Here is a 72,089-nt window from a genome sequence, read left to right as displayed (position 1 = left end):
TGGAGCCTCTCTTTGGATTCTGTGTCTCCCTCTCTCTCTGACACTCCCCCACTTGTGCTGTCTCTCTCTGTCTCTCAAAAACAAATAAAACATTAAAAAAATAAACAAAAGATTATAAAAATATTATGAAAAACATTAAGAGGTTAGAATAATTGCCTAAATATTTTGGGAGGGGGGTACCGATTTAAATTAGGCAATTTTGATTGGGTAAATGCTATGAAAATAAGGAAAAACAAGAAATAAGAAAACAAAATAAAAAATTAAAAAATAGTAGTATTTCTTATGTATCCTCTTTCTCTTCACCACTCCCTAATTTTGTTAATTATATTGTTAAATTGTCAAAAATTATCAAAAATGTATCAAAGTTTACATTGTCAAAATTTGTTGTGTAATCATAATTTCTACAACTGTTTAGTCTTTGTTCAGCATCTAATGGTTTCAGTGCTTACCATCGGCACTTTTTCAGCTGTTTCTCCTTTCCTGAATTTTAATTTTGATTAATATTTATTTATAAAATTGTATTAACATCATCACTCTCCCTGCCCGCTGCAAGTGGAGTTCCTAGTTTTTGTCTTCTTAAATTCTTTCAGGTGGGAGAAATTATGAGTTTTGACCTCTTTGTGAAGTGACTTCTTGGTGATTATAATTTTGGAAACAATTTTCTTTTCCTCAAAACATTGTAAATATCGAGCCACAATTTTCTTTTTTTTTTAATTTAAATTCCTTTTTCCTTTTATTTTTTATTTTTTTGCAAATAGTTTATTGTCAAATTAGTTTCCACATAGCACCCACTTGTGCTCATCCCCACAAGTGTCCTCCTCCATGCCCATTCCCCCTCCCCCCCACATCTATCAGTCCTCAGTTTTTGTCAGCATTCAAGAGTCTCTCATGGTTTGCCTCTCTCCCTTTCCCCCACCATTTTCCCCCTTCTCCCCTTCTTCTCCCCCTTGTTCTTCAGTTAAGTTCCTCCTAATCCTCCTATACATGCAAACATATGATATTTGTCCTTCTCTGCCTGACTTATTTTGCTCAGCATAACACCCTCAAGGTCCATCCATGTTGCTACACAGAGTCACAATTTTCTGGTGTTAAATATTGCTCTTGGAAGTATGAAGTCATCTCAACTTTTCCTCCTTACAGGTGAACTGTTTTTTTATGCCTGGATTTTTTATTTAGAAGGACTTCCCAAGTTCCAGGAACTATTTACCTATTTTTGATGCTTGTGTTATATCAATTTAACACTTCATATCATTTTCAGGTGGTGTGAGAATTCTTAAATTTTAATAAGTGAACAGGACATATCTTGGTTTTGAAGCTTGTGTGTCAGTTTTTCATGAAATCAATTGTGTTATTTCAATCTGCACGTTTGACTCTTCATTTCAGGGAAAATTCTTGTATTATATCTTCATTATTTCGATTCCATTTCTTTCCTTCTCTACATCAGGGACAGCAAAAATCTTATGTTGAGTTGTCTTTCACCTTCCTTCACATCTCTTATTTTCTGTCTAATTGCTGTTAGTTCTTATTTTTGTCTTCTTTATTACTGACACCCAGCTCAAGCCTTTCCAGTAACAAATTTTCTCATAGGTAGTATATCTGTTCTGTTTCTTATCTATTTATTACTTTTATAATGATCTTGCTTTGCTTCTCTATTTGTTTTCTTAGCTCTACAATTTCTCTTCTTTTTTTGTAGTGTTAGCCAATTAAAAAAAATCATCTCATCTTTAAGTTCTTGTTTTCATTGAGTTCACATTTTCTTTCATTGTTTTTTAGTGTGAAACACTTGTGAAGGATTTTCTTCCTTACCTTGTGTTGTATTTTATTTCAAACTGGGGTTTTTGTCTTTATTTGCATGCTATGATTATTTTTCTGCTTTTATTTTGCTTTTTTCCCTATTCCTTTCCCCTTCCTTCCTTCCTTCCTTCCAACTTCCATAGTATGTTTGCTTAATTTCCATGCCCTTTCTTTTTACCTTCAGCTAATGTTGAACTACATTACCTTCAGCTAATGTTCAAACTACTGGGTTTGAAGATGAGTCTGAGGATAGTTTTGAAATATCTATGTAGGTTTTGTTACTTAACTCTTTGTTCCCTTCTAAGATTTGGTTACATGTTTTGTATTGGGGTTATTTCATCTTCTGGTGTTTTTCAGTGCATATAAACATATTTTAAAAATTGGGTTTATAAACTATTTTAAAAAATTAAAAAATTTTAAAAAAAGCATTTCTCCCACAAGGTTCAAGATCAAATAAATAAATAAATAAGAATTGGGTTAACGCTATTGTCATGGATTAAATGTGGGTTAAATTCTTTGTCATTCCTCTTATTCAGAGGTAGAGTCTATATCTTCTTCCCTTGAATTTGGGCTGGTTCAATGACTTGCTCTGGTCAACAGATTATGGCTGAAGTGACATTGTGTAACTTCCAAGGCCTACCCTCAAGAGATATGAAGCTTCTGTTTTTGCATTCTTGGAAGGCTTCAGCTTGGAAGCCAGCTATCATGTAAAGAGACCACCATGCTGTGAAGAAGCCTTAGCTAGCCATGTGGTGAGAGACAGGGAGAGAGAGAGAGGGAGTTTGGAAGAGCACAATGGTGCCAGACATGTGAATAAAACCTTCTTGGACCTTCTAATTCAGCACAGTTGCCAGATATATGCAACTAAGTAAATGACCCCATCTGATGACACCTGGGGTAGAAGAACCAGCCAGCTGATGCCTATGCAAATTTCTGATATACAGAATTGTGAGAAATAATAAATGATTGTTGTTTTAAGTCACTAAGTTTTACAGTTTGTTATTTAAAAATAGATGACCAAAACAACTCTATAAATAGATATGTTATGTGTGTGTTTTAAAAGCTTTTTAACAACTTAATGATATATCTTTTCCCAAACTTGTAAATATTCTTGGAAATGTAGTTTTGGGGGAATGGCTACACAGTATTTTGTTTTTGGGATTATAAATAATAAGGATTTGATGAATATTTTTTTTTAATAGTTTATTGTCAAATTAGTTTCCACATAACACTCAGTGCTCATCCCCACAAGTGTCCTCCTCCATGCCCATCCCCCCCTCCCCCCACATCCATCAGTCCTCAGTTTTTGTCAGCATTCAAAAGTCTCTCATGGTTAATATTTTTGTACATAATTCTTTGGATATAAAGTTTTGATCTCTAACATTGCAATCATTCTTTTTTAAAAGAAAGTTTACTTATTTTTGAAAGAGAGAGAGAACAAGTGGAGGAGAGGCAGAGAGAGAGGGACAGAGGATCTGAAGCAGGCTGTGTGCTGACAGCAGAGAGCCAGATGTGGGGTTTAAACTCTCCAGTCTGGAGATCATGACCTGAGCTGAAGTCAGACATTTAGCTGACTAAGCCACTCAGGTGCGCTTAACACTGGGCATTCTTAAAGCTCTTGAAACACATTGTACAGAGTTTGAGTTTTGATTCATTCAGCAATGGAGATGGGCTTGTACCGAGACAGTAGCTTTGGTGGTACATTTAAGGCTTCCGCCAGTTGCCTTGAAATAAGAGGAAAGAAAGTGTGTTCACAAGTCTGTTAGTGTATGACCTTGACTTCATCAGCACAGGTCTCTCATTAACAAAACTAGTGAAAACAAAGTTTGTTTCTGATTGCTATTATATTGGAATGATGCATACGCAGAAGAACAATCTTGCTCAACTTCATGACATTCTATGTCAAAGAATACCCTGAATTCTATGAACATATTCTTTACACTCCTCATAGGTGAAAAGGAATATGTATAATTCCATAGAAAAGGCAAGAGGGTTTAAAGAACTCTTCTCAAGGGTATTGTTCTCAGTCTTCAGAGAGCATAAAAATCAACTAGCAAGCTTAAAAGATACAAATTCTCAAGCTCTACAACCAAAGAGTCTGATTCTGGTGAGGTGTCTACAAATCTGCATTTTAAACAAGAATCACAGGGATCCTGAGGCAGAATCATAATTTGAAAATACTATCCTAAGAGAAGAGAACTAACATCTTTTTGAGCATGGTGATGGGGGTGGGGAGTAAAGGGAGAGAGTTTTATACTCTGGACTAGTAACCAGGCAAGAATGTTATATACTTAATCTCATCACTTCATTTAATCATTTAAATTATTACCCATGTCATTACCCAGATGAGAAAGCTGAGGCTCAGAGAGGAGAATGAGTAGCTCAAGGTCAAACAAACCTAGTAAATGCAGAACAGGGGTTTAAGCGCAGGTTTGTCTGGATTTCACACTGCAGTCTGGCAGCCTGGGCAATGGGACCTAGGAGATCTGGCCATCAATGCATGAAGCAAATGCCTGAAGTAATTAAGTAAATAACTAACAACTTGAGTTTACTTGGCACGTTTCTTTAGAAAGTTTCCATTAAATAATGTCCCTTCTATAATTCCTTGTGCTTATGTTTTGGATACTACATCATGATGCCCCCTGACATGTACATCAGGAGAGGGCACTCAGCAGAACAGAATTATTTGCCTTTCTCCACAATGCTCTGGGGTCAGCAAAAGATAGAAAATAAGAATCTGTTGAGAACTCCACTGGTCTTAGTTCACCTTCTGGTATTAAAAAATGCATTCTTTTTAGAAGATGTGGTATATATATACAATGGAATATTACTTAGCAATAAAAAAGTATGAAATCTTGCCATTTGCAACAACATGGATGAAACTAGAGTGTATTATGCTAAGTAAAAAAAGTCAGTCAGAGAAAGACAAATATCATATGACTTCACTCACATGTGGAATTTAAGAAACAAAACAGATGAACATAGGGGAAGGGAAGAAAAAATAAGAGAAACAGAGAGGGAGGCAAACCATAAGAGGCTCTTAAATACAGAGAGCTAACTGAGGGTTGCTGGAGGGGTGTGGGCTGGGGGATGGGTTAAAATGGAAATGGGTATTAAGGAGGGCACTTGTTGGGATAAGCACTGGGTGTCATTAAAAGTTCTTCAAAATCACAATTATTTTTTTATCTGTATTATTTTTATGGTCACCAAAGTAACACATGCTTGTAAAACATTCATGTTTATGAATATTCTGACCTCAAGAAAAAACCACTACTGACAGTCATCAGCTTTATCAGAATTTACTTAACTATTTCCATTTTGTTGGACATTCAGGTTGTTTCCATTATTAAAGATAACATTTTGATGACTATCCTTGCACGTAGATCCCATTCACATTTCTGATAATTTCCTTTGTGTAGATTCCTAGAAGTGGAATTACTGGGTTAAAGGGCATAAACACTGTCAAAGCTTCTGATGCATATTGCCAAATCGCTCTCTGGAAAGGCTGCACCATTTATACAGGGACCAGCATTTCATGAGCCTGACCGCCTTGCTCTAACCTCACCAGGATTTCTGAACTTTTCTGCCCTTTTGCAACAAAGCAACATGGCTTAGCAGAAAGCATAGCAATGGATGTCCGAATAATTCTGACTAGTGGTCAGAACTCCTAGTTTTATGTTCTGACTCCAAAGAACTTGTGTGTGACTGAGGTGAGCCATTGCTATTGTTAGTTCAGTTCAAAAATATTGTGTGCTAGTGGTGGATACCAATGCATTATGGTATTTATCTTATGACCTGGCAGTTCCCTCATGACTACATACCCAAAACAAATCCATAGTTTATATTCACCAAAAAAATATATAGAAGAATACTTATAGTAGCTTTCTGGCCAAATAATACAAACAACCCAAAATGTCCATTAAGGGTAGACAAGACCTTCTTTTTTTATTGAGATTTCAATGGAATACTATCCAACAATGGAAAAGATGAACTTACGGTACCTGCAGAGACATGCTTGAATCTCCCAGACCCCATGTTGATTGAAAGAAGCCAGAACAAATGAGATCATGCAAAACTAGCTTATGGCGACAGAGATGAGAGAAATGGTCACTGCTGGAGAGGTACTGACTGGCAGGAGGCAAAGGGGAAAAAAATATTGTGTACTGTAGTGGATACTGTTGGTTACCTGCCCAGCAATTGTTTCCCCTCTACTCCTTTCTAACACAACTCTGAATTTATCACATTTACATCCCCCTCTGGAGCTTCAGGGGATGCTGACTCTATTCCAGCTTTAATAGATGCTGGTTTTTAAGCTTTCTGGTCTCAGGACCCCTTTCCACTCTTAAAAATTATTGATTTCATCTCTAATTTATATTTATTCATAAATTTATATTTACTATATATAATCTACAATGTCAAAGAAGCTACCATCTATTAATATTTATTGTTTCTGACACAATACTGAGGGACTTAACAAGCATTAAACTTAAACAAATTTTTTAAACTTTTTTTTTAAATATTTTTATTTATTTCTAGGATAGAGAGAGACAGCGTGAACAGGGGAGGGTCAGAGAGAGAGGAAGATACAGACTCTGAAACAGGCTCCAGGCTCTGAGCTGGCAGTCAGCACAGAGCCCGACGCGGGGCTCGAACCCACAAACCGGGAGATCATGACCTAAGCAAAAGTCGGACGCTTAACCGACTAAGCCACCCAGGCGCCCCAATTTTTTAAACATTTGATTCATTTTTTGAGAGACAGAGAGAGATAGAGTGTGAGCGGGAGCGGGGCAGAGAGAGAGGGAGACAGAATCTGAAGCTGGCTCCAGGCTCTGAGCTGTTAGCACAGAACCTGATGCAGAGCTTGAACTCACAAACTGCAAGATCATGACCTGAGCTGAAGTCAGACATTTAACTGACTGAGCCACTCAGGCACCCCTAAAATTTTTAAAAAATTTTTATTTTAGAGAGGAAGAGAAAGTATGAGCAGAGAGAGAGAGACAATGTTAAGTAGGCTCCATGCTAAGCACAGAGCCTGACATGGGGCTCCATCCCACAACCCTGGGGTTCTGATGTGTGCTTTGTGAAATCAAGAGTTGGACTCTCAACTGACTGAGCCACCCAGGCACTCTGGAAAACATTTTGAATTAAAGATAACAATAACGAGCCCATTATATGTTAACCTCATTAGCATATTTTAATGAAAAGAACTTTATTTTCCAAAACCAAAATAGTTTCACAAATAGAGTGGCACTGTGTCACATTTTGCAATTCACTTTTTACTGTCTCGCTGGATTCTCATATCTGCTTCTGCACTCAGTCCATCATATTATCCTATAGCATGGAGTCTCCATAAAACTCCACTGTGAGAGACGAAGACAGAGAAAGGCAATGCTGTTATGAAAGCAGTTTTGGCCTCATGGCCCCCTGAAAGGATCTGAGGTACCCTAGGAAACCCCAACCACACTTTGAAAGCTGTCATGATGATCCCAATTGCCCTTACCAGTGACAGAGCCCAGAATGACCAATGAGGCATTAGGAGAGCTTGTTGGCAGGCCCCAAAGAAAAACAGAGGAAAGATGTAATCATGTCTGCATGTGGCGTTAGGAAATGCTACACCTGTTTTTCTACCAGCCTGAGGATGAGGCTGACACATGTCAGATGGCACAGCCAAGGGACAGCATGCAGACAAGGCTGATGTCTCATGGGCTAAGTGCAAGACCGCCCTTATTGTGAGAGATAAGCATTGAGTTAGAAAAGGCAGAGCAACAGAATTTGGTATGAGGAAATGGAGGCAACCTCAACGGAGGAATGGTTGAGTTGAGGAGGTGTGGCTACAGACAGCCAGAATCAATATTCTTGTCCTTCCAGGCTGGGAAGCTGGACTCCGTATGTGCTATGAATTAACTGACACTAAGTCTTTTCAGTAGAATGTTGGAATAGTAAGTAAGTGCCCAGTGAGGGCATAGTGTCAGGGAAAATTCAGAATATTGATTGGTATGTTGGCTATTTTTTGTGGTCTTTAGTAAATCCTATAAGAAAGAGACAAGTTTACTGCTTATTGCCATCTGAAAGCAGAGAAGGAGGTAGGGATCTTATCTTCAGGAGACAGTGAGGACCAGGACAACCTTCCTGTCTGATGCTTTCCCAAACACCTCTCTTTGAGCTTCTCCGCCTGACACTCTGAATGGAGTGTGGACAAGTTCAGCTTTGTGGTGAAGACAACCTGCCTGAGGATATTTTTTGGATTGTCTTCAGGCAGAGGCCTTTAAATTAGGTGCAGGATGATGGGCAGGGTACAAAGGCCACTGTTCAGAGTCTCAAAAGACTACATCCAGAGAAACTCTTTGACCCATAGCTAATAAGTCACGGAACTGACCAGAAGCAAAGTGATGGAAGTCTACTAAATGTTAAGGAAAATGTTTTCCCAGAGAAACCCTAATCTTGGCTCAGAAGAGCCATGATCTTTTATTTTTTTAAGTGTATTTATTTATTTTGAAAGAGAGAGAAAACAGGAGCAGGGTAGGGGCAAAGAGAGAGAGAGAGAGAAAAAAAGAGAGAGAGAGAATCCCAAGCAGGTTCTGCACTGTCAGCACAGAGCCCTGCATGGGGCTTGAACTTACAAACCGTGAGATCATGACCTGAGACAAAACCAAGAGTCAGATGGTCAACCAATTGATCCACCCAGGCACCCTGAGCCATGATCTTTTTTAATCTCTAGGGCAATTCCCACACTTCGAACCTGCAGCTGGAGGCTGTGTACCTTCTCCAGGGGCCACCTTAGATGTGGCCACTGAAAATTTCACTTTTTCAAACCAAGGATCTATCTCCAGCAGACCTCTATGGAAATGGAAATACTCCCAACACATAGCAATAATAATGATAATAGTTGCTTTCCATGTACCAGATATTTTACCTATATTACCACATTTAATCCTTACAATGACCATACAAAATTGAGATCATGATCTCTGCTTTGCAGGTGAGGAAACTGAAGCTTGGTTAGCTTAAGAAACCTATTGGATTATTTCTGACTGTAGAACCTGATTGTCTTACTCCACCGACTCACTAACTCTAGCAGCTTTGTCTACTGCTTCTCTTAGTTCCAGTGATCCAGACAGCCTGCCATGAACTCTGGGGGCAATGGGGGTAAAAATGAAGTCCTCTGATTCCACAGAACCTGGAAGTGAGCTTGCTAAGAGGTAAGTTAAATCCAGCACATTAGTGACACAAAACATTGCTTCACTTCAAACTTTCTTTTATAATGTTTTTTTAATTAAAATTTTTTTATTTTAGAGAGACAGGGAGAGACAGCACAAGTGAGGGAAGGACCAAAAAAGAGAGGGACAGGGCATTTAGCCCTATATCCTGTTTTCTTCAGCAGGTCCAAAAGATAGTTTCTCAGAACAGTGGAGAAGGAAGGGAACTGGCAAATATCCAGTCCAGCCCCTCATTTTTCAGGTGGGCCCAGAGGGGAAATGACTTGTCTACATTTTCACAGCTGATTAGTGTCACAGCAAGAAGTAGAACCCAGACCAGAATATATTATTCTTTTGGCTCTTAGCCTTAAATGTCAGGAACCTATATGCCTATATGGTAATTCATGCATTAATGTATCTAAATTTCTTTCCCAATCCTAACCAGAACATCAATCTATATTAACATTTGTCAATAATGTATTCTATAACTTTATCATCTGCATAAAAGATGATAGCACTTATTTATTTTACAATTTCTTTTGAGAAGGGAGTTTGCCTTTTTAATGTTTTTAATGTTTTGAGATTTGCTGTATAAAGTCTTTATTTTCCCCAATTACACTAACCTATTTTGCAGACTTTGATCATATCATAACATAAGCTGCCATTTTTTGAAAAGTCTTTTTAAACTCAGAGGAAGATTTTGGCTGATCTCAAAGAATCATGGGATTTTATTTTTCAAAAATATTTATTTTTGGGATAGTACATGAGGGGGAGGGGCAGAGAGAGGGGCACAGAGGATCTGAAGTGGGCTCTGGGCTAACAGGTTGGCAGCAGCAAGCTCAGTGTGGGGCTTGAACTCATGATCTACCAGATCATTACTTGAGCTGAAGCTGGACGCTCAACCGACTGAGCCACCCAGGCCCCCCAGGAATCATGGAATTTTAAAGCCAGAAAGGACTTTCAGAATTTGATACAGCTGTTGTCTAGGATTGGTAAATTGTTCTTCCTCATAAACTTTAAAAAAGTTTATTTTGTACTTATATTTTTGGTACAAAAATTATTTTGGATGCACTTTTCATGAAGATAGCTACTACATAGGGTGACACTGGTTCACAATAAGTTATCTTCTGGAAACCGTCTTCTTGTATCTCCCCATTTGTGGTGTCTTCCTGGTGAGGCTGATTACCATCAGAGGATGGGGCATATTTCTACAAGTTCTTGTTCTGTAGTAACTACATCCCCTGCACAGCACAACGCTGGTCTGAGCACACAGAAGGCACATCATGAATGTTTACTAAATGAATGGATTAAATGCATGGATGCAGTCTAATGAGTGAGAGTCGCCTTTCTTTATGGTAAGGAGAGGACAAGACGTCAATAACATGCTAATTCCAGAAACAGCAACAAGGATACCATTCCAGTAAAGAGGAGACAAGACTTGTTTCCGGCTAGCATTTGCCAAAGTTGGTCCAGGAAGGAGGACAGCAATGATGATCATTTCTCAGAAAATGTTTTTGTCTAGTCCAGATACAATTGTCCTGGGAAGCGAAACCATGCAGAGAGAGACGCAGAGGCCAGGTGTCCGGCTGACCACCCACTCTTTCTCTTACCCCAAGTTTCTCCTTCTCTTCCCACCCCTACTTGTCAACACTCTACCCCAAAGTATGGTTCAGATTCTAAGAATCTTTGGAACTCTAGAAGGGCCTAAATTATTAGGACAGAAGGAAAGAGAGGCAATATCCGGAGACCTTGAATGTCATACTGAGGAGCTTGACTAGTTATAAATTCTCCATTTCCTTGCTAATGAGGAGAGGCTGATGGAAATGTGGAAAAGTAGACACTTCAGAAATCATGTGTGCATAAATCTGGGAATAAGAAAATCCTAGCACTTACTCTTTGGAGCACACATCCAGTGATGTGAAGAGGTTTTCTACAAAACTGAATGTGATAGAGGCAGGCTGTCTACAAGAGGCCAACAAAGAGAATCAATCAGTTTATTTAATTTAGTGAGATCTGAGTGAAAGAGAGTCATTTTATTAGAGTTTGGTTAACATGACCTGTTTGATTTAGTTCTGAATGTTCAGTAAGTTGTCTTCTGTGCATAAGCCATCGATTTGACCATTTTCTGAAAGATTTGATCATCCTGGTCATCTTAAGGAGAACAATCAGGTATAAATGTCAGGCAACAATCTGGACTGAATCTATGAAAGCCTCAAATATAGAACTACGCTGTGGTGGAACACACTTCACAGCAACCTTTGGCACTTGGGATGGAATTTGTTGTACCAATTAAGATGGGAAATGTTGGATGCTTGTAATTGATTTGTATTTATAAAACTATGACCGGTGTTAATTCTTTCCTCTCCTCCACTTGAAGAGGGCTTGAGAAAATTAAGGGTAATATTTAGCTTGAGGCTGCATGTGGCAGGAGGTGGGGGAGTGGTAGGGAAAGGGAAGGAGGGAGCCAGTGATCCTCTAAGTTCAAAGAGGAAGTTGAAGCTCATTATGAGAATTATAGGGAATATTGGGGACAGCACCAAAAATGCTGCCTCAGAGGCTCACACGTGGGAGCCAGATGTATTTCTCGTGACGTCTGAAGAATCAGTGTCATCCCCACATAGTTGGTTAGAAGTGACCTCAAGTTATATATCCCCTCTGGGTCCCGGTTTTGTCATCTGTGAAAGGAGGGGGCCACCTGAGTATGCTTATCTTCTGCCCGGGTATACATTACATCCCCTGGTAGGTGTAAAACAGAGCCACCCAGCCTCTACCCCAGACAAAGGATTCAGAAGTGATTCTGGATGCAGAATCCAGAAACGACTCAGGTGAAACCTAAGCGTCAGCATCCTGTAAAAGCCCCACAGGTGATTCTCATGTGCAGCCTCACTGGTAACCACAGACCCAGATGATCTCTGCGGTCCTGAGCAGCAATCACTTGCAGATTTTAGTGCTTTGACCAATGCATAGCTGAATATGTATTGCAATTATTCTTTCTGGTTTGTAAGGGAACTCTGAAGGGTTGCTGTAGAAATGTTTTAGAACTCAGGATGAACAACAATGCTCTTTTTTAAAAAAATTGGAGAGCCTCAACTTAAACTTGAATAATCTGGTACATAGGTTCTTTTTCACATGGGGGATGTTCACATAAATATGTTTCTTATGAGTCTGGAGAGTGGCATGGGAAGAGAAGCATATTCAGCTTTAAAAAGGTTTGGTAAGGGCTCCTGGGTGGCTTAGTCAGTTAAACATTTGACTCTTGATTTCAGCTCAGGTCACGATCTTATGATTCATGGGTTCAAGCCTTGCATCAGGCTTCATGCTAACAGTGCAGAGCCTGCTTGGCATTCTCTCTCTCCCTTTCTCTCTGTCTCTCCCTGCTCATACTCTCTCTCAAAATAAATAAAATTTTAATAAAGTTTTTTAAAAAATTTTTTACATTTCATTATTTTTGAGAGACAGAGAGAGACCACAAGTGGGGGAGGGGCAGACAGGGAGAGGGAGACACAGAGCTTTCAGCACAGAGCCTGATGTAGGGCTCGAACTCACAAACCGTGAGGTCATTACCTGAGCCGAAGTCGGACACTTAACCAACTGAGCCGCCCAGGCGCCCCATCAAAATAAATAAAATTTTTAAAAAAGGGGGTTGCTAATTCACTGGTTAACCAAGCAAACAGGGACATTTCAGGAATAATTGGAATAATTCTTTAGTCCATCCAATCATCTCTCTAGCCAACAATCGTTATTGGATGCCTGCTTTTTACAAAAGCACTGTGCCAGGTCAACTTTTTGAGACTACGCTGTGGGTGAATTCTCTGTCAGAGAGATTTTACTGAGCAGAATAAGCCGAGCTTCAGTGCTGGGGTAGCTTTTCTTCTGCTCTGAAATTGTCATTGTTGTCCCAGTGAAGAGAGTACAGCCCACCTTCTGTACCCATATGGGCTTTTCTGCCTCTAGAGTGGCAAAGTAGTAGCAGCTAATGTTCAGGAAGTGCTGACTGTGGCCGGTGCATGCTTCACATGCATCAGCTCATTTTATCCTACCAGAAACGGGAAGACAGAAGGCTCTTTGGTTAGTTTTATAGGTAAAAACACTAAGCCTTAGAGAGGTTAGCTCCCCCAAAGATACACAGTTAAGAAACGAGAGTTGGAATGTCGGACAGGATGCTGCTGCCCACTCTGTACTCATATTAGTGCCCAGATCCAGAAAGGCCTCTAGAGTCCTCTGTCTTGCCATCCCAGCCCTGCTTCTCTTTCAGGAACCAGTCGAAGCCTCGTGTGTGCCGTGTGACATCCCCTGAGCACTCAGAGCCACGCGGCTATTTTCCACCTGCTCGATGGTGCTGTTCGTTTTCCTGGAGGGTTTGGACGCAGCTTTGTACTCTCCACCTCCCTGTACCGTGCCCAGCTCAGAGCTAAACCTTTGTGAAGACCCAGCAAATGCATTATGATTGATTAAAAACTGAGTAGATTGATAAATATTCTAGGGCAGGGGACAGTGCATTCCACTTCCTGGAGACCTCCCTTGGGGCCTGAGCACGGTGTTGAGCACAGAATAACAGTCAGAAAATGACAGGATAGAGACTGAGCTGAGTGGAAAAAGCTACTGGTTGTGGGTAAATTGCCTCACTTGAGAAACTTCCAGAACAGGTGCCCTGAGGCAGGTATGAGTAATGTCTGAAGACTTTTAAGAACTGAGCAAGTACTTGGGGCATGGTCAGTCTTCGGGGAAGATACAGACTTGTCGCCCCCCACAGGTTCCTTGCAGCCTGAGGAGTCAGTGTTCCGCCCAATTCCTAGAACTGTTGGCCCAAAGAGAGATGCTTACGATAAATCACAGCACAGGACTAAAGGTGACAGGAATCACGTATTTGACCCGATGTTTATCTTGTGGGCTGGCCAGCCACACTCGGCCAATTATTAGCATGTCATCAGCTGTGTAGGGCTTTCCCCATGAGCTTCCTTTCCAATTACTCACAGCCCCTCTGAGAGGAGGGAGGAAATGAGGGCACATGGGGGAGGGGATCTCTCCCCAGAGTGCCATCACGGCAGGAGGGCAAGGGGTCTTACAGCTACTGGCTGTTTGCTGGCTGGACTAGAAAACCTGGTGGCCCCACTTACCCATGGTCCAGGTCCCAGAGCTTGGTTAGTAACACACACCATTCCTCTACATCATTCACGACGGCTTTGCTCTCCCAACAAAGAAGAAAGAGCTCACTCTGTGCACGCATCAGCACCACTGATGTTCTAACGACTTTTCTAGCCCATCCCATATACTCAAAGCATATCCATCTGTTTGTTTATTCTTTCAACCAACATTTTTAGTGAACACTTATTGTATGCCAGCAGGGGCGGGTAGGGGTTGGGATGCAGAGATGACTAGAGAATCTCTTTCTGCCTTCAAGGAGCAACCAGCAAGTGGGGGGAGTTGGCAAGGTCTAATGTAATAATGGTGCAACATGAGAAATGTGTGCAGGGAATAGAGGGAGTGAAGAAAAGCCACCAGGAGAGATGATGATGTTGGAGCTGGGTCGTGAAAATTGCATTCTAGGAGGAGGGTCACCTCCTGCAATAAGTAGAGACTCAGGAGGAGCAGGTATGGGAGAGTGAGTTCCTTGTGACACCAGGGGTGGTGCGTAGGGGTGGGTATGGAAAGTCGGCCAAGGTTAGACAGTGACAGTGGTGCAAACCCACCCATCTAAACCGAGTCTAGATCTTATTCTACAAGAGACATGAGCCAAGAAATCTCATCCTGGTGGCAACATGAAGGTGAATTGCGGAGAGACAATGGAGAAGGCTTGAAGATCAGATGGATAATGATTGCCGTGGTCCCCAACATCCCCAACATGATGAGGCATGACGAGGCATAGCATTGACACTGAGATTTCACCAGTTTGACAGAGCAGTAGTGCACACTAGGTAAGAGCCTGAGCTCCAAGTCAGACGTTCTTGGGTTTGCATCTTTGTTCTGCTTTTTTACCTATGTGAGCATGGGGCAGTTCCTCCACATCTCTGTCCCCCAGTCCCCCATCAGGCAGCGAGGAATGGTCATAGCACCCACCTTACAGAGGTGCTATGCGAATGAAGTATGCACAATGTCTGGCACAGTGGGCGCCTTATCATGGTGACTTTCCTTACAATGAAAGCAATGAGAGGAGTGACAGATGACTGTATTCGTCAGCCAGGGAGTGGTACCATCACTAGCCAGAAGAGACTGTATTCAAGAGGAGGAGCAGGGTTAAGAGAAGGGTATAGAGAAGGGGAGAGATATGGGTTGAGTATAGATCTTGAGGGGACTGGTTATTTATATCTAAAAAGGCTAAGATGAAGCACATTACCTTGTGCCATACCCCCTATAGTCACTTTCCTGCCACAGGACCTTTGTACTTGCTGTTTCCACTTATTCCAATAACTACTGCTTGCAAAACAAACAAACGAATTATCCCAAACAATTATCCCAAAACTTAACGGCTTAAATAGCATAGTCAATTTATTATCACATCTCACAGTTCTGGAGTTGACTGAACCCAGCTCTTTTTTAAAGTCTCTCATGTGGATGCAGTCAGACCTTGATGAAGCTGGAGAGATATCAAAGGCGTCCTCGCATCCTTGAGGATAACACCACACTCAGAGCATAGATATAAATAATGGTGTAAAGGAAATTCACATATATCATTCGATTCTTTTTTTATTCACTTGACATTTACCTGGCTTGTAAAAATTCAGCTCTCTTTTGTGTTTTACTTTTTTTATTTTTTATTTTTTTATTTTTTTTTACAAATAGATTATTGTCAAATTAGTTTCCACATAACACCCAGTGCTCATCCCCACAAGTGCCCTCCTCCATGCCCATCTTCCCCCTCCCTCCCCATCAGTCCTCAGTTTGTTCTCAGCATTCAAGAGTCTCTCATGGTTTGCCTCCCTCCCTCTACCTAACTACTTTCCCCTTTCTTCTCCACCATGGTCCTCCATTAAGTTCCTCCTAATCCTCCCATACGTGCAAACATATGGTATCTGTCCTTCTCTGCCTGACTTATTTCGCTCAGCATAACACCCTCAAGGTCCATCCATGTTGCTACACATGGACAGATTTCATTCTTTCTCATTGCCATGTAGTATTCCATGGTATAGATAAACCACATCTTCGTGATCCATTTGTCCGTTGATGGACACTTAGGCTCTTCCCATGTTTTAGCTATTGTTGAGAGTGCTGCTATGAACATTGGGGTACATGTGCTCCTATGCCTCAGCATTTCTGTATCCCTTGGGTAAATTCCTAGCAGTGCTATTGCTGGGTCAGAGGGGAGTTCTATTGTTAGTTTCCTGAGGAACCTGCACACTGTCTTCCAGAGCGGCTGCACCAGTTTACATTCCCACCAACAGTGTAGGAGGGTGCCTGTTTCTCCACATCCTCGCCAGCATCTAGAGTTCTCTGATTTGCTCATGTTAGCCACTCTGACTGGCGTGAGCTGGTATCTCAGTGTGGTTTTGATTTGTATTTCCCTGATGAGGAGGGATACGGAGCATCGTTTCATGTGCCTGTTGGCCATCCGGATGTCCTATTTGGAGAAGTGTCTGTTCATCTCTTCTGCCCATTTCTTCACTGGGTTGTTTGTTTTTCAGGTGTGGAGTTTGGTGAGTTCCTTATAGATTTTGGATATTTATATCCTTTGATTCTTAAATCCACACTGTGCATCTGGTGTTACTGTCTTTATTTCAGACGAGGTAAATGAAGCTCAGAAAGACCAACTGATTTTCTACCAGCTAGTGTGGACCTGAGATTCAGGTGAGGTATTCTGAGTGTCAACGTCCTATTCTTTTCACTTAGATTCCTACTGCTTGCATCTGTAGGTATAAATGACTAATATGGGGAAGGCAAGGGATTTCCCGCGGATGTGGAGGGGATTTGGACAAGGCTGCCAGCTAAACTTGAATTGCAGATAAGGAACAAGTTCTGTTTATGTAGAGGTATGACCTAAACATTGTGTGGTGGCACACTGATACTAGAACATTATTCACTGTTTACCTGAAATTCAATTTTAACTGACATATGTGCTTCTCTTTGTTAAATATGGCAACCTTACATTTGGAGTATGAAAAGATGCACAATGACAGAAAGCAGGCATCTGAAAGTAAACTTTATACAGTTTAAAGTACGGTGTTAAGCTAAGCCAGCATCCTCGCTCCGGTGGACACGTGTGAAAGGGTGCGTCGTATCCCGGATGCGGGATACATTCTGGGAAGAGGAAGCTTGGAGGGAGGGGGAGAGGGGCTGAAGAATGCAGCCTGATGCCATAATACAGATGAGCCTTGATGGCATTATGCTGAGTGAAACACGCCAGACACAAAGGGCAAGTATGGTATGACTCCACCTATGTGAAGTACCCAGAAGAGTCAAGTTCATGGAGACAGAAAGTAGACTAGTGGTTACGAGGGGCTCGGGGGAGGGAGGGGCAAGAAGTTAGTGCTTAGTGGGTGCAAAGTTTCCATTTGAGAGGATGCAGAGGATGATGAAAATCTGGGATGGGTGCTGCTGTTGGCTGCGCCACCGCGTGAGAATGTACTTCATGCAACAAAAATGTGGAGTGAAAAATGGTTAAAACAGTACATTTTACATTATGTCTGTCTTACCACAATTAAAGAAATAGTTCGGACTGAGATCCCGCCATGGCCAGAAAAGAGCTCTGGAGAGAATACTGATACTATAGCATTATTCACTGCTTATCTGAAACCCAATTTTAACTGGCATCTGGGCTTCTATTTGCTAAATATGCAGTTTGCTCTCGCCAGGGTGGCTCAGGACATGAAAGATGGAGGCGAAGCTCAAGCTTCTTGCTGCTCAACATCCAGACTGCAGGGGCCAGGTGTTTAGTGCCACCCCCCAGGGGGTGGTTAACGTGACCCAATTAAGGTTGCAATGGACAGGGGCTCAGGGAGCCTCTAAAGTGGGGCTCATTCCTCTGCCTTAATGGGAGAGAAGAACACAACGTCCCTCTCTCTCTCCTCCCTCTATCCCTGCTGCAATGAGCTAATGTCCCAAAAGAGCCCGGAGCTCTTCTCAGAAGGATGCTCTATAAATACAGCATCATTCTGCCACTGGAAACTCCAGGGGTGAAGGACAGATCACCAGAGGGATCCCAATGCGGGAGGCTCCCTGGGGAACGTAAATTTAGCCTAAGCAACTCAGCTCAGGTCACTGGTTCAGACAGCCCTGTGCTGTAGAACCATCAGGAGGGTACTGTTCATTCTTTGCAATTGGGGGACTTTCCTTCCCCCCTGACTCACAGCCTAGGAGCATGATGGCTTCGTACAGGGTTTTGGACACAGAGTGTGAATTTTTATGGGCAACTGTTAGGACATCCCCCATGCTAGTCCTTGCTGTAGGGTGCAAGCCTGCTAAAATCAGACCAGACAGAGTAGCTGCCTAGACGGACCTTACAAGGAAGCCACAAGGCCAGGGAGGCAAGGGGTAAATACAGACGGTTCTCAATCTGCCCTAGAGATGGGTCACCAGGGGATTCTGGGAGCTTTATCTTCACCTGCTGTTGTTAAATGGACCAACACAGTAGCTCTCTCTACTGTGTCACATAAAGCAGCACATTTCATAGCAAATATTTTTTAAACATTAAAAAAATGTTTATTTAGGGGCGCTTGGGTGGCTCAATCGGTTAAGCGTCCAACTTCAGCTCAGGGCATGATCTCACAGTTCATGGGTTCGAGCCCCATGTCGGGCTCTGTGCTGACAGCCAGCTCAGAGCCTGGAGCCTGTTTCAGATTCTGTGTCTCCCTCTCTCTCTGACTCTCCCCTGTTCACGTGGTCTCTCTCTCTCAGAAATAATAAAACATTAAAAAAAATTTTTAAGTTTATTTTTGAGAGAGAGAGCATGAGTGGGGGAGGAGCAGAAAGGGAGACAGAGGATCTGAAGCAGGTTCCACGCTGACAGCAAAGAGCCCAATGTGGGTCTCGAACCCACGGACTGTGAGAGCATGAACTGAGCTGAAGTTGAACGCTCAAACAACTGAGCCAACCAGGTGCCCCATAGCAAGTATTTTATAACGTCATGTTTCCTATTTTATAGTGAAATTCATAGTTAATATAATTTATGCACACCACTTTAAGAACATCACTGGGATGCTTGCTGCAAGAGAGATGAAAGGGAAGTTGGTATTTCAACCTTTAAATGCTCAAACACAACTACATGAACAGGCCAAATAAAGAATTCAGTTGCCCGTATGTACTCATAATGGATAAATGTGGATTTCACTGTGGCAGAAAATGTTCTATTAAAAATTACATGTTGGGGCACCTGGGTGGCTTAGTCTGTTAAGCGTCTGGCTTTGGCTCAGATCATGATCTCATGGTTAGTGAGTTCGAGCCCCACATCAGGCTTTGTGCTGACGGCTCAGAGCCTGGAGCCTGCTTCAGATTCTGTGTCCCCCCCTCTCTCTCTCTGCCCCTCCCCCACTAGTACTCGGTCTCTTTGTCTCTCAAAAATAAATAAACATTTAAAAAAATTTTAAAAATAAAGCTAATAGGTCTTAAATATTTGTTTAAGAAATCAACTGGTGTTACATTCCCTTCAACACCCATCCATGCCACCCATGCTCTAAAGCACCCTAATTACTTGCCTGTAGCAGCTAACATTTATTGACCCCCCCCCATAGGCCTAGCACTGTACAAAGCATTATAGGTATATTATTCTATTTAATCTTGACAAGAACAATCAGTGCTAAAGGAGATCGGCACTGGTATTATCCCCATTGCCATGGAGGAGGAGACTGAGGTTTAAATAGCTCACCTAAGATCATACAGCTCTTAAATGGCATAGTTGAGATTTGACCCTCCTGGTCTGCCACTCAAGATACTGTAACCCCACACTCATCTGAATTTAGCTTGTGCTTTTATATCTTGATAGGGCCCTTTGCTCAGAGTCCTCTTAGTTTAGAATATCCCTTCCTCTTCTCCATGTGCCTTTCATCCTTACCTCAGCTGCAGTGGTCCTTTCCTGACTCTGGTTACTCACTTCCGCCTCATCACTTCCTCCTCTGCAACTTCACATGTGGTCTGACTTAAAGCAGCATTAGCTGGGCAGGTTACTGTCTTCCACTCAGGTCTATGAGCTCTTTCTAGGCAAAACTCTGATATATTTATTTCTAAAATTAGCATCTGAGTCCCAACTCACAGCTGGCATTCAATGGCTCATTTTTGAACATCTAGGGATGAAATCTAGTGAGAAGTAATCATTATGTAGGAAATAACCACAAGGGGGCAGTACCAAAGGGTCTGAGAAGGTGTGCCCTGCCTTCCTTCTGGGAAATAGGTGTTCTGTGTAAGAGACTCCAAAGGACAAAGGAACCAAACTATAAACTAATTGAAATTTGCTTAGTCAAAAGAGTAAACAACAATGTGAAGTGCGGGAGGAAAATAAGAAAAAGTTAGAAAAAGAACAAATTTTTGAAAGCTTTAACTTTTCAAGTTTTTTGACAATTTGAAAAACATGAAGACATGGCTTTTTCTGCTGGGTGTTTTTTTCTTCTTAATAAAATATTTACATCTTTAGTTTCCCAAACAAAATTTTACTAACATATCAAGAAACACATAATACATTCTATAAAGGGAAACATACATTTAGATCTGTAAAGAGCGCAAAAAGCATAATTAATGTTATTTTCTATTATTTTTTTCCAAATTTTGCTACCTCTCTCCCTCCACCCTTCTAATTGTTGTTGACGGTTTAAAATATGGGTTGCTTAGCCAGACAGAGATCCAGCAAAAAAAGAGAACTACAGGCCAATATCCTTGATGAATACGGATGCANGGGTGTGGGGGGGGAGGGGGGAGATGGGCATGGAGGAGGCCACTTTTGGGGATGAGCACTGGGTATTATATGGAAACCAATCTGACAATAAACTATTTATAAAAAAATAATAAATAAAATAAAATTAAATAAATAAAAAAATAAAATATGGGTTGCTTATTTTTTTTAATTTATTTGTAATTGTTGTTTTGCTGGTTGCTATCAATTAAAAATGAAGGGAAGGCCATACAAATTTTGAAATGTGTTATTTTCCTAACTGTGGGAGATCAGAGGGAGCCCACAGCTCACCCTGGAGAAGGATGAGGCAGAATTGGATGAAGAAGAATGGAGAAGGGCCAACGAACGCTGGGGTGGGGTGGGGGCATAGGCTCAAGAATTGGTGGGATTCATCCATATCAAGGGTCAGAAAATAAGGTTTTGAGAAGTGGATTTTTAGGAGGAGACTTTTAGGTGACTTTTTAGGAGGTCCCAGTGTACCTTAGCAGGTTGATGAGATGTTGTAGAAGGCTGGATATGTGTCCCCAAAGTTGAGGGACACAATAAATGCTGTGTGATTCTGCCTGGAGAATCTCCAAGGAAGGAGAAAGGAGGGTTCAATGCTGCTTCTGTGGTAAGGGTGAAGGGCAGGTTGCTGCTGCTATGGAGTTTACAGGGTCCAAGACTGTATGTGTATGTTATAGGGACTGGGTGCGGGTCGTGTATGACAGAGGCATTACTTCCAACTTATTTAATATAGCCATATAAAGAGGTAAAGGGCTGTGACAGAAAGAAGCTGCAAGTGGACTGCTGGCCTTTAAGGTGATGGAATAGTAGTAGGCAAATTCCCCACTCCTTCCCACAAAAGATGAATTCACTGGGTCTTGAATGTTACATGCAAGAATTCTCCTGAGTTGGACAGTCTTTGAAAAATCTAAAGCAGGCCCTAACGAGAGAAAGAGATAGGGGTTGGGAGAGAATGAGATTGAGAAAGGGGGGTGGGGGAGAGAGAGAGAGAGAGAGAGAGAGAGAGAGAGAGAGTTAGTTTTAGGCATTTACCAGGTCAATTTATAATAGGGCCACTCAGGTGAGAACTTTGCTGCTTACTTTACCATTCCTTCTGGCCTCCCTTCTGTACCCCCAAAGGGTCAGGAACAACTGCTAACCAGTCTGTGAGGAGGTGCCCAAACAAATGAGAAGACACTGGCTGGGACCATACTTAACCTGCATACATGCAACAGCTCCGGCTGGGGTTGGAGGAAGAAGTCTTTGAATGAAGACCAAAGTGCAGATTATTTTGGGTTATAAGTTCTAAATTGTAGCTGTGTTTTGCAACTTGAGTGGGAAAAAAACTTGAAAAAAAGGGTTGCATTTGTACCTTGAAATGCATATGGCTTTGTATTAGCTATGAGTGGCCAGGAAAGCCTTGTGAGTACCTGAGTTTTCCTCCAGGGACACTAGCTCCATGGAGCAAAGGGGCCAAGGAGAGACAGAAATAAAACTTTTCCAGAATAGCATCCCATCATGCTCATGTGCCACATACTACCTTCATTTTACATATGAAAGACTGAAGAGGAATATAAAACCTTAACAGCAGTAGTCTTTGGGCTGTGAGATGATGAGTATTGAGGTGGGTTTTTTTTTAATTTCCTGAGTTTTCTACATTTTTTACCATGTTTTAAAACATGAACATGTTTTAATTGTATAGCTTTAAGGAAATGAAAATAAACTGTGCTCTTTGGGGGAAAAAAAAGAAGAAATTAAGATTACATAGGTAACAAACAGCTATGGGTAAAGTTCTGAAGAAAAACCCTGCTTGGCTGGCATGGTCCCTGGAGGTAGAGCCCTGGTCCAGGTTTGAGAAGGTACAGGACAATGGTGAGAAAGAGTAAGGTCCTGTTGAGTTTGTTCCCCTTGATCCTAGTAGCCTGCCCCTCATGCCACTCTGCTGAGCGAGGAATGCCTACATGACATCCCAGTGTAACAGTTCCTAGTGCCTATCTGCCAATCCCTACTCTCTGGAACAATTGTGAAAACCCACTGCCCTGATCACATTCTTACAAAGACCTCCTGGAGACTGGGTTTGGGTGTAAGGGTTGATAATGACATCCAAAGCTCCTCTTCCAACCTTTCCTTCCTAACCTGGGTCTTTGATGAGAGTTAATTTACAAATATCAGGACAAGTGAGAGGTGTGTTATACTTTAGAGCAAGTTTCTCAACCTCAACACTATTGATATTTGGGACGAAATAATTCTTTGTGTTAGGAGGCTGTCCTGTACATTGCCCGATGTTAGATACCATCCTTGGCCACTACCTGTGAGATGTCAATAGTGCTACACATTCCACACCTGTGAGTTGTGAGAATCTGAAGACAATGTCTCCAGATATTGCCAAGTGTCCCCTACATGTTCTCCCTACATCACCACCAGTTGAGAGCCATTACCTTAGAGGTAACTGCCTACTTCACCTACTTAAAAGAATAGGGCCCTCAAGTGAAGCAGACCCCTGGGGGTCTGGTAAATGGACTGACTGACAATTTCCTTCCTGGAATGTTGTTAGAATGACATCATGTCTGAGGTCAGATTTCCCCAGATGGCAGTGGGGCACTGTTATGGACAGAATTCACATGTTGGAGCCCTAACCCCCAATGAGCCTGTAATTGGAGATAGAGTCTTTAGGGAAGTGATTCGAGTTAAATGAGGTCATAAGGGCAGACCCGAATCCTGTAGGCGGGGTTGGTATCCTTATAACAAGAATGAGAGAAACCAGAGAGCTCTCTCTCTCTCTCTCCATGTCCACACACAAAAGAAAGACCACATGAGGACACAAAAAGAAGGTGTCTGTCTTCCCTATGGTCCTTGGAATTGCAAGTAACTTTGCCTCATGAAGATATAAATGGGCTGTTAGATGGAGAATGCTCCACCAAAACCAGATGGGAGGGCTCTAGTGTTCCTTATAGAAATAAGTAATGATTAATCATTGATATTTATAATAAACACTACAACTGGCCAGTCAACTGACCCCTCAGCCTTTCAAAGGGCCACAGTGAATACGTTCCCTTCTCTCTTTCAGGGCAGCCTGAGGAGGAATGCTCAAAAATGGAATAGTTTGATTGGCTGATTTTTAAAACCAAATATTAAACTCTTTTTGGGGATTGTCCAAAATTTTCTGTTGAAATTTTTTTTAAAAACATGCATCTATTTCTTAACAAATACATTGGGCAACTGAAGTTTTTGCAGATCTTGAACATTTTGCTCTGAGCATCATTTCCTATTGTATGATGCTGTAGGAGAATATGGTATAGAAATTTTGACTGTGTGTTGAAGATACCAGAATGTCCTTGAGATACTGTCTTCACAACAGATATTCATCATCTGGTATTAGCTTTTCTTTTTTTTTTTTTAATATTTTTATTTATTTCTAGGAGAGAGAGAGAGAGAGAGACAGCGTGAGCAGGGGAGGGTCAGAGAGAGAGGGAGTCACAGACGGAAACAGGCTCCAGGCTCTGAGCTGGCAGTCAGCACGGAGCCCGACGCGGGGCTCGAACCCACGAACCGCGAGATCATGACCTAAGCGAAAGTCGGACGCTTAACCGACTAAGCCACCCAGGCGCCCCTGGTATTAGCTTTTCTTGGCATTTTGGCACTTTCTCTTAAAACCTGAGGAAAGGAGGGATGCCTGGGTGGCTCAGTTGGTTAGGTGTCCAACTTCAGCTCAGGTCATGATCTCACTGTTTGTGGGTTCGAGCCCTGCATCAGGCTATGTATTGACAGCTTAGAGCCTGGAGCCTGCTTCAGATTCTGTATCTCCCTCTCTCTCTGATCCTCCCTTGCTCATGCTGTCTCTCTCTCTCTCTCTCTCTCTCTCTCTCTCGGAAATAAATAAAAAAATTAAAAAAAATTTTTTTTTAAAAACCTGAGGAAAGGAGTGGAAGCAGCCATCCTGGCCAAACATTATTTGTGGAAGGAGGTTGCAGCATCCCTTTGCCTATGTTGAGAACTATTGCACTGGGCCTCAAGGCCTTGGTGATGGACACAGACACCAGCAGAGGAGCTTCTTGGTTGGTCCATCTAGGGATAAGAGTGCTCATCAGACAAAGAATATGAAATCTCTTGAGATTCATCTCGGAAAATGGTGGAGCCTGCTTCCTATGTTTTAGAAGAATCAAGTTCAACTTATGAAGAGCTCCCTTTGGTCAGGACTGCTGTGTGAAACGACCAGCTTTCTTTCCATCCACTGTCACCACTCTATCTTGTTACCATCACCTCAGCCCAGAGCACTCTTATAGCCTACAGTGATCTTCCCCACAGAGGGTGTGCCTCCTCCATGCCTCTCTATATCTGACAGTTCCACTGTCTTTCTAAAACCCCTGTATGGTCCTGTTACCTCTTAAACTCTTCAAGGATGGACCTCACATTGTTTTTAGATGAAAATTCAAGCTCCTACAGTGACAGAGGCCAAACACAAGAAACCACATTTTGTGTGATTTCTTTGCAAGAAATACCCAGAAAATGCAAAAACTATGGAGACAGAATGTAGATTAATGGTTGCCTGTGGTGGACATGGTGAGTTGGAGATTAAGAGTACATGTGCACAAAGAATCTAATTGGAGTAAAGAAAATGTTCCAAAATTCATGTATGGTGATGGTTGCACAAATTGGTAACTTTACTTAAGAATCATTGAGTTATACAGTTGAAAAGGGTGAATTATATATGAAAAATTAAAAAATATTCAAGCACCTTACTATACTTACCAGATGCTCCATGATACATTTCCTAATGGCCTGGCTTGAGCCCATCTCACCCCCGCCCTCCCTCTGCATACCTGCCATACTGGCCCTGGTTGAGGTCCTGCAAGGTGCTATGTTCTTCCCCTGGAATCCCATCTGAACCTTTGAACACCTCCTGTGCCCTCCCTCCCCTGCCTGCTGGCCTCCACTCTCCCTGCCCCAAATCTGGCCGATATGCTTCAGAGCCCACCTTTCTCTGGAATGGATTCCCTTGTCCACCCAGATGAGCTCAGGACCCTGTTCTGTGCCCCTGTAGTTCACCTGGACTTTGTTTCTCATGCCACTCATCACACTTTGCTGTGATTATTTGTTTAATGTCTGTCTTCCTTGCTGATATATAAGCCCACATATAATTTGTCACAATGATATTCCAAGGCACATAGTAGGATCTTAGAAATATCAATTGTGCAGATAAATACAGGAGTGAGGTGCAGAGGCCACAGGATCAGGCAGCTCTTCCAAGAGTACAAAGATTTATTCAGAACCCAACATTGCTCAACCGAAGGCACATTTTATTCTCTCCCAGAGACTACACAAGGAATAGAAGAGGAACCTGGCATGATGGGTACGTGGTCGTGAGATCACAGGTGTGATGATGGAGAGGCACAGGAAGGGTAAGTGGGACATGAGAGAATAAACTTGTGAGTCATAGGTTCTGGTCTGGCTGTGTGATCCTGGGGTATGTGTTACAAATGTAGAATCCTGAGCCCCACCCAGTCAGTCCTCTGGATCAGTATCTCTGCAAGCGTGGCCAACGAATCTACATTTTAACATACTCTTGGGTGATTTTTTTTTAATGCAAGTTTGTGAGAAGGTGGGAACTGGATCTACTTCATTCACTCACATGTCCCCAAACTGTCCCCAATGCAGTGCAGAGATGGGGTGCTCAGTAAGTATTTCTTGATGGGTGAATAAATGAATGAGTAAATGGTACAGTCACAGAAATGTGGGTATCTTGCTTTGACCAAGGCAGAAGAGGAAGAGGGTTGCTGCCTCATGATGGTCTATGGTAGCATCCTTCCCCTTTGGGGCTGAATTCCCCATTTTTAAAATATGGAGTTCAGACTAAGTGATTTCTCCCTGCCTTAATAATCCACAGCACCATGAATCAATAATATTGACAGCACCATGAATCTATGCTTTCTGTTTCCCTTTGCCTTCCTCCTTGAGAGAAAAAGAATCAAGATGAAAATCAACCACAACCCAGAGATTTGTTGTGAGTTTTAATAGGAGGGGTGGAGTCAAACAGTTTAGAGAAATGTATAAAAAGACCTTTTACTTTTTGCTGGAACATGATATGGTTTGTGCATAGCACATACACATTAAAAAATAGAAGCATCACATTTTACAAGCACATAACTGAACAAATTCTGAGTGTTTTCTACTCACTTTACCCAAACTTGAGGACAGCTCTGCACTGGGACCCAGCCTGAGGTACTTAATTGATTTATAGAAAGGGGAAACCACATGAGGACACAGCTGTCTGAATGCTGCAATCTCAGTAGTTCAATGAGGTATACAAACGTGGTTCTCTGTTGGCTCTCAACTAGATTCAGGATCTGTTTTGGGTAAAATCACTCTCTCCTCCCATTCTGGGAAGAGGAAACACAAGCTCAGAAGTACTCGCAGAATGGAGTATTTCTATCTACTCTTCTGGCCTTGTTCCAAACATTCTGGGAGGTAGCAGAATGAGTGGCCATTCTTGGCCTGGAGGAGAAAGGTGCAGATTTGAGAGACCCACTTTCTGGACATAAAGTGGCATGCAGCAGAGAATCCCTCCCCAGTGCCATCTGACCTGGAGCCTTTGGGGACAGAAAGATGTACGAGCTTTCCAGCTTCTGTCTACATGAAAAGCAGCAGAAGGAGATAGATGGGAGAGAGAATACCCCCATGTCTTAGGGCCAGCAATAACCCTTGGTAGATATATTTGCACCAGTGGCCATGCCACCAAAGAGGGAAGGATAGTGCATATACAAAGTTGGGAGGAAGGATGGGGCATCTGGGTGGCTCAGTTGGTTAAGTGTCCAACTTTGATTCAGGTCATGATCTCATAGTTTGTGGGTTTGAGGCCTGTGTCAGGCTTTGTGCTGACAGCTCAGAGCCTGGAGCCTGTCTCAGACTCTGTGTCTCGCTTTCTCTCTGCCCCTCCCTCACTCACACTCCGTCTCTCTCTCTCTCAAAAATAAATAATAAAAACATTAAAAAAAAAACAAACCTGGGAGGAAGGAGAACTACAGCTCATGGATTCTCATACATCCTCCTCTCCTAGGATTGCACAGAGTGATAACTTGGAGGCTCTGAGGTCTAGGACAAGAAAGGGGCCCAGCACCATCATAAGAAAAATTCCAAGCTTCTCAGCATAGGACTAGGTCAGGAGAGACTTTCAGGCCTGGGTTATGGCCTGGGAAGATCCTATGTATCTAGAAAGGAGAGAGGTTCATAGCCTGGATCAGATGAGAAGAGACAAGAGAAAATATTCTCTTTCCTAAGTCATAGAATGGCCCTCAACAGGGCCTTGGAGTGTGTGTGCTGGATGTGTTGTGGGACATGGTGGAGGAGGGGAGAGACTGTGAAGGGTAATGGTAGGGTATTAATTACAAAATTAGATGTTTCTTTCCACAGGAGGTTCAAAAATCATGGCAAGTGGGAAGGGAAGGGCAGTGAACGATGAAGTGAACATAATCAACAGCTTCGATGAGGCAGTGGTTTCTGGTTTCCTCTGAGGTCCATCCATTGCCCTGAGGAGGGTGAAGATCCTACAAGGAGCCTGGAGCTTCCCTATTGTTTCTGAGCTTACCTTCTCCAGCTGAAAAGTTCATCTTCGAAGATGTGCTCTCATTTTTATCATTTGTTCTTAAAGAAGAAATAAGGCAGCATCTGGGCTCATGGAAACCCAAGTTTGTATGAAGCTGCCAGAGAAAGTTCTGGATAGGAGAGAAGCCAGTGACTACCAAACTATGTAAACCAGGGTCGTAGCTTAGGATCTGGGAGAGAAAGGACCCAAGTTGTTTGTAATACATGGCAGCAGGAAGGTGAGGTTCATTCTGTTTCCCTGCTGCTGACTTTTGGATCCAACAGTGCTGAGAGCTGATTCCAGGACTCAGTAGACATGGTGATCAGTCAGGCGACAACTCTGCATGCCTGTGCACAGACACAGCAGCAGGTGAGAAGGGACTGAGCTTGCTGATCTTCCTTTGTTCCTGCTCCTTAACTCACTTCTGTGGATGGAGAGTGACTTGTCCTAAGGCACTTTAAGGTCAAAGAGAAAGCTCTTGGGAGAGAACTCTTCTGGACAGGAAGGGGTTTAAAGAGTCAACGATGCAACCCCACATCGAGGAATATATTCAGAATGTTCAACAACTGGTATAGGCGTTGGTACCAGTTTGAACAGATACCCTGCTGCTAGTAAATGGCTCCTGTCATAAGCAATTGGTGTGCTGGTGCCCCCATGTAGTGACTGAATAGCAAGGCTGCCTGGTCCTAGGCACTTCATAGCATCTCCTTCTCACTCTTAGCATGAAAAACGGGAGTGGACATTTGGGAGAACTCCTTGTCAGTATTTCAGCACTTTCAGGAACCTCTGAAGAGGTGCAGGAAAGGTCTAGCAATCTGAGGACTCTCCTTAGAAATGTGTCCCCTTTCATGCCAAATTGGCTCAGAGATTTGGGAAGAAAGGAGCTAATGCTTTGGAACCTAAAACTTTCCTCCTCACCAGATCACTGTCCGTCCATCCACCCAGCCTTCCTGCACTGCTGGCACATTCCATCAGGAACTGATACACACCTTAGGTCCTGAGTGCAACAGTTTCTGATGTACCCTGTCAAAGAGGCCAGTCAATTACTTTCAACAAAATTATCAGCTTTGTCCTCTGCCTCCAAGCAGACCTGACTTCCAGTATTGTAAATGGTCAAGATGGACCAACTTTCTCCCACTTGACCAAAGACCCCAGCTCCTTCCCGTTTCTTCCGAGGCTTGGCCATGTCCACTCTTGCTCCCGAGCTCTTACTGTCTGTTCCGACTTTGCTCACCTTGGTGTGGCTTTTTCCTCCTCACCCAGAACATGCCCTCCCTGAGGTGTGCCAGGGAGAAAGTAGTCAATATGATGTCTCTCTTGGGTTGCCAACCTCCATGTCCATCTCACAGTCGCTCAGCTCAGATCTATCTATAGATGGCCGCATCTGCAAATAGAGAGGTATGTCGAAGATGAAGGTATTTGAAGCAGATGAGGGGTTGTCTTGCAGGGGCCCCTGAGAGTCAGGTCATTTTGTAACTTGATGGTTCATGTATGCCAAAAATATTTGCACTCTGATATGGCTCTCTCTGGTTTCAGATTTAGGAACATTCCAATGGTTCAGGAATCTGAAGGCTCCAGGCAGACAACATTTATAGTTGCTTGGGGAACCTCTGCTTTAAATACTCTCAAAGGACAGGAGGCAAGAAGGCATTGTACAGCAAGGAGCTGTTTCAGCTTGGCTGCTTGATTTCACAGGATTATCACTCTTCTCTTACTGTAGGGGGCCGGAGAGGGCAAACTCTGGAGGTCATGGTGCCCATTCTACTGCATCCAGGCACCAGCGTGTATGCAAACTGATGATGATCAAGAAGGAAGTGAGAGTATCAGATGAGGACTTGGGTGAGTTTCCTGGACGTAGCTGGAGAGGAATTATCATCTGCAGTCCAAAGCCTCTCTACTTCCTTCATGCCCTATTTTGCACCCCCTCACTCTTCGCCAAACAGATTGCCATTATTAGGATCCTTGTCATCTGAGGTTAAAATAAGACCCAGTTCAAAGTGAGGAAAAATTATGGGCACGCAGCCTGGCCCCAGCTTGTTCTTGGAGCCACACGCAGCACTGAATCCTCCAGGCAGAACGGTACTCCATAGAACATCCAGTCCCTTCCGCTGCTTCCAGCAGGCCTTCCCCAACTGTGTGAGACACTGCTCTACCCCTTTTCTCTGAGAAGAGGATCATGGCTTCTCCCCCAGCTCCACCAACAGGGCAGCCCAGTGTCCTCGGAGCCCTCACAGGCAGGAGGTATGGAGCATGCCCACCTTCTTTCTGGTTTGCAGCTAAACCCTACTCCCTCCCACCCTGTCCTTCCTACCCTTAGAGGACAGCTGTGCCCCACCACCCATGCAACCCATGCATACACTCAGTGGCCTCTGGATGGAAGAATGATGGAAAGAGGCAGAATGGGCACACACATCAACCCTGCTGGTTTGACAGATGACATTCTTGCAGGTACATTCCTGCAGCAATGATACTGGGAGAAAGAAATCCAATGCTCTACAATGCCTTTTCTCAGACCATCTACATGAAGATGTATGGATATACATCAACACACACAAATACTTTCACCTTGACCTTTCATATGCCGTATGTACCTTCTTTCCTCAGTTGAGGTCAGAGCATGCATCCATTGCCATTCTAGGATGTTGATTGCAACCCCTCTCTTGGGTTGGTTACATACCATGGGGCCCGGTGGCCCAGGGTACCAACTCAGGTCTCTCCAAGCACAGGAGAAGCCTGACTCAGGAGTCATGGGAGTTAAGGGGAATTGTTCATTTTGTGCAAAATTCCAATACAAAAGATGTTGCTTTCAATCTGTGAGTCTTCTTTGAGGGTCCCTATATCCTGGGAAGGAAGTGAGTGACAGTCATGATTGGGGACACTTTGCTGCCCCGCTTTACCCGGCCATATTTGCTCAGTGCGATGTAGGTCCCTCGGTACAGGTCTGACTCATAGGCATTGTAATTGTTGGGCAGGAGGGTTTCTCTGAACTTGCATTCCTCTTGGAAGCTGGGCTGCGAAAGAAATGGATAAACAACAGAGGCTCAATTATAAATGAGGTGTAGTGGGTCCCCTACTGGGTGTACCTCCTTTCCTTCATAAGATAGCCAGCAGCGAAACTGAGCCATGCTGGGCCATTCTAGGCCAATCAAATCATGGAAAAGCAGAAAGGAAGAGACTTCCAAGCTCTATTGGGCCCCTCTCATGTGCTCCTCTCAAGACCCAGGGACATGGATGGAAGGTCTGTGTCACATGGGGTGGGTCTCCTGACTTTCATTTCAGGGCACTTTTATTTTTCACCAAGCACCTAGCTGATAATTTACCACATTTAGAGAAAGGACCATGAAAGGATATAATAGGCCATTTCCCCAAGTCCGCTGTGAGAGGTGGTCTAGTGGAACGGGTTTGGGAGCCTGGGCTCTACTTTGTGGTTTTTCTGCTTCCTGGTTGTGTGACTATGGGCAGGCTCCTCCCTCTCAGCCTTGGTTCCCTTTCCTGCAAGCTGTGTGCCTGGTGGGGGGGCGGGGAGGGGAGAGGGGTGGGACACATGATTCCCCAAGTCCTTCCAGTTCTATCTGTTGACTATGTTAACCCTTTCTTCTTTCCATTTATGCCCCCTCACTCTATCTTTCCAATCCCCCCCCCAGGTTTGCTACCCCTTAAAAATGCCCATTCTTGGTGTTGACTTTGAGCCCAGAAGATGCCTAGATATTCACAACTCTCTAGAAAAGTTTAGGAACAGAGATGGTAAGGAGCAGCGATTTTTATGGGGAAGAGAACCTGGTTCCCTCTGTGGCAGGTGGTGCCATGGAGTCTGGGGGCTGTGCTAATTTGGTAGAAAAGCGTGTGGAGCACCTGTTCTGAAAATGAGCACTAAACTTCCTGCCACACATCAACGAGTTCATTCCTGATGCATCACCCACGCCCTCCTTTATTCCTAGAAAAGAAGGCCTTTCATCCCCAGGCCTGCAGGGCCAATGCTGAGGGAGGCCAGGTTGTGGGGGAGGGTGTGAGGATTTCTGTGTTTTGCATAGGGAGTGGCTCTGTGAGGTCTAGAGGAAGAGAGAACAAGGTGAAAGTCAGGAGGTTGGGGATCCAATCTCAAAAGAAATACAGAATGAAACAAAAAGAGAGGTGGGGTGTAATTTCTGACTCCTTCCTGCTGACTGAGGCCATCGGCTATAAAAAGCCCACTCAATGGCTGGCCGGCTGTGCCAAAGGTGTCATCTGACCTTCTCCACAGGAACCGTACTATGAGCACCCTGGGCTGGCCGGAGGCGGGGGATGGACCAGAGCCTCTTCCTGTTATGAACAGAGGGTGATGAGCTAGCTCCCTGGGCTCCCACACGCCCACAGCTCTTTGGATGCACCTCTCAGACAGCATGTATAACAGTGTGTGATCCTCAGGGACAGCTTCTTCTTTCCCAATAGACTTCAGTTCCCCAAGACATGGATTGTGTCATGTCAGGTACATGAACCTGAATGGATGGTGACTTCATAGGGACACCAGCAGGACAGATGGACACCCATGCATGACTGGCTCCTTCAATGTAGCATGAGAGTGAGCAAGGGCCCAGCACAGTATAAGGAGGGAACACCACAATCCCCTCCTGCCCTTCATCCCTCACTCCTTTCCCCTCTCAGGCCCCCGGTTTATTGTTTACAAAGCACTTCCGCATGTATTTATTTTACTTGAGGTGAATGTGAAAGCTTTAGCCAATCACACCAACTGGCTTCCTAATGCCACACTAAGGAGTTTGGGTTTTTACAACCTTTAGTTTCCTTTGTTATGGATGCTCACTAACTATTTGTGGAAGGAATATCCCAAAGGTAGAGAGAATAAACTAATCAACGTAGGTACAGAGCATTTTGGTGCACTAGCTTTGAGGTTATGCTGATGATGATGCACCTCTTAGCTATGTGAACTTGGGCAAGTGATTTAAACTTCTAAGCCTCAGTTCCCTCATCTGTAAAGTGGGGGCAGTAAGAATAATTATGTCATAGAATTGGAGCATTAATTGAAATAATGTACAGGAAGTCCATAGTATAACACCTGGCACATCATAAAATAAAAAAAATTGGGGGCACCTGGGTGGCTCAGTCAGTTAAGCTTCTGAGTCTTGATTTCAGCTCAGGTCATGATCTCACAGTTCTTGGGATCGAGCCCCACATCAGGCTCTGCACTGAGAGTGTGGAGTCTGCTTGGGATCCTCGCTCTTCCTCTCTCTGCCCCTTCCTTGCTTACATGCTCTCTCTCTCTCTCTCACCCTCTCTGTCTCTCAAAATAAGTAAATAAACTTTAAAAAATTGTTATCACTATAATTCTTCTCTATCATGAGCTACTTTACATTAAAAGCTCTACAGGACTTTGTCTTATCCTGGATTGCCATTCCTGCAAAACTTGCTGTGGGTTATTGGACATTTTAGCTTTTAAGTTCTGGAGTTATTGACTGAATGACTGGGAGACTGTGAACTTGCATGAGAAGAACACAGAACAAAGATACACAGAGGTTGATGCTCTGGCACTGCTCTTCAGGGCCTCTCTGGGCCGTGGCCTCTTTACCTGTGCATGGTGGGTAGAGGCAACCACAGAAGCTGAGACTGAGGAGCAAAGCTCTGAAGCAACAGCATTAAGAGAATAGAAACTCAGGATTGACTGTAAAAGGTAAACGAGAAGCCAAGCTACATCATCATCTGGTTCAGATGATGAACAAAATACAGAGTCCAGAAGTAGATCCAAATGTATGTCAATGTAACATAAAAATGGATCTGAGGGGCACCTGGGTGGCTCAGTCAGTTGAGCATCCGACTTCGGCTCAGGTCATGATCACACGGTTCGTGGGTTCAAGCCCCGCATCTGGCTCTGTGCTGAAAGCCAGCTCAGAGCCTGGAGCTTGCCTCAGATTCTGTATCTCCCTCTCTCTCTGACCCTCCCCTGCTCTCTCTCTCTCTCTCTCAGAAAATAAATAAAACACTAAAAAAATGGATCTGAAATTAATATAAAAGTGGCATTTCAAATCACTGGAGACAATATGGTGTTGGAACAGCTGGGTAGTATCTAATAATAAAAATAATAATGAAGTTTCAACTTATTATTTCATTCCTTACATTAAAATAGATTCTACAAGTAGCAAAGACCTAAATGTAAAAAAGAGAAACTTACAAGTCCAGAAAAAAAATTGGTTTAAATAATCTTGAGTCAGGAAGATCTTTTTGAGCAGGACACAAAAAACTAGATGCCATAAAAAAAGCAAAATGAATACATTTGACTTCTGCCTGGAAAAAATTACCTTAAACAAAACAAAAATATAAATAGCAGACTCAGTTAAAAAATAGTTGCAATGCATATGTGTCAGAGAGTACATTTTGTTACTATATTCAGAACCCTTAACTGAGAAATGGACAATGTTTATGAACAGACCATTCACAGAAAAGGAAATAGAACTAGTGTTTGGACATGAGAAAATACACCTCATAAGAGAAATGTAAATTCTAACAGTGAGACCACGTTTTTAATTGTTTGGTTAAAAGAAATCAGATATGTGGGAGCACCTGGGTGGCTCAGTCAGTTAAGCACTTGACTTCAGCTCAGGTTATGTTCTCAAGGTTTGTGAGTTCAACCCCCCCGTCAGGCTCTGTGCTGTGAGCACAGAACCCACTTCCGGTCCTCTCTGCCCCGCTCTCTCTGCCCCTCCTGCACGTGCTCTCTCTCTCAAAAAAAAAAATAAGTAAATAAAACTTAGAAAAAGAAATCAGAAGTTTGGTAATATTCTTTCATTAGTGAAGGCATGAAGACCAGCAATTCTCATTTAATATGTATGGGTATGTATAGTGTTATAACTTCTATAAAGAGCAATTTGACAATATCTGCTAGAATAAAAAAGGGAATATAGCTGCGGCTAGTAATTCCGCTTCTAGGAATGAATCTAACTAGCACGCTCCCACACATGTACAAGAGTTACTCACTGTATCATTATTTATAATAGTAGAAGACCCGAAACAACAGAGTCTCTATTAGGAAGGGAGGAGTTAATTCAATTATGGCAGATCTACAAAATTGAATACTAGTAAGCTATGCAAAAATACAAAACCTCTGTAGGCACTGACTTGAAATGGTCTCAGAGATATACTGTTAAGTGATGAAGCAAGGTTCAAAACGATGTGTAGCATGCTCCCATCTGTGTGATTTTTAAAATAACAGTGAGAGCACACCCACTGGGATGATACACAAAGAAGCAGGACAGCATTTGTCTGGGGAGGGAGCAGTGGCTTCAGGAGGGCAGTGAGAAGGAGACTAAAGTCCCATGGCATATTCTTTTATACCTTTCTCCCCTCCTTAAACCGTGTTCATGCATTACCTAGTCATCCAACTAGATTATTTAAAGTGGGAAAGGAATTCAGGTTACAAGATGGGCCAGGAAATGGAATGAGAAAACATTTATATAAAAAATTGGTGGTCCCCTGTGCCCTGTCCAGCCCATGCCAACTGCCACTCTTCTCTCTGTTCTAACTTGTACTTCCCTGCAGAGCAAACTGCCCTCAGTTTCCAGAATTCATTTCTGATCTGGATGGTGATTTGTGTGTGGTTTGCAAACTCTAGAGAAGAAATCAAGCCTTGGGGCCGAGGGTACGAGGGAGAGGAGGGAAAGGAAGAGGAACTGAGTGATTTGGGCAAGAAATTCTGAGCACGTCTGCCCATATCCTCCATTCTAGAATGTGTCCAGTTTAAGAATCCAGCCTTTCACAGTGTCTGGGTCTCCTAAAATACTGGTTAAATGTGCGTGATGATGATTGTACACATTGTGCCTTGTTCTCCGATCATTGAATTTTGATTATTCAAATTCCTTCCTCTTTAAAACCAATTTTCCCCACTTTTGTTTCTTTCCATTTGGTTCATTTTCTCTAGTCTTGCTAATATTCCCAGCCTTCCCCAGAACTGTGTCCAAATCTAAAGTGAAAAAAGAGAAGTGGATGAAGTTTGCTTTCAAAGCGCTCTCTTCCCCTTGCCTGTCCCCTTCTGTACCTTTCCTCCCTGTCCTTGGGGTTCAGGTGGCAGGAGGCCAAGACCATTTCCCTGAACTCTTTGAAGCAGCCAGTGTTTCAGGCCAGTGGGATTTTCCTGCTGCCTAGACTGATGCCCGAGCTGGTATCCAGACCTTGCCACTTAATCCATGTCTACTGCATCCCGAGCCCGGTTCTCATGACCCAAGAGTGCTGGCTCCTCAGCTCTGGTGAGAAAAGCACTCATGCCAAGTGAACACTGTGTTAATAAAAGCAGCTACCATATATTATTAGTTGAACAAATGAAAATAATTCCACCGGATCACATTTCCTGGGTCTGCTGGGCCTCAGGCCCCAGCATGACAACGTCTTAAATTCCATGTAGGTCTAATCAGACTTATGTGGAACCAGACTCCAAAGCAATCAGCTCTTACCATGGAGAGGGGCATTTTGCAGAGGGGCTTTGCAGAGGGCTGTTCCAGCATGTGACCTCTAGCAGAAATGCCCCACGCGGTCTGGGCTGGATGAGACATCCATCCCCTTGTCTTCGCGCAGAGCTAAGTCACCCGGACTTGTGGAGGTAGATGCTTGTCTTTAAAGCTCTTCCTCCCGGGGCTGAGCCATGGCCACTGGCTTCTATACCTCCTGGTTTGTGAGTGTGCATGGAAGGGGGTGAGGGTGGGTGGTGTTTAAGGAGGTGGGAGGTGGAGAGAAAAAAAAAAAAAGGCTCTTTTTCCTAAAGCCCTTTCCTCCTGCAGCCCCTGACTGCTTTCTGTCCTTAGCTGAAATGGAGAAATAGATCACTGGTCTCAGCTCCGAAGAAGTCTGTATATTGTAACCCCGTTTCCTAACACTCAATGGCAGTGTTGATTTAGAAGTGCTTGAAAAGCTTTTCGGCAGGCACATCATCCTTGTCAATCCTGTGTAGCTCTTTGTAGCTGGCAGGCCTCTGCTAGCAAAAGTTGTCTGCAGGGTCTCGGGTCCCATCCCCCAGGACGTCTACCCAGCAGGCGTACTAACACATCCCCTCAGGAATCTGTTCTCTGCTGGATGAGCTATGCTGCCAGCTGAGTGAGGGCATGGCTTGGTCCTCTCTTCTCCTAATGTAATGCCTCACTGAATAACCAAAGGCCTTGATGGATGAAACAAATACAGTGTTCTGCATGTTGTCATACTACTACTGATTAAAAGGATGTAGACACAGTTATAAGTAGTAAAACTAAAATCACTTAAAAGCATAACTGAATTCCTACTAGCTTTTTGTCAGTGTGCATTTTTTTTCTTGGCCAAGGGGTTCTTTATGAGAATCCCTGCTAAATGGTTCCTTGCAGAGGGTGCCTGAGCCGACAACCAACCCCAGTTCCTGGTTCTCTGATCATTAGGTGGAGATCCTTGAGATTTTTTTCAATTTCATTTTTAAAACCATTAAGGAGACTAGAATTCACCTATTTCTGCCTTTGTCTACACGGAGAGAACAGAGATCTAGGCCCAGGGAAGGTCAGGGATTTTGCCCCACATGAGCCGATAGTGGAGGGTAGGTGAGGCAGGAGTTAGAACTCGGTCCCAGACTGTACATCAGATGCACCTCTGCTGTGGGCTTCCCGAACCTTACCTGCAGAGCCCTGAGGCAGGTCTGCACACAGCACTGATTACTACACGAATTTAGAGACCTAGTGTCCGGTCTGTAAAGGAAGGAAAAAGACCACATGCACCTCCCAGGGCTGCTGGGGGATAATGCTTGGAAAGCACTCCGCAGGGTGCCCTACTAACAGTAGGCGCTCAATATGGGGCAGCTATTTATATTGTTTCAACTGGGAATAGGCATCCTGCCATGGGGCTCTGCGTCCCTCTTTCCTAGAAGTGAGACATGCAGGAAGGTACTTTTCCTAGGTGGGTTTTCGCGGCTCTTCTCCTCTGACCATGAGTTGTCCCATCCCCAACCCAAGCAAGGGTCCCCTCCCCCCATGAGAAATCTCATTTAGCTGCAGGCGGCAGCAGCTGAGCCCGGGGAGATGAGGCAGCTCTAGGGGCTTAAGAGAAATAGTGTGAATGAAATCATCACCCAGCGGGAGTCTTCCTGGCTCCGGGGATCAGTTGGCAATTGTTTTTTTAGACTGTGATAACAGGCCCCTGAGGGGCAGCGGGAGGGGGGAGAGGTGGTTCGGGAGCCTCTGGTGCACAGCCACACAAAGCGTCAGTTGCCCAAGCTCGGGGCATAGTTGGGCCACACACCGGGGTCCAGCCCCACTCTCCTACACAAGCCCTCCAGGCCCTGGGTTCCAGGGAGGACCGCTTCCCACCTCAGAGAAGGTGCTCCTGGACCCAGTGCTCCTGGGGGCATGGGAGGGGCAGGGTAGAGTGTGCAGAGTGAACAAGTCTTCCCTCGGGACAGCCCTCCCTCTTTCTCTAGACTGTCTCATTTCATGAACCCTCCAGCTCAGGGGCCCGCCCAACCCCCTTTGAAGTCATGAGCCCCCGCAGGAGGGATGCAGGGGTGTCTCTGACATCAGAAGTCCGTTCACACTTCAGAGGTAGTTCTTCCCTTTTGCTACTCCATGCTTTACCCCTGTGCAGTGCCTCTGACTGTGATTAAAGCTCTGATTTTTTAATCGCATGTAGGTTCTCTTGCCAGGGTCACAGATTTCAAGTCGGAAGTGGATACATTTTCCTATATGTGCGCCCCCTCGCTGCCTCAAAGTTGAATGTCCTTCTGGTAAGGGTTTCTGTGCTTCCAGGAGATTTACCTGCTAAATGGTCCCTCGCAGAGAGTGCCCTAGCGGACCACCCCAGGTCCTGGCTCTCCAATCGGGGGGATCCCAGGCACTGTGCAGGCTGGTGAGGAGGGGCTTTTGGGGAAGACCCTGTCCACAAGGAGGGGCCCTGCTTCACCCAAACCTAGGCTGGCTCCAGGCTGGCTCCTGTCTTCTCCAGCACCTCTGCACAGAGTGGTGTCTGAGGAAGAAAGGGAGTGTCTGAAGATTCCAAGCCTCACGCCGGGTTTCACCTGCCCAGTTCTCCAAAGGCCAGGTGGCCTGGTGGTCCCAAGCCTGCCCGTGCTTCGGAAACACCAGAGAAGCTTGAAAACAACAACCACCAAACCGATCTTCAGGCCCCCATCCCAGCCCTGCCGAATAAGCATCTCTGATGGAGCTCCCGGCAAATCTGTACTTTTAGCAAGCTACCAAAGTGATGGGATGCAAAAGGTCATCCCACACATGTCACTTCTAGGAAAGAGGGGTGCAGAGCCCCCATAGCAGGGTGCCTCGCCCCCCTCAGCTGATAACGATAGCCGCCCTGTACTGAGTACCGACGGTCTGCAGGCTACCCTGTGGAGTGCTTTCCAAGCATTATCCTCTAGCAGCTCTGGAAGGTGCACGTGACTTTATTCTCATTTTACAGACGGGATGGGTGCATGAGGTCTCCTGTTCTGTCAGGGCTGCTTCAGGCCTCTGCGGGTAACGCACGTCACAGCTGCTCAGAAGTGCACATGGTGGACAGACTGGGGACTGAGTTCTGGTTCCCGGCACCATCTAGCCTCTGGCTAGTCTCCTTACTTCTGACACCTACTTTTAATTCACACCTTGTCTCTGTGCAAACAACCCAGACTGAAGGTCCTAGGGAGGGATGCCGGGGTGGCTCAGTCAGTTAAGCATCCAGCTCTTGTTTTTGGGTCAGGTCATGATCTTGTGGTTCGTGGGTTTGAGCCCTGCATCCGGCTCTGCGCTGATGGTGCAGAGCCTGCTTGGGATTCTGTCTCTCCGCTCCTTCACCCACTTTCTCTCTTTTTCTGTCTCTCTCAAAATAAATAAGTAAACTGAAAAAAAAAAAAAGGTCACAGAGAAGAGGCCACCTGAGTTCCCTGTTCAGGTATGCAATGGGCCTCATGTGTAGGGATGGCTTCCCAGGAACCTGGCACCAATCCCATATCTCTCTGCCCACTTCCTGGTGCTCAGTGTCTCCGAGGAGAGGTAGAACAGCACTCCACGCCCTCCCCATAAATAACTCTGGTATTCCTTCACAATCGCTCAGAGGTCTACCTTTTTAGCCTTCTTATTTCTGTCAAAAGAACTCCCAGTTTCTTCAACTTCATAAGGATGTTGTTTTTCCCAGCCCATATTTTGGAATAAGCCAAATCACAGGAGGAGATACCCAGGACCCAGGGAGCCAACAAGAGCAGAGGTTTTGGTGGATGTGCTTAAAAGTCGGCTAGGTTTACCAAAGGGCTGGCATTCGCCCTCCCAGGGTGATCTGTGACAGGGAGCGGGCTAGAAATGGGGTGCCAGCCCAGAGGGTGGACTAGGCGGATGCTTCTCCAGCCTACGGGATCAGGGGTCAGAGAACTTAAAACCTTAGAGTAAAATTTCAAGTTCCTTCGTCTCGCCTCTCACTGCATGCTAGGTGGGGTGCCTCTCAGAGAGCGGGTCATGGGGAACAGCACCCGGGCTGAAAGACGGGCTAACTTCTCCCGGCCTTTCTGGTTCAGCGGGTCAAACCCAACCATAAGCCTGGGCGATAGCTCTATGCCAGGGTGCAGGTCTCCTTAACCTCCTGACATATGGTTCCTATTGAATTACAAAGGCTGGAAATCTCAGGAAAAACATGGTCCAAAGCAGAAGCCAGTTAACTGTGAAGCTTGCTGGCCTGTTTTTGTCACAGGCCTTTCCTTCTTAATCTAGACAAATTCCACTCAAGCTTTCAAGGTATTTTCTTCAACTATGCAAGGCGGCAGCCCTCATACAGCCTGGAGCTCCCACAGCGCAGTGGACTCACCGTTGTGTATAATCTCCCTTTACTGTTCATGGCAACGAAGAGGGCACTCTTTACTCCAAAGAGACTCACCACACCCCGCTCCACAGTGGAAATCTCCAGCAGGCCTGACAAAGAAAGGGGGGCCAGGTTACCCAAGGCTTGTGCAGGGCACAGTGGGACATCAATCTAGAGGTGACATTACAAGGGCACCTCAGTCCATCCCCCGGCTCCTAGAAGGCCAGACCCTCCATCACCTCTATCCCTGTTCTCACTTTGCACTCGGTGAGTCCCGCCACCTACTGTCAAAGATCCAGTTCTGCTGGGGAAGTTCTGACATCGGGGTGAGGGACTGCAGCCATATCTACATAAGATTAGCTTTTACAGACTTCATCATATCAAGTCCTTGCCTGGGATAGAAATATGAATGCTGATTAGCTTTTTAATAAAGTAGATACTTTCCATGTTTCAACAAATCTCAGCTCATCTAAACTTGCAAACACTGCAACCACACGGAAGACTGATGGCTTGTCTGGATCCTGCAGCCCCCAATCCCTCTTGGATGCGTGCACCCACCTATGCAGCAACCCCCCAACTTGCAGGACAAGGACCTGGGGACGGAGAGGGCAGGTCGAAATAAAAAGAAAGATGTGCTTCAGTGGGAAATTTTGCAAAATACCTCCTTCCTTCTTAAAGAGGGAAGCTAAATAAAAATGAGCTTGGGTCGAATCTGGTCCAAATACCCTTATCTATTCTCACTATTCTTGCTTTAGGGTTTCTGGCTGATGGTTCCCAGTGGTCTTATATGGCCGCAGATGTGCTTTTAACACTGAAGTAATCAATGCCACAGGGACTCCGTAGGGTGATGGCAAAGGACACCGGAATGCCTGGAGCTCAGCATATTAAGCCTGCACCCAGGCAGGGTCAAAGTGAGTCTGGGGAAGGTGGCCATGCTTATAAGCATCCAAATAGAGAATAAGACTTCTCTCCCCTTTATAACAGGGCCCCATGCACCAGAGGCATTCCCCTTCATCTTTTAGCCCTGCCTGTGCCCAAGCCCCCAGCTTCCCAACTGGCTGCAGCTGGCACTCACTGTAGGGGTTCTCCTCGTGGGTCCCGCTGATCCGGCCGTCGGGGGGCACCTGGAGGTGAAAGCCGATGCCCACGTTGCAGTACAGCCTCCTCTGCCGCTTGATCCCCACCAAGTAGCCACTCTCCCAATTCACCCCGGCAATCTCTCCAGCTAGCCCAGCTCGAGATCTTGACAGCAGGGTGCCCCAGCCCATGGAGTCCAGCAGCGTGCTGTTGGCGCGGGTGCCGGCAGGCGAGGGCACCACCATGCCCACTAGGACGCCTAGGAAGACGAGAGCCCGCAGCGTGCCCTGAAGACGTCCTGCTCCCCGGGACATAGTGATGAACAGCCTCTGTCCCAGGGCCATCCACCTTGCCTCTCAGGCACGTGGTCAGAATTAATGGCCCTAAAAATACCGCCCTTCTTGTTTTTCTCCCCTCAGCATGGCGGCAGGGGCTTATTTTTGGAAGGCAGATGAAGGCTGCTGACATGAAACCAAAGCCTGCTTTGGGCACTCGGGTCGGGAGCAGAGGGACCCAGGCTGAGCCGCGGCTGGTAGGGACCATGGCTTGGGGACGGTGTCTAGCTTGCCCGCCTGCTCCGTCCCGAGTCGATTATATTTGATTTGACCTATCTTTATAGTTCAGCAGCCTGGCCCTCCCCTCCACCCATCATCACCCTGACGTCAACTGGCCCAGCTCACTTATCCAAGGCTGTAATATTAACCTGCTCCTGGGCCTGGCTGCCTCCCCAGACCCCCATCACCCTCCCCACGCCTCAGGGATTCTGGGAGCCACTGTCATTCCAGCTATGAGGCAGGAATGAAGTGAGCAGGGAGCATCTCTGAGGGAGGGAGGACTTGGCTGGGGGCCCAGGGAAAGAGGGACGCAAGAGGCCACCCACAACCCAAGCTGGGCAAAAGTTCTTGGCCTGGCCGTGCTGGCTTTCTTATATAGAGGGCAAAGGGTAAAGACAGTGATAGGGGAAGCTTGGTGGCAGGTGATGACTGTGGTCTATGAGCTACCCTTAGAGACCTTTTCATGGACAGAGTTAATGGTTGAGGGCAAGGTAGGCTTGGGGACACTTGAGGATCTCTTTTTAACAGGAGAGAACAGAGATTTGGTGGTGGGGGTTGGGGAGGTGGTCGCTAGGATTGTCGAGGAAGAGAGAGAGGGCTAGGGTCACACTTCTGCTCACTGTTCTGGCCATGGCATTCACCCAGCCCATGGGGTAGAAGTTGTGCCAGCCCCCAAAGTAGCCCACTGGCCATTTTCCTACCTGGGCTCATCCTTGTCATCTGACTGTTATTATTCCCATATTTGTGAGAGAACTTAAGGGACTTGCCTGAATTTATAAGCCAGAAGTTAGAAAGTTGGCTTAAATTCAAAGTCTATGCTTTTAACCCCTGCATGACCACCTATAGTAGAAGTGAGATTACCTGGTTGGGGCCCACAGAGTCTAGTGAGCTCATTCTATGCTAAGAGTACATCAGAGAATTATTTCAATAGCACAAAATGATTCCCCTTCCCACACAGGCTGGAGGTTACAGGCACGGGGAAGCCTTCTAGGATGAGTCTCACTGCCTAGGGACTCTTCTGAGATACCATTCCCTCCCCTCTGCTTCCAAGTCTCCTGCTCTGGTCCAGGCTTACACCTCTGGTCTCTCCTTCTCCCTGCCTTATGACTTGTTGCCTCATTCATTTGGATTGATGCTTTGGTTAGAATTTCTGTCAAGCCATGCATTTCAGTTTTGCCCTAGATATGTTCTTTCAGATCCCTGGAAACCCTGACATCTTCCGCCATTACCCTCTGCAAGTGAAATGAAAGTGGAGGGATATATGCATCTCTGCTTAGGATCACCCTCACCATCAGGCCCTCCAGATTCCAAACCATCCTGCCCCTCCCTGTCACCTCCATTGCCTTGTGCCCAGCCTTGCCATCACCAGTAACTCTCTTTCCCACACTAAAGGATGACTGGCACTTTTGGGCACAGATTGAGTCTACTGTGTAGGCCTTTGTTGGAAAATTATACCAAAAAAAATTCCTGCAAAGTAGGAGAATCATGAATAATCCAAAGACAAAATAAAATTACCTTCACCTGGATCTCCAGCTTGAATTTAAGTTTTCATGGTAACAGCAGTGGAGATGCGCGCTCTCTCTCTCTTTTTTTTTTTTAGTGTTTTATTTATTTTCTGGGAGAGAGACAGCGTGAGCAGGGGAGGGTCAGAGAGAGAGGGAGACACAGAATCTGAAGCAGCCTCCAGGCTCTGAGCTAGCTGTCAGCACAGAGCCAGATGTGGGGCTCGAACCCACGAACCGTGTGATCATGACCTGAGCCGAAGTCGGACGCTCAACCGACTGAGCCACCCAGGCACCCCGGAGATGCTCTCTTAATGGTGTTCAGTTTGGAACACTGTATTAATCATGCTTGTGGTAGGGAAGAGGCATTCCAGAAGCATGCAAGATGGTAAGAAGTTAGTCTGAAATGAGCTCTTGCCTTGTATACTAGGGGAGGTCCTCATCGCCATCACTGTGGGATTCTTCTTGAAACCCACTTTGGGACTGCCTCAGAAGAGAGACTAAGCTATATTAAGGTCCATACTATATACTAGTGAATGTGGCAGATCTCTTCAGATTCACCTGTTTCCAGATTCTTCTCTGTGCAGAGATTGTGGGTGGTGTCTTATAAAGCAACGGGCTTTTGAATGGAGGACACCCGGATTTGAATCCCAGCTCCACTAGTTATTAGCTGTGTGACCTTGCAAAAACTTTTGAACTTCATTATTTTCATTTGCAGAATGAGATCATTACTTCATAGGACTGTTATAGGGATTAGCAATAATGTATGCAAAGGGCCCAGTGCAAAACACAATATAGCTTTCCCTCAGTCCTTTATCTGAAATACATTGGAAATTTCTCACCCAATTAAGGGAGGACAAGCCCAAAGTGAGAAAGACTCTCTCTCATCTCAAGAGGTGAGAGAGATACGTGGGCTTCCCGTTCTTAATTCCCTACCACCAGAGCATATGTTGTGATGGCTGTTAACATATGCAGAAGCAGGCAGTCTAGATTCCTAAAATATTCTGAAAACCAGTTATAGCCGTGGTATCGTCCCTGTTAAATATAAAACTTAAGTAATTCATTCTATTAAAAAGCCCGAGTCTTATTTTTATCGGGTGATGTGATGAGGCCCTGTTCTAAATGCGCCTCCTGGGCCTGTCTCTATAGCAACTCCACTGTGCTCATATATCCATATATTTCTCTTGAAGGCTAATTAAGTTGACAACTGCTGGAGCTTCTTGGTTTACCAGATTTGCACTTGACCCTTCTCTTGGGGCTTAGGGACCCCTATGGATGTGAAGTGATAGAGAAAAGAGTAACAGGTGGAGGAGGCCTCTCTGTGGACCCCTCTTTCACATAGTTGCCCAGCAGCCTTTGCGATTGTCAATCACTCTCTCTGAGTGAGCCAAGAGTTAGTGAAGGTGAGTGGGAAGAAATGTTAATGTCTGTCTCCTTCCAGACAGGGCCTCCGTCCCCGGGTGGGGTACCGTGTTGTATAGATAGCTCAAATCTGGCACATCACCTTCACAGTGGGATCACCTTTGCAACACCAAGTGGGTTGTTTTCTAGGATTCCTGTTTATGACATATTAAAGCTCACCTCAGAGTGACCATAGGGGTCATGTGAGCACTGCGTCCCTCTCATATTTGGTTTTGAAAAAGTGACATTTGCCTTTTTCTATAGATAATCTGGAAAATACAGAAGATGATAAGGCAGAAAATGAAATAACTCTTTGTGTTTGGCGTCTTTATAAATTTAATCTTGGTCCTCCTTTGAGCTACTTTGGCACCCAGGCCTGGCCACCTCCCTTTGCCTCTCTCTCCGTCTGGCTCAAACAGGCACCTGTGTGTAAAATACATCTGCACCTGCGCCTGGTGTTTAGGGGTCGAGTGTGCTGGACAGACTTGATGGGTGTATCCTGGGCATGTGCAGAGGAGAGGGGTTAAAAAGAGCGCCTACACTGGAGCTGAGCAAAGGGGGTATTTAGGGCTCATAAATCTTACTACAAGTGGGAGGATTCAAGAGAAAAAGTTTGACCGGAACAAAGGTCTTCAGCTTCTGCTGGGAGGAGTCTCAGTCGTCCTGCTAGCTGGTCTGTGGAGGAGTCTATACTTTGTTCTTTCCTAGAGGAAGTCAACTTTCCCCAGGACTCACCCACATAAGTGGGGATCCATTAGCATTATCTGAATTTCCCAAGTTTTTGCCTCTACCAGCTCATACATGGAGGGACTTCACCTTACTATAAATTGTCCCCAAGTTATTTCTGGAGCTCCCTGAGCATGCTTCACTCATGCCTGCTCCTGCCTCAAATTGCCACAGGGCATTTGCATGGACCACTCTGTCTGTCAGCCTTGCCTGACCCTGATAGCCATGGCCATGACATTTCTCACTTCACCTCACCACCTGAAGCCCACAAGAAGTGGGAGCTGCTTCGTGTTCTGTTTCAAAGAAGGAACGAGTATCTTAGTCCCCTTCCTTATACTTCTGCTCATTAAAGGAAGGTTTGACTGGTACTACTTGTCCCCTGGTGATTTACTCATTTGGGTTTTATTTCCAGATTCTCTGCCTGCAGAGGATTTAGTCCTTGTTATGGGACAAGCTCATCTGGTTTGGTTCCTTTTTCCTTCAGTATGGAGCCTCCTTAATCCTCAGGCAAGTAGACTTCTGCTGGGGCCAGCCCACTGGTGGTCCAGACGTGTCTGAACCATGGGCTGACACATGGGAGATCCTGCTCCACTCCTTGTAGCCCCTTCCTCAGGGAGAAAGGGAGGCCTGAATACTCAGCTTTGTGGCCTGATTATTTGAGGATTTGCAGAGTCTTCTGGGAGGAGGTCATGTCCTCTCTCCACCCCAGAAATCATCTTTTTGATCTCTCCTTCAATATGAGCCCCCATCTTGCTGTGACTCAGTGTGCTTTCCTGTCTCTCGGCTTCTCTCTCAGTCTCCCCTGTTCTCTCTCCAGCCCTACTCTCTCGCCTCCCTGCCCCCTTACTATTCTCCACCATATGCACAAGCCTAGAGGTCTAGCCAACTGCCAAGGAGGCCGCACCTCAGGGCTGGCTGACCACTATGGCAGGACATCTCAGCTGAATTTGCAAAGGGGCAGAGGAGTCAGATAACTTTCTGGAGCCTCAGAACGTAAGAGATTTTGGCTCTGCTCAGACTTTTGCGGTTTCTCAGATTTGCCTTTCATGATCATCATCTAATAATACCTACTGCGTGCTGAGGCGGTCATGCACTCTGCCAGCCACCATGCAGAGTTATGTAAAAGACTCAGCCCTCAGTGGCAGGCTCCCCAGTGTGGCACAACAGGCCCTCGGTGTCTGACCTCTGCCGGCCTCTCCAGCTTTATCTCCTGCTTCTCCCTCTCTGGGGATTTTTGCTTCAGGAACCCCTGCTGTTCTCAGGCACACTCTGTGCTGGTTCTGCCTCCCTGTCTTTGCTCTGACTGTCCTCTGTTCACCTAGCAAACTGCTTCCCATCTTTAAGGACTCAGCTTAAATGTCACCTCCGGAAGCAAGCCTCAACCACCTTCCACCTGTCCCGAGGCTGGACTTGGTGCCCCTGTCCCCACTGCCTGCCCATCCTTGCCTCATTAATGTTTTGCACATACCTCTATCACTGCTCTTACTGGGTTATATTATAATAGTTTTGATGAGGAAATCACTCTGAGAGTGGAATCCTTGGGGTAGCAATGGTGGCTTATTGGTCTCTGTATATTCAGAACCAGGCACAGTGCCTGCTGCATAATATGTTTTTTTAAATGTCTGAATAGATGTTCTTGAATTCAAGGCTTTGACTCCATGGATTTCACTAGGCAAGTGATTCTCAAACAAGGGCTCAGCATTCTGTGGAGGGGTGATCAGAATTTTGGTGGGGGTGGGGCATAGTCATTAAAAAAAACCACTTTGAATATTATGATTTGCATTTTGTGATGAAAAAAAAAAAGTTACCCTGGAGACTTCTGCTTCCTCCATGATGGGGAAACTTGTACTAGACTTGTGCTCCCACCATAGACTGTGAGAAAACTGACAAATGGGTAAAACAATTATTTTTAGACATGGGTAACAGGCAGCATGGGACTGTGATCTCCGGAAGGAAGGGAACAAATGAGATGGATTCTAGCATCACCTTTTCCTTCTCCCTGGAGACACTTTCCAGGCCACAAAGCAGGAAAGCAGAACTCAAGGAGAACCCAGAGATCAGAGTGAGGATACAAAGACCAGTGCTTGAGGGACACTGAGGCAGCAGGAACTTGCAGCATAGAACACCAAAAAAGAGGGTGTAAAGAAAGAGCTCCAAAAATCTGGATGTGTTTGCCCTTAAGCCTATTGGTCAATACTAAGCCATACAAATGTAGGGTGAACTTCATGAGAACAGGATAAGCACTATCAGAATGCTGCAAGGTGGGCAATTTCCAGAGCTTGCACGGCTCTTTATGTTCAGACCAACCAGACTGGAGAGAACTTGATTTTCTCATAGAGAGCATTCAGTAGAGACCCCAGAAGAGGTCTCTAGTAATATGGGTAATTAGGCCCTGGAATAAGGTGCTGGACCCTCTCCCCAACATTTTCAAGATTTCTACTTCTGGCTAAGATGCACTAACAGGTACTGTGTGCACCCTTCTGTTCAAAATAATTAAAAATACTGGAAAAGATACATCAAGTAACAGTTTTCCAGACATCAGATATCAGGACATAAGCAGCAATGATCCCTGAGAAATGAGAAACTAACAAAGTGAATGCTACGATTGTCCAGTTTGCTCTCTTAAGAGAATTCTCAGGCATGGTTCAGGGAGAAGAAAACTAGTTGGAGTCTGTAAACACCTTGAAATAAGGAAGTGAAGCTGACTGAGGGAGACTAAGGCAGAGTTTTCAGAGTATCAGGCAAGAGACAGCCGCACAGAGAGAACTCAGAGGGGCAACTCCCTGGAGTGGTCATCTGGGTACATATTAGCACAAGTGTAAGTTCCCTAAGGCTGGGGAGAGAGCTATCCAAAAGAAGTGAGACAACAGCACTTGGTGCTCACATAGGACTGGAGACAGTGCATGTTCCCACTAGACAGATGGAAAAATATAGTCATTCGTGGGACGTTAGTTTGAGTACTTACAAGCGTCTTACCTTACCAGTGGAGAATAATTATCTCAGACCAAATGCTACTCTGGTCGCACCTAACAAATACTAAAAGAAAAACTCAAAAAGATAAATCCGTTTTCAAGTAACTTAAATTTGCTCCAGGAAAAAGCTCAAGAATATTGATAAAAACAGAAGAACATGCAGATTCCAACAGGGTAAACTTCACATGTCTGGCATACAATAAAGTAAGACAAGTTATACAGAGAAGCAGGATAATATGAGCTATAAGAAGAAGAAAACCTTAAAAAGTAGAAACCGATCCATGACTGACCCAAATGTTAGCATTATTAGACAAGGACATTACCATGGTTATTATAATTGTATTTTATATACTCAAAAAGCTAGAGGAAGATTAAACCTGGTAAGTAGAGACACGGATGATATACAAATGATCCAGATGGAAGTTCTGGAGATGAAAACCATAGTGACTGAAATGGAACACACACTGGATGGGTACGTGACAGATTAGACACCACAGAAGAAAACATTAGTAAAATCAAAGATATAGCAATAGAAACTACCCAGACTGAATCGCGGACAGTAAAAAGTAATTCAAAAAGTGTGCAGAGCACCATTTAAGCAACCTAATACACGTGTAATTGGAGTCTCTGATGAAAAGGAAGGACCAAAAAGATTTGAGGAAATAATGGCTGAAAATTTTCCAAATTTGAGAATTATAAGGTCAGGTTTAATAAGCTCAGGAAACCACAAGCACCAGAAATATAGAGAAAACTCTAAGGCAATCATAATCAAATTATAAAAAACAGTGGAAAACAAAAAATCTTAAAAACAACCCAAGAAAAAACACTTATTATGTACAGAGAAACAAAGGTAAGGATAACAGCAGATTTTTTTTGGTAGGAAATACTGCAAATAAGAAGATGGCAAACAAACATCTTTAAAACACTGAAAGAAAATTCTCTCAGTGTAGAATCTTATATTCAGCAAAATATCTTTTTAATTTAATTTAATTTTAAAAATATTTACTTATTTATTTCGAGACAGAGAAAGAGGGAGCATGAGAGTGGGGAGGGACAGAGAGAGTTGGAGAGAGAGAAATCTAAGCAGGCTCTGCGCTGTCAGTGCAAAGCCCAATGCAGGGCTTGATCTAAAACTGCAAGATTATGACCTGAGTTGAAATCAATAGTCAGACACTTAGCCAACTGATCCATCCAGGTGCCCCCAAAACATCTTTTTTTAAAAACAAAATACCATCTTTTTCAGCCCACAAAGGGTGAAAGAATTTATCACAAGCAGACGAATGCTACAAGAAATGTTAAAAGATGCCCTTTGGGGAGAGTAAAAATGATACCAGATGGAAGTATGGATCTACCTAAAGGAAGGAAGAATGTCAGAAATTATAAATATGTTGATAAATATATAAAATTTTAAAGCTTTTCGTTTAAATCTCTTTAAAAGATAACTGATGGATTGAAATAATAATAACAAGATAGTGCAGAGTTTATAATATACGTAGAAACAAAATGTATGACTATAGCAGAAAGACCAGGAGGAGAGAAATGCTGTGAGATTCTTATGCTAGACACAAAATAGTACACTGTCACTTTAAGGTAGAGTGTGTTATGTCAAGAATGTACTCTATAAACCCTAAAGCAACCACTAAAAAAGAGAACAAAGAGTTACAGCTAATAAGCTAACAAATGAGTTAAAATAAAATCCCTCAAAACATGCAGCTAAGCCAAAGAAAGGCAAAACAAAAAACAAGAAACCAAAGACAGTAAATAACAAATGCTAGATTTAAAACCCAACTGTGTCAGGGGTGCCTGCGTGGCTCAGTCAGTTAAGCATCCAACTCTTGGTTTCAGCTCAGGTCATGGGTTTGAGTCCCACATGGTGATTTCTGGCCTGCTTGGGATTCTCTCTCCCTCTCTCTCTGCCCCTCCCCTGCTCATGCTCTCCTCTCACTTTCAAAATAAATAACTAAGCATTAAAAATACTTTAAGAAGTATTTTAAGCAAAATGAAAATGATAATACAACTTAGCAAACTTTGTGGGAATGCCACTGAAGTAGTATTTAGAGGAAAATTTATAGTACTAAATACCTATATTAGAAAAGAAGAAAGATCTCAAATGAATGGCCTCAGCTTTGATTTTAAGAAACTAGAAAAAAATGGGGCACTGGATGGCTCAGTTGGTTGAGCATCTGACTCTTGATTTTGGCTTAGGTCATGATCTCATGGTCATGGGATCAAGTCCCATGCTGGGCTCCATGCTTGGCATGGAGACTGCTTAAGATCGTCTCTCTCCCTCTCCACTGTCCCTCACCTCCTCAGAAAATAAATGAATAAATGAATAAAAGAAATTAGAAAAAAGAATAAATTAAACCTAAAGTAAGAATAAAGAAAGTAATAAAGATTAGAGAGATCAGTAAAATTAAAAATGGGGAAAAAAGAGAAAATTAATAAAACTAAAAGTTGACTTTTTAAAGAAGATCAATAAAATTAATGACCTCTAGCCAGACTAATCAGGAAAAGAAATAGAGAAGATGAAAATTACCAATATCAGGAATGAGAGAAGTGACATCCCTACAGACTCTACAGATATGGAAAGAGTAATAAAGGACTATTGTGAACAACTTTACTACAATAAATTTGGTGACTTCACTGAATGGATATATTCTTTGAAAGATGCAGCTACTAAAACTCACTCAAGTAGAAATAAATAACCTCAACAGCTCTATGTCTATTAAATAAATTTATAATTAAAAACTTTCCCAAGAAGAAAACTTTAGATCCAGATGGCTTCACTGGTTAGTTCCATTAAGTATTTAAAGAAGATATAACATACATTCTCCACAAACTCTTGCAGAAAATTGATGAAAGGGAAACTCCTATGAGGCCAGCATTACCACTTTCCAAAATCAGATAAAGACATTACAATAGAAAAAAAGAAAAAGAAAGCAATATAGATCAATATCCCCATAAGCATAGATGCAAATATTCTCAAGGACATTTTAGCAAATCAATTACAATAATATATAAAAATAGTAACTCATTATCATAGTGTGGAATTTATCCTAAGAATGCAATTTTGGTTTATCACTTAGAAACCAATCAGTGTAATTCACCATTTAACAAACTAAAAAGGATTATAATTATCTCAGCATAAGCAGAAAAAAGTATTTGTCAAAATCAATTCCATTTCTGATAATAATTCATAAAGTCAAGGATAAATTGAACTTCTTCAACTTGATAAAGGACATCTATGAAAAATCTATGAAAACCTTATATTTAATACTGAAAGGCTGAATGCTTTCACCCTAATATCAGGAACAAGGCAGACATCTTTCTTTTCTCATTTCTATTTAAAAATTGTAGTGGAAGTACCGACCAGTGCAATTAGGTAAGAAAAAGTAAATGGCAACCAGGTTGGAAAGGAAGAAGTAAAACTGTCCTTATTTGCAGATGACATTATATTGTAGATAGAAAATCCCAAGAAGTTAACAACAGCAAAAACTATTAAAATTAATAAATGAGTTCAATAAGGTCAACATCAATATACTAAAATCAATTTTATTATTATGTACTAACAATAAACAACCTGAAAATGAAATTAAGAAAATAATTTCATTCACACTAGCATCAAAAATAATATGGTATTGAGGAATAAATCTATCTAAAGATGTTAAACCTGTACACTGAAGATTATAAAACATTGCTAAAAGAAATTAAAGATTATCTTAAGAAATGGATAGATAGTCCATATTTATGGATTTCAAGACTCAATATTATTAAAATGGCAATTCTTCCCAAATTCTAGGTGGATTGAATGTAATCTCTATAAAAATTTCAGCTCTTTAAAAATAGAATTAGGCAATAAAACTCTAAAATTTATATGAAAATGAAATAAGCCCAAATAGAACAAAATGGAGGGCTTCTTGATTTTAAAATTTATCATCTTGATTATTAAGATTAATTTTCTAATATTTTTTATAAATCTTTTGCATAAGGATAGAAATACAGATCAATGGAACAGAAATGAGAGTCCAAAAATAAATCTGTACATTTATCATAAGTTGATTTTAGACAAAACTGCCAAAGAATTAAATGGGGCAAAGAATCACCTTTTCAACAAATGAGACAAGTGGACGTCCATATATAAGAACAAAGGATTTAAGATCTTTACCTCACAACATACATGAAAATTAACTTTAAAAAATTGATAAGTTGGCTCTTTCCCATCTTGCAAGATGGTGAGTGAAAAATCTGAGAAGATCAATACTGAGGAGAAGGAACTTGAAGCCAAGAAGGCTGAACTGGTGGTAAGATTAAGAAGGGTAACCTCAAGGCTATAACACCAAAGAAGGGGAAGCCCCACTGCAGCTGAACCCTGTCTTAGTCAGAGGAATTGGAGATATTCCCGATTGGCTATGTATTCCATAAAGGCCGTGTACAAGAGGAAGTATTCAGCAGCTAAATCCAGGGTTGAAAAGAAAAAGAAAGAGAAGGTTCTTGCTACAGTCACAAAGCCAGTTGGTGGTGAAAAGAATGGTGGTAACTGAGTGATTAAACTTTGCAAAATGCCTATGTATTATCCTACTGAAGATGTGCCTCAAAAGCTATTAAGCAATGGCAAAAACCTTGTCAGTCAGCATGTGAGAAAACTGAGCTAGCATCACTCCTGGGACCATTCTGATCATCCTTACTGGGTGCCACGGAGGGCAAAAGGGTGGTTTTCCTGAAGCAGCTGAGAAGGGGCTTTCTTCTTGTGACCAGACTTCTGGTCCTCAATTGAGTTCCTCTGCTTAGAACATACCAGAAATTCATCATTGCCACCTCCACCAAAACTGATATTAGCACTGTGAAAATCCCCAAACATCTTCACTGATGCTTACTTCAAGAAAAAGCTGTGTAAACCTAGACACCAGGAAGGTGAGATCTTCAACCCAGAGAAAAAGAAATATGAGACTATAGAGATTGATCAGAAAGCTGTGAATTTGCAAATTATGCCAAAAATCAAAGCTGTTTCTCAGCTTCAGGGCTACCTCCGCTTTGTGTTTTTTCTCACAGATGGAATTTATCCTCACAAATGGGTGTTCTAAATTTCTTACAGAGAACCTAACTAAATAACTGACCCATTTCCAAAAATGTAAATAAAATAATAAATAAAAAGTTGATAAACTGGACTTCATAAAAATTAAAAGTGTGCTTTATTTTACTTTTATTTAAGAAAGTCAAGCCACACACTGGGAAAAAATATTTGCAAATCATATACCTGACAATGGACTTATAACTGACAACGGACTTATATCCATAATATACAAAGACCTTTTATGATCCAATTATAAGAAGACAACCAACCCAAGTAAAAAATGGGCAAAATATTTTAATACACATATACCAGAGAGGATACATGAGGGGCGCCTGGGTGGCTCAGTTGGTTAAGCGTCCAACTTCAGCTCAGGTCATGATCTCTCAGCTTGTGAATTTAAGCCCCATGTGAGGATCTGTGCTGACAGCTCAGAGCCTATGGTCTGCTTGGGATTCTGTGTCTCCCTTTCTCTCTCTGCCCCTTTCCCACCCACACTTTGTCTCTCTCTCTCTTTAAAAATTGAATAAGCATTAAAAATTTTTAAAAAGAAGATACATAAATAGCCAATAAACAAATGAAAAAAATGCTCAAAATCATTAGTCTTGGGGAAATGCAAATTAAATCTACAAAGAAATATGCTTTCATACCCACCAGGATGACTCTATAATAAAAAAGAGAGACACAAACAAGGGGTTGTGAGATTATGGAAAAACTGGAACCCTCATACACTGCTAGTAGGAATATAAAATGATGCACGCTCCAAAAAGAGTTTGCCAGATGCTCAAAAAGTTAAAGAGAAATGAAGATGTGGGTCTATATGAAGATTTGTATAGGAATGTACATGGCAGTATCATTCATTTATCCCAAAATGGAAACAAACAAATGTCCATCAAACTGGACATTTTGCATAAACAAAATGTGGTATATTCTTAGAATACTTTTTGGCAATAAGCTGTTACAGAGTACTGATATATGGTATAAAATAGAACCTCAAAAGCATTATGCTACATGAAAGAAGACAGACAAAAATTAAGATTGCATATTATATGATTCTATTTACCTGAAATGTCCCTAAAAGGCAAATCCACAGAGACTGAAGTAGATTAATCGATTCCTAAGGCTAGGAGTGGAAAAAGAGTTACTGCAAATGAATGAGAGATTTTTTTTTAGGATGAAGGAAATGTTCTAAAATTGAATTGTGGTAATGGTTGTACAGTCTGTAAATTACTGAAACTCTGAATTTTATGCTTACAATGAATAAATTTTTGTGGTATGCAAATTTCACCTCAATAAAGCTGTTTAAAAAACTTAAACCAAACCAGGGTGGCATTTTATAGAAATTGATGATTTGTCTCTAAAATGTATAGGAAATATAAAAGCCCTAAGATAGCCAGAAGAAATTTTGAAAAAGAACATTATAAAACTTACACTGTCTGATATCAAGATTTCTATAAAGGTACAGAAATCAAGAAGAGGTTATGGTATGGCTTCAGACAGTCAGTGGAACTGAATGGAATCCAGAACTAGATTCATACAAACGTAAAAAACCTGACTTCAGCAAAGATGCCAAGGTAATTCAACAAATGGTGCTGGAATAGTTCATAAGTGTTGTAGGAAGAATTATAACCCACCCCGCAAAGATGTCCATGCTCTAATCTCTAGAACCTGGGAACGTGGTTGCCATGTTATCTTCCATGGCAAAAGGGACTGAGTGAAAGATTTGAAGGGTTGGGGAGTTTGCCCTAGGTGGGCCCAGTGTAATGATAAGTGTCCTTAAACATGAAAGAGAGGCAAAATAGAGTGATGTGACCATGAAAGGAAGATACATTGCAATACATTGCTGGCTTTGAAGATGGAGAGAGTATATTCTAAGCCAAGGAATGTGGGTGGCCTTTAGAAGCTGGAAAGGCAGGGAAAGAGATTGTCCTGTAGATCCCCCAGACTTTCCTTGAATGCAGCTCTGCTGACATCTTGATTTTAGCCCAGTGAGACCTGTATTGGACTTTGACCCTACAGAACTGTAAGATAAGTTTGTGCTGTTGTTGTTTCAAATGTTTATTTATTTATTTTGAGAGAGAGAGAATGAGAGTGAGCATGAGCAGGGGAGGGGCAGAGAGAATCCCAAGCAGGCTCTATACTGACAATACAGAGTCCCATTTGGGGCTCCATCTCATGAATCTCGAGATCATGACTTGAGCCAATATCAAGAGTCAGATGCTTAGCCACTTAGCCACCCAGGCGCCCCAGATTTATGTTGTTTTAAGCTACTAAATAAATACATAGTAATTTCTTATTGCAGCTACTTTGATCCACAACTCACACCATATATAAAAACTACCTCAAAATAGACCTAAATGTAAAATCTAACACTGTAAATCTTCTAGACAAAAACATATGAAAAAACATTTGTGACTTTGATTAGGAAATGATTTCTTAAGCATAACACCAAAAGTAGTATCAATAAAAGAAAATAATTTTAAACTGTACCTCATCTAAATTAAAAACTTCTGCTCTTCAAAAACAATGTTAAGAAAATGAAAAGCTAAGCCACTACATGGGAGAAAATATTTTCAATATATATATCTGAGAAAGGACTAATAATCAGAATATATAAAGCATTCTCACGCATCAATAATAAGATAAACATCATGAGTGAGCAAAAGATTTGAACAGACTGTTAAAAAAGTATATTGGGGCTCTTGGGTGGCTCAGTTGGTTAAGCATCTGACTTCATTCAGCTCAGATCATGATCTTGCCGTCCATGAGTTTGAGCCCTGAGTTGGGCAGCTCAGAGCCTGGAGCCTGTTTTTCGATTCTGTGTCCCTTCTCTCTCTGCCCCTCCCCTGCTCACATTCTGTGTGTCTGTCTCTCTCTCTCTCAAAAATAAATAAATATTTAAAAGAAAGTATAAAGGGGGTCAGTTAGCACATGAAAAGGTGCTTTATGTCATTTTATGTCAGAGAAGGGTAAATTGAACAAGAGTGAGATACCACTTCACACCCATTAGAATGGTAAAATAAAAAGTATCATGATGCCAAATGGTGGTGAGTATTAGGTGGGACAGCTTAAGACTCTCAAACCTCGCTGGTGGGAATGTAAAATGATATCAGCACTTGGTAGTTCTTATAAAGTTCAATATACACTTACTGCTCAGGTCAGCAATGTCACTCAGACATCTTTACCCATGAGAAATGAAACCACGTTCTATACAAAACCTATCAACGTGTATGTGAAAACTGTAAACTTGCATATGGAAATTCATAGCAGATTTATATATAATTGCCTCAACTGGAAACAACTCAAACATATATCAACCCGAGAATGATTCACGAACTGGCATATCTGTACAATTGAAAAACACTTAACAATAAGAAGAAAGGGACTTTTCTGGGCAGTAACCTGGGTGAATGTCAGAAAAAATTTGTAGGTGGAGCCCAAGCTAATTTACACAGCAGGATTTATATTTTATGATTTTATATTTTAAATGAAATGCTTTCATAGACAAAAACAAATCTATAATGACAGAAAGCAGATTAGTGGTTCCCTGAGCCAGGAGTGATGGGAAATGGGTGCAAAGGGGCATTCAGGAGCATTTTGAGTAATGGAAATGTTCTACATCTTGATTGTGATGGTAGAGGCTGTACATATCCAAAACTTATTAGATGGGTATGCTTAAGATGATGATATTTTATTCTATGTAAATTCTGTTTTAAGAAAGTTTATTCAAGTATAACTTTAAAATTTCTAATCTCAAAAAAGGACAGTCATAAAATATTTATTCTAAATTAATAGGAGCTCTGACTCAAGATATAAGCAATAAAGGGGTATACAATCTCTTACATCATATCAACTCTGATATTCTATGACTTCATGAAATAGACTGAAAGCTCAGTCTGACTGAAAGCTCAACAAAAGAGCTTTCTTTCAGAAAGAAATTTGCAGTAAATATAGAATCATTGATTTTGGAGTTAGATGGGAAATTGATGGTTATGCTATGCAAATTTTCCTCCTATAGAGGAATCCTCATCAACAAATCCATTGTTGGACTCTTGTAATTGTTGAAAATGTTTTTTGCTAGTATTGAACTGGAAGTCTCTCTACCGGGTCTTAGTTATTCAATTTGGGGTTTTACTGTTATGAGAAAAAGTCATTTAGGGGAAAGTACAATGGAAAAACACTCTTCTGAAACTCTGAAACTCTGCCCTTCTGAAACTAAGGGCAAGAAAGATACCCATCTACACTGATGGTCAGAGTATGCTAACAGTCCTTAACAAAAGACTCCACTAGTGCTTCCAAAGTTCCTGCTACCAGTGAGGGACTCAAGGATTGTCTCCCAAATAGCTTGACCTCACTTTTTATGTTTCTTACAATTCTTCACTTTTACAGAAGTCTTTGTCATATATTTATGGAGCCCAAGCTATTTTACTACAGTGAAAGGGAATTTTGGTATATATAGCAATGTTCTCTGGATCCAATAGAAGGATGCAAGCATTACATTGGAACTAGATTAGTCATCTCTAAAATCCCTGTGGTTCTAAGGAAGTTACAAGTACACTGTTCATATTACTCAGTTCGGAGTGTCACACCAGTTTTTTGTGGCAAGCAGTGTTTTCTGGCTACCCAATCTATGTTCCTTTCTTTCTGCTTTCACATGCAACTGTGTAAACATGTAATGTGGGCTGTGGCAACCATCTTGTGACCATGAAGGAAAAGCCAAGAAAACCACAGAAAGGTTGAACAAGAACTTGATATCATTGAGCTATGGAATTAACTAACCCTGAAAATCCTCAATACTGGACTGTTTCATAAGTGAAATCAATTCAATGTTTAAGTAATTTGAAGTTTAGTGTTTTTCTTTGTTTTCTTTCTCTAGTCAGATGCATTCTAACTAATACAAATTCCTAGGCCATCTTAATATGCAGATCCTAGACTGATACATCTTTTAGCTCTCTCTGTTATTAGGCGGTAGATAGTCAGCCTCTAAGATGGACCCTATTGATCCCTGCCTCCTGGTATTTGCACCCTGTATTAGCCTTCCCCGATATTGAAGTCACTGTGACCAGTGAAGTATGGTAGATGTCATGGTGTATGACTTCTGATACTGGGTCATAAAAATATTGCAGCTTCTGTCTTGGGCTCTTGGTTTACTTACTCTGGAGGAAGCCAGCTGCCATGTTGTTAGAACACTCAAGCATCTCTGTGGATAGTCCCATGTGGAGAAGAATTGAGGACCCTCAGTGAATAACCAACTCCATCTTATCAGGCGTGTGAGTAAATCAAGTCCTTTGGTTTTAGTCAAGTTTTCAGAGAGTGGCAGTTCTGGCTGACCTGTCTTTACTTCATGAAAAATCATGAGCCAAGACAGCTGGTCAAGCCATTCTTGACTTCCTGATCCACAGAAAATATGAGGGTTAATAAATATTTATTTTTGTCTTAAGTCATTAAGTTTGGAGTTAATTTATTACACAGAAATAGTTAAGTAATACAAGGAGATCGTCCTTTTATATTAGAACCCAAATTCTACTCCTCAGTACTTAGTCATAACTGATTTCCTTGCAAATACTTATAGTCCACTTGAAGATTTCCAAAACTTCACCCACAAATGACTCAAAGAGTTTGTTCTTCCCTTTGCACACAGCCCATAAGTTCAGATGCTCCAAGTTGTCTCTGTTCTAAAAGCAATTAGTTGGGGCGCCTGGGTGGCTTAGTCGGTTAAGCGTCCGACTTTCGCTTAGGTCATGATCTCGCGGTTCGTGGGTTCGAGCCCCGCATCGGACTCTGTGCTGACTGCCAGCTCAGAGCCTGGAGCCTGTTTCAGTCTGTGACTCCCTCTCTCTCTGACCCTCCCCTGCTCACGCTGTCTCTGTCTCCCTCTCCTAGAAATAAAAAAAAAAATTAAAAAAATTAAAAAAAAAAATAAAAGCAATTAGTACCCATTCTTCACCTCTTTCTTTTTTTCCTTTCCTTCTCCAACATTTCTGTCTTTTGGTCATATTTACCCTAAAATTATCAAGTATTTTCTTCTTTTTTATTTTTAATTTATTGTCAAGTTAGCTAACATACAGTGTATACAGTGTGCTCTTGGTTTCAGGAGTAGATTCCCATGATTCATTGTTTACATACAATAGGCAGTGCTCATCCTAACAAGTGCCCTCCTCAATGTCCATCATCCATTTCCCCTCCCCCACCATCAACCCTGTTTGTTCTCTGTATTTAAGATTTGCCTCCCTCCTTTTTTCCTCCTTCCCTTCCCCCATGGTTCTCTGTTAAGTTTCTCAAGTTCCACATAAGAGTGAAAACATATGATATCTGCCTTTCTCTGACTGACTTATTTCACTTAGCATAATGCCCTCCAGTTCTATCCACATTGCTGCAAAGGGTAAGATTTTTCAAAACTGTGTCCTCATAGTATTAAATCACTCAGTGCCAGTGTCAGCAAACTACCTCCCACTGGCCAAATCTAGCCATCTGCTATTTTTGTAAATATTGGAACATACCCATGACAATTTGTTTACATATTGTCTATGTCTGCTTTTTCACTAAAGAGCTGAGAAGTTGTAACAGAATTCATATAGCTCACAAACCCTAAAATATTTACTATTTGGCCCTTCACAGAAAAGGTTTGCAACCCAGACTTCAGGTTTCTAACATTTTATTGTGTACTACTCTCCCGAGGGCTTCTAACTTGGGGAGAGTACCAGTCACAACCTATCTTCATGCATCAGCATTCACCTTCACAATCTAGGAAGTCTGTTGTTACTCTTAGGCTTTCATCACCTGGACTGTAAGTATCAGTACATCTCAGCCGAACTCACTTCAGTTTTTCTGCTTTGTTGATACTGCAGTTCTCAATCCACATGTAAAGTTGTGGGGGTGAAGAGATGATTCTACTTTCCTTTCCTTCCTACTTCTCTGCCTCCCTTTCTAGTAAGGATAGGTGAAATAGCAAAAGAATTTTCTAATTAAAAATTTTTGAATGTTTATTTTTAAGGAGGGGTATGGAAGGGGCAGAGAAAAAGGGGACAGAGGATCCAAAGAGGGCTCTGTGCAGACAGAGCTCTGATGTGGAGCTTGAACCCACCTACCATGATATCATGGCCTGAGCCAAAGTTGGATGCTTAACCGACTGAGCCATCCAGGCATTCCAAAAGAGTTTTAATTCATTATTTATGAATTGAAAAACCATGCACGGAGGTGGGGAAATTTTGTTCTGGAAGCACACACACACACACACACACACACACACACACACACACATTTTGTTCTGGAAGCACACACACACACACACACACACACACGCTCATGCATGCATGCACGCATGCATGCACACACACGAAACCCAGCTGAGAAAGCTTGGCATGGAGATGCCATATTCTAACACATAATCACAGAGCACCTCTCAGCTCTGGCCCTTCAAAGAGGAAGAGGAACAAGGGTAATTCCAGCTATTACAGGCTCCTGGGCACCAAATGAAACACTCTGCTGTAAATTGTATATAATCACTGAGGAAGACTTTTATTTCTCCGTGGTTATGAATGGGACTTTTCCTTCCTCTTGTCTAGGAGGAAAGGAATGGGTTTAGATCAGTCTGGGGGAGTTTCATTTGGCTGAGATGACCAGAACTCTCTCTGGATTCTAGCAAGGCTCTGGGCCTATATTCAGGACCTGTGTAAACAGAGCTTCTTAGGTCTCTTTTCTTATACCAGAATTTTCCTTCTCCGGCCGACATGATTTCTGCCCTTTGGAATAAGCACATCAACTATGAGGTGGTAGAAATTTTCAGATGTTTGGGAGTAGCAGATACAGAATATAAAGCTCTTGCTCATTCTGTAATAATTCTGAAACATTTCCCATATGGTCTCTGCCTTGTGGGAGCTCACAGTTTTATAGGGAGACCAATTATTTATAGGAAATTGCTGAGTTACAGATGTCTGGACTCTTGAGAAGCAGTAAGGGAAGGGATCATCAGATGCTACATACATTTTTATTGTGCTAGAGCAAGCTAGTTCCCTCCAGGTTGTTTTTAGATTGTTTTCCATGGGTGACTGTTGCTGTCCTATAGGATGGTGATACTGGTAGCTGGAGATTGGCATGCCCCTACTATTCCCACTTCTATACCAGGGCTGGCCTTCAACACATTTTCTCCCCTCCTCATACTGGGTGAGATACCAGGAAAGTGGAGAGAGTAGTAGACCCACTCCCCCTGAAGACACAGTCTTTTGGAATAGAGACAAGAATTGCATACACAAAACGGTTAGAAAACCAGACAGAAGAAAATAATTTCTGAACTGTACAGAGCAGAGAACAGAGAGTTCCTAATCAGAGGAAGTCAGAGAAGATGGAGCTGAGCTGTGTGGAAGTCGGAAAAGATGGAGCTGAGCTGTGTGGGAAGGTGTGTCTCACAGACTGGAAGACATTCAGTCCATTGTGACTGAGTCCTCACCACCCTCCCTTTCGTCTTTCCTTTATGCCCCTACTTTTTCCCATGTAGCATCTGATGCTGTTTTCTACATTTCATTCTGAGTTTATCATTTATCTATATTCGTTGATCGTTCTCAGTTTTGTCATTTTTTCAGCCACCATTTTTCTACTTCTGTGATGTTTTTATTATGTAATGTATTTATTTCTCTCTCTTTTTATTTCATATCTATCTATCTAATGTCTATCAAATCATCTATTTATCCCTATTTGTCTTCATCTATCTGTTTTTACTTTACGGTCCTTTCTCCTTCATGTCTAAATGGTATTTATTTCCCTTTAGTCTTTCATCCTTAATACTGCATTTTTAAAGACTTCATTCCTTCTACTTCTTCCCTCACCTTTATTTCCACCAAATAGTTTTCCTTTATAGGGCAACACTCCTCCCTTCCCCCAACTATTTGTTTCCTTCTTATTAATAATAATAAGCAAGCATTTATATAGCTTTTTTTAACGTGCCGGACAGTGTTATAACTGTTTTTAAATCTGCTTATTCATGTAACCCTCACAACAACACTATGAGATAGTTGATTTTCATTGTGCCCAGTTTGAAGAAACCTACGTACAGAGAGATTATGTAACATGACCAAGGTCCTACAGCTAATAAATCACAGTGCCAGGCTTAACCCGAGAGAGTTGGTTTCTAGAATCTGTTTAAGTAACTCTTATGTTGTACTACCTCTCAAGGAGGTCCCAGCACTTCAACTTTTTTACGGTGACTCTGAGCCTGCCAAACTGGTGTTTAAAGCAGTCTCCATCAGGGGTGCCTGGGTGGCTTAGTTGGTTAAGCGTCCGACTTTCCCTTAGGTCATGACCTCACGGTTCGTGGGTTCGAGCCCCGCGTTGGGCTCTGTGCTGACTGCCAGCTCAGAGCCTGGAGCCTGTTTCAGAGTCTGTGACTCCCTCTCTCTCTGACCCTCCCCTGCTCACGCTGTCTCTCTCTCTCTCTCTCCTAGAAATAAATAAAAATAAAACATTTAAAATAAAGCAGTCTCCATCATTCTTGGGACTCCTCATTTCCCAGGATAGAGCAAAATCCCAGAAGGTTTTTTGTTTTTTTTTTGCTGAATAGAATGCTTAGCAAAGAACTCTTCTGGTCTTTAGTCCACTTTGTCAGAATGGCTATCCTCACATACCACATGTACAGTGTGGAGCAGGAGTCCTTTTTGAGGCTGGAACACCTAGAGCTCTAGGGTTTCGGGTCAAGTATGCTGTCACCTACTCTGAGGTCCCTATGACTCTCAGAACAAGAAATCATTGATTCTTCAGAGTTTGGGGGGATTTCCCTCTCTGCTTTCTCAGCTTCAGCTCCCACTCCCCCCAAAGCGTCTCTTATCTCCCCATCTCCAACCCAATCCCAATATTGAGTTCAGAACTTCTAAAACAGAAGTCAGGAAGGGTGGCTGTCTACAGGCAACTTGCTTTTAGCTTAGCTCCCCACACTGCTTAGGCTAAGGAGCACACATATCTGCTATCTTCATGGAACTAGGGAGGGAAAATACAAGAAGAAAAAGACATAGATTATTACTCAATAAATTATCCTGTTGTCAACCTCACTATCATGGATAGAGCGAGAAGCCCATAGACAGGCTGTGACACTAATGACCTATTCTGGTCTAGGTCTCCAAGGTTCTGAACCTCTTTGCTTGTCTTCATGTCCAGTTTCTTCCCACACAATCATTCCTGCTCTTGTAGCTGGGATAATCTGCTTGAAATACAAATTTATCCCATGAATTCTCTGTTCAGAAATATTCAAAAGAATATTGTCTGTTCCAGAATTAGATCATGGTGATCATTGTATAACTTTGTGAATACACTAAAATACCATTGAATTTTATGGTATGTGAATTATGACTCAAAGAAAAGAAGTATATTATCTCTCCACTTGGAGTTAAATGCCTGGTCTTCAAGGTCTTCCACCACAACCCTTCATTTTTCCTCCAGCCTTATTTCCCACTCCTCACTTCTTCCCACTCTTCACACTCCATTCTCTTCATCACCTCTGGCCATGTCACCTCCTCTAGCTGAAATTTTATCTTTCCATTCATAAATCTGTAGCCCACATTTTCCTCAAGAACAGTTCAAGTTCCACCTCCTTGATGAAACTTTCTCTGACAACTTTAGCCTTTATTGATATCTTTAACTCTAAATCCCATTCATATTATATATTCCTACTGGAAATTGTAGTAGATGGAGAGTATCCTTGAATGAACTTTTTGTCTCTGTGACTTAGCATCCCACACAGTGACTGGCATCGAGTAGGCACTTTAAAAAGTGAATAAGTAAATAAATACATGCATTTTACTAATCTCTAAATGATTCAAACATACCTATCTTATTTTTTCAAATAAATTAAAAGGTCTTGTGGGAAGGGCCCACATCTTTACCTGAGACTTAGCACTAGTTGAGAGTAGGAGATATAGTTGATGCCTCAGGTACTTAATTACCTGATGGCTTGGCAGAGAAAGTTACCCTTTTCCCACTTTATCGGTAATGGGCTGAAAAGGGAAGACACTGAACAGGCAGGGAGAGTCCCCAGGATGCCAGGCTGAATGGTGGTTTTGCTCCACCCTTAACCACAAATGGTTCATTGTCCACCGCCTTTGGCATCTACAACAGCCTTTGGAAAGAGATGTAGCAATTTCCCCCTCGGGGCTTATTTTTAAAATCAGTGGCTGAGAATGCTTGCCGAAAGTGGGGTCAGACAGCTCTGAGCTGCCTGTAGATGGGATGGGTGCTCCCTGAGAGGAGATACAGTGGTTGGTCCTTAATTTTGGACCTTTACTTCCCTGGGAGAAATCAGGCCAAAGGAAAGGGATGGCTTACCCAAAACAGACACGGCTTCTATGGAGATACAACCATGGAGATAGGCAGTATTTTCCCTGCCCTGAAGTTTTAAGACAGGGGCTGGGTCAGCCAGAGAGTTATTGGCTTTCCCTTCACTGAATGGAAAAATTGAAAGTTTTATTGAATGCTTGTATGTGCCAAGTACTCTGCTAGGCAGTAGGGTTTAAAATGTGGACATGACATAGTTTCTGCCCTCCAGAAGCTTATAGACAATTGGGAGACAAACAGGTAAATGTATCAGTAGGTAAATACTTTAGTGTGGTATGTGCATTGACGGAGGTAGAGGAATAGGGAGTCTAAGAAAAGAGTTTGGTATCCAGAAGTGGTATCCAGGCAGCCAGACAAAGGAGAGAAGCATTCCAAACAGTATTGTGCAGTACTCAAGAGATAAAAAAAAAATGCCATGTCTACAGATTTGTAGGTAGTTTAATTGTCTAAAGCAGGTGTCACCATTAATTGCCATGGGCCAAATCCAGCCAGACACTGTTTTTGTAATTAAAGTTTTATTTTCAAATAATTCTACCCATTTATTTACATATTGTCTATGGCTGCTTTTGCACTACAATTACAGAGTTAAGTAATTGGAACAGAGAACATATGGACTTCAAAACCTGAAATGTTTACTATGCTAGTCTAGGGAATATACTTAGGGGGAGAGATTACAGCGGGGCAAGAAATGAGACTAGAGGGATGATCAGGAGTCATACTATGAAAATCCTTGTAACCAGGCTAAAGAATTCACTATTTTAAAAGCACTGAGGGAGCAATTGATGTTTTAAGCTGAAATACATAATGACATTTGAATTTTAGGGAATTGGAGTGGGATGAAGAAAGAAGTGGGAGGCAAAACTAGAGTTAGGGAGACCATTTTGGGGGGGAAATGACTGGACTATAAAAGGCCTATCAGAATGGAGAGAAATATTTGAGATTTGAAAGAAAGAAGGAGGATTCAGTGATTGTTTACATATGGGGGTATGTGAAAAGGTTGGGTAATGAAGCAAAATTTCCTTGGAATCTTTCTCAGATGAGGAAGAAGCAGTCAGGAGATAATGGCTCTTTGGTACAGTTTGACTTCTTATTTATTTGAATTAGACAAATTTCTTGTCTCAGGATTTAATTTTTTTTAATGTTTATTTATATCTGAGAAAGAGACAGAGACAGAGAGACAAAGTGAGCAGGGGAGGCTCAGAGAGAGAGACAGAGACAGAGACAGAGAGACAGAGTGAGCAGGGGAGGCTCAGAGAGAGAGGGAAACGCAAAATCCGAAACAGGCTCCAGGCTCTGAGCTAGCTGTCAGCACAGAGCCTGACGTGGGGCTTGAACCCATGAGCCGTGAGATCATGACCTGAGCCGAATTCGGATGCTCAACCGACTGAGCCACCCAGATGCTCCCAGGATTTTTACTTATTTATTTATTTGCTTGATTATTTTCATGGTCTACTTAGGCTTAATATTACCACTTCAGTGGAATATAAAAACCTGATCAGCATATAGGCCTCTTTACTCCCCGCCTTTATTTTGTAGTTGTTAGGTAGTCCCATCTACATACATTGAAATACTCATTAGACAATGTTTTGCTTTCAATTGTCCAATATAGTTTAAAGAACTCAAGAGAAGAACAGTCTGTTACATTTACTCAGACATTTGCCATTTCTGTTGCTCTTCACTTCATTCTTGACATTCCAATTTTCTTCCTGGAAGTCATCTTCCTATGTCTAAAGAAATTCCTTTTGCAATACTTTATTATTTATTTATTTATTTGCAATACTTTAAATTCTCTTACTCTTCCTTCATCAGAAAATGTCTTTATTTCATCTTCATTCTTGCATGTTTTCACTGGTAACAGAATTCTGGGTTGACAATCCTTTTTAGCACTTAAAAAGTGTTGTTCCACTTCCTTTTGGGATCTACAATTTCTGATGAGAAATATGCTACCCTTCAAACTGGTGTTCTCTATAAGTAATGCATTGGTTTCCTCTAGCTGCTTTCAAGACTCTTTTCTTTGTCTTTAGTTTTCAGTAATTTGATTAGGGTGTGTTTTAGTGTAAGTTTCATTGAGTTTAACCTGTTTGGGATTTGCTGAACTTCTTGGTTTATAATTCTATATCATTCACTAAATTTGGGAAGTTTTCAGGCAATATTTCTTCAAATACTGTTCCGGCACCATATCCTTTATTTTCTTGGGACTCCAATGACATGAATGTCAGAATTTTTGGCAATTTCCCACAGGCCCCTGAGTATCAGCCTATTTTTTTTCCTCCAATCTTTTTTCTCTCTATTGTTTAGCGTGAAGAATGTCCATTGAGCTATCTTCAAGTTCACTGACTCTTTGTCATCTCCATGTTGTTTCTGAATTCTTACCTAGTAATTTTTTTTTAATTTTAGGGATGACATTTTTAAGCTCTAAAATTTCCATGAGATTCTTTAAAAAAATTTTTTTTAATGTTTTATTTATTTTTGAGAGAGAGATAGAGACAGCATGAGCAGGGGAGGGTCAGAGAGAAAGGGAGATACAGAATCTGAAAACAGGCTCCAGGCTCTGAGCTAGCTGTAAGCACAGAGCCCGACGCGGGGCTCGAACCCACAAACTGTGAGATCATGACCTTAGCTGAAGTCGGACGCTTAACCGACTGAGCCACCCAGATGCCCCGCATGAGATTCTTTATACCAATTTCTGTGTTAGGAATTTCTACTTTTATTCATTTCAGGAGAGTGTGTACTTAATTCGTGAAGAATTTTCATAATAGCTGTTTTTTAAGTCTTTGTTATATAATCCTGACATCTGTGTAATCTCAGAATTAGCATTTGTTCATTATCTTTATTCATTTATTTATTTATGTATTTATTTATTTTCTTTCCTAATTTATTGTCAAGTTGGTTTCCATATTTTCTTTTTTTCTCTTTTTTTAAAAAAATGTTTTATTTATTTCAGAGAGATACAGAGAGGCAGCGTGAGCAGGGAAAGTCAGAGAGAGAGGAAGACACAGAATTCGAAGCAGACTCCAGGCTCTGAGCTAGCTGTCAGCACAGAGCCCGATGTAGGGCTTGAACCCACGAACCGTGAGATCATGACCTGAGCTGAAGTCGGACGCTTAATCGACTGAGCCACCCAGGCGCCCTGGTTTCCATATTTTCTTTCATAGTTTATTGTCAAGTTGGTTTCTATATAACACCCCGTGCTCATTCCAACAGGTGCCCGCCTACATGCCCATCACCCCCCTTCCCCTCTCCCTCACCCCCATCAGTCCTCAATTTGTTCTTAGTATTCAAGAGTCTCTCATGTTTGTCTCCCTCCCTCTCCCCAACTAATTTTTCCCCTTCTCCTCCCTCATGGTCCTCTCTTTTGGGAGTTGAGATTTTTCTTGTTCTGTGTATGACAGATATTTTTAGATTGCATCTAGGATATTCAAAATATTATGTTATAAAACCATATATTTTGTTTAAATCTTATGGAGAATGTTGATATTTTCTCTTAGCTGGCAATCAACCAAATTTCTTTCAGGTCATAAATTCAAAACAAATCTTTGTTAGTTATGGTTTCAGTGTCAGGTCCATTTTCAAAGTCTTTGCAGTGCTATTTAAATGTTTCTTACATGTGTGGTGATCAGTGGACAGTCTAGAATCTGCATGATGGTTTATCTCATGGTGGGTCCATGCGACACATCTCTGGAGTAAGCCCAAAAGTTCATAAACAGCTTAATGGGGTATTAAATCTCTCAAATTCTATGATTTCCCCGTGTTTCCCTATTTTTCCTCTTCTAGTCAGTAATCAGAGGATTTAGTTTCTTCACTCAGCTGTATACTTCCTGCTGCTGAATTTTTATTTTTAATTCTATTTGCTCTTTGTTTTATTTCCTCAGCCTAGGAAAGCCTCTTCCTCAACTCTCCATCTGGATAATCACTATCAATTGTAAATTTCTTCCTGAAGGTCATCTCTTCCTGAAAGCCTTCCCATATTTCTATATAAATTCTATTCCTCTTATAATTTCCCCATAGGTGTCCTACTAATTTATAATCACATATGTATTTACCTCTTGATTTATTATATCCCAAATACTAGGCAAGGGATGGGCTCATATCTATCTTTTTCACCATTATGTAATATTTTTAGCATTTAAAATAATGTATGACATGTAACAGATACTCAATAAATATTTAATGGATAATTTCATCTTTCCTTCTGTCTACCTATTCCCCAAAAGAAATAAGACTCTCATATTAAAATGTGGTCCTGGTTCTTAAGAATCAAATTAAATGTTTCCTTTTTAAACTTTATAATTTGTAAAACATTTTCACATCTCACTTTTTTTTTGCCTGATTTTATGAAGTTGAGAAGGAAAAAGATATTAATTCTACTTTCTAGACAGGTAAACTGAAAGTAAAAAAGATAAGCAACTTAACTCTCACCTCAAGGAACTAAAAAAAGTAAAAGGAACAATCCAAGCTCAAAGTTAGTAGAAGGAAGGCATTAACAAAGATTAGAGGAGAAATAAAGAAAATAGGCACTAAAAAGACAATAGAAAATACCAATAAAACTAAGAGATAGTCTTTTTAAAAAGATAAGTAAAAAAAACTTTAGCTAAACCTACCAAGAAAAAAAGAGAGGACTCAAATAAATAAAACTAAAAATGAAAGAGGAGATATTACAACTGATATCATAAAAACTACAACAAATCATAAGGGACTACTATGAAAAATATGCCAAAAAATCGGATAACCTATAGGAAATGATAAATTCGTAAAAACATTCAGGTACCAAGACTGAATCATGAAGAAATAGAAAACCTGAATGGACCAATTATTAGTACGGACATTGAATCAGTAATAAAAAAATCTCCCAAGAAAGAAAAGTTCAGGACCAGATGGCTTTACTGTTGAACTCCACCAAACATTTAAAGAAGAATTAACACCAATTCTCAAATTATTCCAAAATACAGAAGAGGAGGGAACACTTTCAAGCTAATTTTACAAGGCCAGCATTACCCTGATACCAAACAAGACAAGGATATTACAAGAAAAGAAAATGATAAGACAACATTATTGATGAACATAGATGCAAAAATCTTTAACAAAATATTAGCAAACCAAATTCAACAATATACTAAAAAGATCATACATTATTATGAAGTAGGATTTACTGCAGGGATGAAAAGATGATTTAGCATCCAAATTATATTATATATAAGCATATATATAATATACATAAACATAATATAAACATATAAACATAACATATATACATATATATGAACACACACGTTCATATATACATATACACATAACATATAAACACACATATATTTATAACATACATATATAACAAGTATAAACATAACACACACATTAACATATATGCATACACATGCTTACATATATACATATACATAACACACATAACATATATACATATAAACACACAAACACATAACATGCATATACATATAAACATACATGGTTATACATGTATATGTGTATGTTATAAACATAACATATGCATATATAAACATATAGGTTTACATACATAAACATATATGTTAAATATATACATATATAACATATAAACATATATATACACATTACATTAACAAAACAAAGGATAAAAATTATATGCTTATCTCTGTAAGAGAAAGAAAGAAGAATGTTTGACAAAATTCAATGCCCATTCATGATACCCATAACAAACTGGGTATAGAGAGAATGCCTCACAAGATCATAAAGGCTCATAGATAACTTCATACTCAATAATGAAAAGCTGAAAGCTTTTTCTCTAAGATCAGGAGCAAGACAAGAATGCCCACTTTACCCACTTTTATTCAACATAGTACTGGAAGTCCTAGCCAGAGCAATTAAGCAAGACAAAGATATAAATTTCACCCAAATTGGAAAGGAAGAAATAAAACTGCCTGTGTTTGTAGATGACATGGTATTATATGTAGAAAACACTAAAGACTTCACACACATGTGCACGCACACACACGCACATTTGCTAGGACTAATAAATTCAGTAAAGTGTCAGGATACAAAATCAATATACAAAAATCGGTTGCATTTATATATGCTAGCCATGAACTATCAGAGAAATTAAAAACAATCCTATTTACAATTGTATCAAAAGGAATAAAAGACGGGATAAAGGAATAAATCTAACCAATGAGGTGAATGATCTCTACACTGAAAACTATAAGACAATGATGAAAGAAATTGAAGAAGACAAAAATAAATGAAAAGGTCTTCCCATGCTCATGGTTTAGAAGAACTAATATTGTTAAAATCCCTACACTACAGTCTTTGGTTAGGTTTATTCCTAGGTATCCTGCACTCTGAAAATTATAA

At 42.2% G+C, this 72,089-nt stretch overlaps 1 protein-coding gene and 1 pseudogene across 1 annotated transcript; one reads left to right on the top strand and one right to left on the bottom strand.

Annotated features, from left to right (window-relative positions):
- Window positions 1-31,200: 31,200 nt before the first annotated feature.
- On the bottom strand, window positions 31,201-42,549 carry FGF6 (fibroblast growth factor 6). The gene is made up of 3 exons (XM_077758988.1): window positions 42,204-42,549; window positions 41,135-41,238; window positions 31,201-31,377 (listed from the first exon to the last, which is right to left on the bottom strand). Exons 1-3 carry the CDS (start codon window positions 42,547-42,549, stop codon window positions 31,201-31,203), a joined length of 627 nt encoding a protein of 208 aa, XP_077615114.1.
- An 11,040-nt stretch (window positions 42,550-53,589) lies between these two features.
- On the top strand, window positions 53,590-54,441 carry LOC144227374 (large ribosomal subunit protein eL6 pseudogene; annotated as a pseudogene).
- The last annotated feature ends 17,648 nt before the right edge of the window (window positions 54,442-72,089 follow it).

Source organism: Crocuta crocuta, unplaced genomic scaffold (genome assembly GCF_008692635.1).
Source record: "Crocuta crocuta isolate KB4526 unplaced genomic scaffold, BGI_CrCroc_1.0 scaffold72, whole genome shotgun sequence".
NCBI classification, from domain to species: domain Eukaryota; kingdom Metazoa; phylum Chordata; class Mammalia; order Carnivora; family Hyaenidae; genus Crocuta; species Crocuta crocuta.
The sequence above is the reverse complement of the archived record's forward strand: the minus strand, read 5'-3'. Positions and strand labels throughout refer to the sequence as shown.

Excerpts from the sequence above, each read along its gene's own strand:
- FGF6 (XM_077758988.1), bottom strand. The coding sequence starts at position 42,549 with ATGGCCCTGGGACAGAGGCTGTTCATCACTATGTCCCGGGGAGCAGGA. Across the intron at positions 41,239-42,203 it reads CCACGAGGAGAACCCCTACA|GCCTGCTGGAGATTTCCACT; the intron begins GTGAGTGCCAGC and ends TTTCTTTGTCAG. Across the intron at positions 31,378-41,134 it reads AAGGGAGATTATACACAACG|CCCAGCTTCCAAGAGGAATG; the intron begins GTGAGTCCACTG and ends TTTCTTTCGCAG.